We start from the raw sequence: 60948 nt of genomic DNA, 5'->3' as shown, positions 1-60948 counted from the left end.
TATAAAATATACTTATATTTTCAAATATATGTATTATATTTTATAATAGTATATTATGTAATATATCTAAAAAAACATTAATCCGAAGAATGAGATGAAAATAAAATATCTGCAGAAATTTGTGTACCAAAAATCATGGACATACAGAAAAAAGAACTACAAAGGCAAATGTTGGTTATGCATGTTGAAAAGTGAGAATTCACTTTTTAATGGCAAGGTTGTTCTTAGAGATACATAGTATCATGTTATCTTATTATCAGGCTTATATTATTTGATATTTACTTTGCCTATCAAATTGTCCTTACTGTGAATACAAACTTTATATGTATTTAAAATACACAAAACTTAAAACTTACCACTTTCAACCATTTTTGAGTGTACATTTCAGAGGCTTTAATGACAAACTATTTATTTTTTTAAAAATATTTGTTAATGTTTAATTATTTTTGAGAGAGAGACTGTTAGTGGGGGAGAGGCAGAGAAGGAGACAGAATTGGAAGCAGGCTCCAGGTTCTGAGCTGTCAGCACAGAGCTCCAGGTGGGACTCGAACTCACAGACCAGGAGATCATGACCTGAGTGGAAGTCAGACACTTAACCGACTGAGCCACCCAGGCACCCCATTGACAAACTTTTTAAAAGAAACATTTATTTTGAGAGAGCATGGGTGAGCGCACAAGTGGGGAAGGGGCAGAAAGAGTGAGAGAGAATCCTAAGCAGGCTTCACACGGTAAGCACAGAGCCCAACTTGGGGCTTGATCCCATGAAATCAAGAGCTAGATGCCTAACCCACTGAGCTACCCAGGTCCCCCAACAAACTTTTGATTCACATTTGGAATCCCTTGTAGTTCTGCTGATGGACAGAAAATGGAGTAGTCATGCCGGCCAGAAGTATTTTAGCTCATGTGACAGTTAATAGTTCATATTATAAATTAACAATGTGACTTTATTTGGTAGATAGTCCTTACCCTGATAACTTCTCTATTTGATACGCAAATAAAATCAAGGGGGACTGCAAGGCTGGAGGGCAGACCCCTGGGTGTGGTAAATTCAGTCCCTGCTGCCATCAATTTGGACCTCCTCAGAAGCAGTTATGGTAGTCTCTTTCTGCCTTCCTTTCCCCATCTGATTTTCCTAATTTTTCTTAAGTTAAAAAAAATTTTTTTTAATTATTATTTTCAAATGTTTATTATTTATTTTTTAAATTTATTTTTTAATTTACATCCAAATTAGCATACAGTGCAACAATGATTTCAGGAGTAGATTCCTTAATGCCCCCTACCCATTTAGCTCATTCCCCCTCCCACAACCCCTCCAGCAATCCTGTTTGTTCTCCGTATTTAAGAGTCTCTTATGTTTTGCCCCCTCCCTGTTTTTATATTATTTTTGCTTTCCTTCCCTTATGTTCATCTGTTTTGTATCTTAAATTCCTTATATGAATGAGTCATATGATATTTGTCTTTCTCTTACTAATTTTGCTTAGCATAATACACTCTGGTTCCATCCACATTGTTGCACATGGCAAGATTTCATTCCTTTTGATTGGCCGAGAAATACTCCATTGTATATATATATATATATATATATATATATATATATATATATATATACACTCCACACACATATATATACCACATCTTCTTTATCCATTCATCCATTGATGGACATTTGGGTTCTTTCCATACTTTGACTATTGGCAATAGCGCTGCTATAAACATTGGGCTGCAAGTGCCCCTTCCAAACAGTTCACCTGTATCCTTTGGATAAATACCTTGTAGTGCAGTTGCTGGGTTGTAGGGTAGTTTTATTTTTAATTTTTTTTTTATGTTTATTCATTTTTGAAAGACAGAGACAGAGCACAAGCAGGGGTGGGATGGAGAGGGGGGGGGACGCAGAGTCCGAAGCAGGCTCCAGGCTCTGAGCTGTCAGCACAGAGCCCAACGCGGGGCTTGAACTCACACACCGTGAGATCATGACCTGAGCTGAAGTCAGATGCTCAACCGACTGAGCCACCCAGTCGCCCCTCTATTTTTAATTTTTTGAGGAACCTCCATGCTGTTTTCCAGCGTGGCTGCATCAGTTTGCATTCCCACTGGCAGTGCACGAGGGTTCCTCTTTCTCTCCACATCCTCGGCATCTGTTGTTTCCTGAGTTGTTAATGTTAGCCATTCTGACAGGTGTGAGGTGGTATCTCATTGTGGTTTTGATTTGTATTTTCCTGATGATGAGTGATGTTGAACATTTTTTCATGTGTCGGTTGGCCATCTGGATGTCTTCTTTGAAGAAGTGTCTTCATGTCTTTTGCCCGTTTCTTCACTGGATTTTTTGGGTCTTGAGTTTGATAAGTTCTTTATAAATTTTAGATACTAACCCTTTATCTGTCATTTGCAAATATCTTTTCCCATTCCATTGGCTGCCTTTTAGTTTTGCCGATTGTTTCATTTGCTGTGCAGACTTTTTATTTTGATGAGGTCCCAATAGTTCAATTTTGCTTTTGTTTCCCTTGCCTCCAGAGATGTGTTGAGTAAGAAGTTGTTGCAGCTGCAGTGAAAGAGGTTTTTGCCTGCTTTCTTCTCTAGGATTTTGATGGCTTCCTGTCTTACATTTAGGTCTTTCATCCATTTTGAGTTTATTTTTGTGTATGGTGTAAGAACCTGTGTGTGGTCCAGGTTCATCTTTCTGCATGTCGCTGTCCAGTTTTCCCATCACCATTTGCTGAAGAGACGGTCCTTATTCCATTGGATATTCTTTCCTGCTTTGTCAAAGATTAGTTGGCCATACGTTTGTGGGTCCTTTTCTGGGTTCTCTCTTCTGTTCCATTGATCTGAGTGTCTATTTTTGTGCCAGTACCATGCTGTCTTGATGATTACAGCTTTGTAGTATAGCTTGAAGTCTGGGATTGTGATGCCTCCTGCTTTGGTTTTCTTTTTTAAGACTGCTTTGGCTATTCGGGGTTTTTTTTTTTCTTTTTCTTTTTCTTTTTTTTTTTTGACTCCATACAAATTTAGGATTGTTCTAGCTCTGTGAAGAATGCTGGCATTATTTTGATAGGGATTGCCTTAGAAAAAAAATTTTTTAAAGACTGTGTTAGAGGTAGGGGTGAGGCAGAGTTGATGGTGATAAGAGATGGCTTTCTTGGTGACTAAGAGTGTGTAAGGGAACAACTATAAGCTGCTTAGTTATTAGAGGAATATAATTTATGAATTTGGGGAGAGGTCCAGATTAAAATGGCATACTGGAATCAAGTCATTATCTTCTGAAGTTCTATTAAAATTACAGAGCAGACAATGATAAAAAATGCAAGTAATAACAGTAAATTCATAACCACAATGGAAAGACAACAAGGTTGCTGTGAAGCATTTCTACAAGATATAAAAGAAGGAACCAGATCTTGGTGAAACAGAGAGGCACAGTCACATCGAGATGAAAGTTAAGGAAGTGAGTGCCTCCATGTTTTAGAGGTAGCTGTGAGAGTGGCTGGCTGTAGCATGGTAAGCCATGTTATTAAAGGACTTGAATAGTTACGCTAGTCCCTGGCTCAGAAGCCTTAGTCTAGGATATTCTTCCAAGATAAAGTCATAGCACAGCTTGCTGTTTGCCCATCAGAGCGTAACTTCTGATGTAGTAGACTCCCAGAGCATATATACAGCAGCCATCAAAGTGTGGTAGTGCCCTAGGTGTTTTGTGGATCCCACAAAGAGCTCTGATTCCTCATACTTAGAAAACAGGCAAACAGAAAAACTTGGTGGCTGTCCATTTCCCATTTTCTTACTGACTGCTCCTCCCTCCTCTCTCATACAATTAAAATGCCAGGTTACTTGTAATCAAAATCTGCCAGGGTATTTCACTCAAATTGAGAGAATAAACTCCAGGTATTAAAACTGAAAAATCTAGTAGTTTCACAGACTACCATCTGTAAGCCTCCTACTGCCTGTTGTTGTGTGGATTTTACATTTTTAAAGGGTTGTGGAAACAACAATATGTGACACACATCTAATATGGCCTTAAAAGCCTAAAATACTATTAACTGGCCCTTTACAGAAAAGTTTGCTGACCCCTTGTTTCTCATTTATCAATAATAGACAACACAGAAGCAACAGACGTTTAAGGAAGAAAGCAACATGAAAAATAGGTAGTATACTTAATAAGCAGAAAAATAACCTGAGGATACAATTCAGGGAAAACAAAACTTTAAAATATTTTAGTACATACTAAAGCAAATTTAGTATTATATGTAAAAATAGCAATAAGTATAAGTTTTCTATATAATTCTTAGATACAGTGTTACATATCATTATACTCTCCAAAGAAATTTTAGAGGTTATTGCACTAGTTTAAAAAAATGCAAACTGCTATGAGAAAGAAATATCTTGGAAATAAAAAATAACTGCTGAAATAAAAATCTATTTTAGGCCAAGTAGTTGAATAAACATGGCTGAAAATCAAATTACTGAGCTAGAATTTTAAGCTGAGGGGTACTTCCAGACTCATATAAGAATAGGTCAAATAGGTGGAAATTATGAGAAAAGTTGAGATGTAGAAGATTCAGATAAACACCATCCATTTAAAATGAAATTTCATGGGGGCGCCTGTGGGTCTCACACGGTTGAGTGTCTGACTCTGACTCAGGCCATGATGTCACAGTTCCTGGGGTCAAGTTCTACATTGGGCTTTGTGCTGACAACAAGGAGCCTGCTTGGGATTCTCTCTCCCTCTCTCTGCCCCTCCTCCACTTGCACGTGTGCTGTCTCTCTCAAAATAAATCAATGTTTAAAAAAGATAAAATGAAACTTCATGAGGTCTGGAGCCATATGTGTAGGAAGTTTAGCATTGAAAATCCTGCATGTTATCACAGTACCAGGTGCATGAAATGCTCAGTAAATACTTTTGAATGATTGAATATATGTATATGTATAGGAGGTTCAGAAGTCGATAACAGAAAAAGTAAAGAAAAGAAATAATAGGAAAAAAATGTTTTTCTGATAAAAGACTGGCCATATATTAAAAGCTCTACGTACTGAGGAAAAATAATTAAAAAGGAGACGAACACTTAAAACATATTCCGACTAAATTTGTGTAATCCTAGGATTATGAGAACAATCTCAAAATTTCTAAAGAGAAACAATATACCTGTAAAGGGAAAGGATCACATTGGTCTCAGATTTGTCATCTGTATGTTGGCGTGCTAGAAGACAACTGTTAATTTTTAAAATTGTGTGGGAATGGGGTCCTGGGTGGCTCAATTGGTTAAGCATCCGACTTTGGCTCAGGTCATGATTTTGCAGTTTGTGAGTTCAGGCCCTGCATTGGGCTCTGTGCTGACAGTACGGAGCCTGGAGCCTGCTTCAGATTCTGTGTCTCCCTCTTTCTCTGCTCCTCCCCCCTCTCAAAAATAAACATTAAAGTTGTGTGGGAAAATTACTTTGAATTTAGAATTCTATCTTGAGCTAAACTGTCATTTTAAGAGAGAGGGCACAATAAAGACATTAAAAAAAATCAAGAACATGGAAGGATTCAGAAATTAACTCAAAACTATGCACAACATGATTTCAAATTATAATGAAAAACTGTTGATGAGAAACTGACAAATTTGCAATTAGAACGAGGTATTTGAACACAACTCTTTTAGAAATTATTGACTGAAGAGTTTAAAATTGAGGACACAGGTTTTGAACTATATAATTCAGAAACTTCAATAGTTACAGAGAACTTCTTTTCAAATACTGTAAGAAATGACCATGAAGCAGGCCACAAGAAATTATGTATAGGCTCTGTCCTGCTATCACAGTGCAATAAGCTAGAAATTATGGGTAGCAATCAATTAATAAAATCTAGTCAGAACACATGGTCCTCCAAATGCTTGCATTTAAAATGAAACAAAACCATACAAAACTTTAAGGAAGAATTTCTTTAAGCCTTTCCAGATTATACAGAAATCTGAAATACCTCTCGATTTGGTCTCTGAGACTGGCAGAACGCTTATTCCATAATGTCCAGCAAAGATAACTATAGACCAATCTCAGGAGAAAATAGAATCATTGAAAAAACGTTAGCAAATTAAATCCAAGAAAATGTGTCATGGCAAAGTAGGGTTTATCCAAAGCATAGAGCATCCATCATCTATTAATGTAACTCAATACATTAGGAAGTCTATTATTGTAACTTGAAAAAAAAAAAAGGCAGATGAAACGAGAAAAAGTCACATAATCTCAACAGATGCTGGAAAAACATTTCCTGAAATTCAACGCTCAATCCAGATTTAAATCTTGTCAGGCTAGGAATAGAAAACTTTTTAACTTGGCTGAGGACATCAACAGAAGCCTTCATCAAACATCCACATTTGAGACAGGATCAAGCCTACTGGCTGTACAATCACTTACTGACAAGAAATAGAAATACCAGGGAGAGAGAACACAGTCATTATTTCAGGCAATGATATGGAGATAGTGGATTAATTGAAGAGGATTAATTGAAAAACTTACAAATAATGTACTTTCATTTAATAGTCAACATATAAAAACCTGTAGCTTTCTATAGACTAATATGGCCAATTTGAAATGTAATTTTGAAAAACCTTATTTGTGGGGTGCCTGGGTGGCTTAGTGGGTTGAGCTGCCAACTGCGGCTCAGCTCATGATCTTGCGTTTGTGGGTTTGAGCCCCGTGTTGGGCTCTGTGTTGACAGCTCAGAGTCTGGAGCCTGCTTCAAATTCTGTGTCTCCTCTCTCTGCCCCTCCCCTGCTTGCGATCTGTCTCTTTCTGTTTCTCAAAAAATAAAATAAGATGTTAAAAAAACCCCTTATTTGCAATAAAAATCTATTATCTAGGTATAAACCTAGGTATAAACCTTAATGGGAAAAGTATAAGATCTATATGAAGAAAACTACACATTTTAATAAAGGGCATAAAAATGCCTGAATAAATAGTAAGCATTCTATATTTCTGTTTGTAAAAACTTAACATTGTCCAGATGTTAATTATCCTCAAATTCATCAAATTAATTAAAATTCCAATAGGATTTTGTTACTTAGAATTAATATCGCCTGTAAGAGAAAGTTAAAAATAACAGCAATTGGGTGCCTGGGTGGCTCAGTCGCTTAAGCAGCCAACTTCAGTTCATTCATGGGTTCAAGCCCCGCGTTGGGCTTGACAGCTCAGAGCCTGGAGCCTGCTTTGGATTCTGTATCTCCCTCTCTCTCTCCCATCCCTGCTCATGCTCTGTCTCTCTCTGCCTCTCAAAAATAAATTTTTTAAAAAATTAAAAAATAGCAGCCACTTAGGATTGAAGTCTTTCATATAAAAGTTCAGGTAAGTAATGCAGGGTTGGTGGTACCCTTCCAGGTATCAGAAACTGAGGCTCCCTGTATAGTCCACCATCTTCAAAACACCTCATCTCCAGTCTTCCTGTCTATATTTCAGTCAGTGGAGAGGAAGAAGAGAAGAAAGTGACACAACTTCTCATTAGGAAGAGGTACCAGAAGATGGCACTTACGTTTCTACATTATTTCCATTGCTTACAACAGTCATGGGAACGTACCTGCCAAGAAGGCAGGGAATTGTATTTATTCTATGTGGCCATCTTTCCAGCTGAAAAGCAGGGGTTCTATTTGGGGAAAGGGGATAATGGATATTAGGGTGCTACTAGCAGTATATGCCATTTAAACTGAGAAGTTCATATGCAAATAAGAAAAATATTTAAAAACAACGAAAATTTAGCTTATGTTTCTTACTAGAAATGCGTAACAAAACAATATATCAAATATGAGTAGATAAGTAAAACACTGAAGAAACCGTGAATATTATGTAGATATAGTACAGATAAAGGTATAATTTTGAATCATGGGTAAAAGATAAAGTAGCCTATGAATGATTTGGAGACAGAATAGTTACACTGGGAAAAGACCTACCCAAGTCACACTATGCACAAAAGTAAATTTCAAGTGGATTAAAGAGATAAAGGTAAACCCCCCTCCACATGTATTAAAATCTAAGACACCTATTTGTAATTTTGGACACAATTTTTTCTCAGGAAGTTACAACTTCCAGCAGACATAGGGGAAAATATTGACAAATATGGTACATAAACTACCATAGGGTGAAAGACACTCAAGTTGAAAGAAGAGTGGTTGAAGGGGAGAAAATGTTTGCAATATGTACAAGAGACCAAAGATTAGGTCAATCAATAAAGAGATCCAGTTTATCAACCATTATGTTAATAGACATTCAGAGACCTAACAATAGCCACTATTGGTGAAAAAAAAAGTCCCTTTTTCATATGATTGATGGCTGCATAAACTGTTTCATCTTATTTGGAGGGCAATTGGGAAGTAACTAGCAAAATTTAAAATGCACGTACTATTTGGTCCAGCCATCCAACCTATAAATAGCTCTTCATTTGCCTGAAATCACAAATGCCTGAAATGTGCTTGAGTTCCAAGATAACATTTCACCTTATCTAAAATATATTGAGGCTAATAACTTTTTTGCTTTTACCAGAAGGTGTCAGGAAGTGTTTTTAACACAACAAATACCACCTGGCTGATAGCAATGGTAAGATGCCATCGACTGTAAGATGCATTCTAGCCTGAGAGATGATAAAATGGGGGTGGGGGTGGGGAGAGTGTGTCTAAGAAATGCTGAAACAGTGTATCTAAAAGAATGGTCTTTGCAGCATTATTTGTAATGATGAGAGATTGGGAACCTAAATATTCAGCAATAAGGGAATGAATAAAACGTGGTAAAGGTTGATTGTTACGACAATTGAATACTCTGGCCATTGGAAACAGTAAGAGAGATCTATGTTTTGACATCAAGATATATTGCTCAGAAGAAAAAAAGAGTTATAATATATGCATTAGAGTTTTACTTGGAGGAACTATATAAGTTCCAAACTATATATTTGTAGAGAAATGCATAAAAATAAAAGTAATATATTTACATAGAAGAAAAGTGGGAAATGATACATAGTGTTTACATGTGAGGAGGGAAGTTGCACTGGGAATGTGATGTGTTTTTTTAACTGCTTATTTCTGTTTTTTTCCTTTGATTTAAAAAAATTTTTTTTTTTTTTTTTTTTTAGCGTTTATTTATTTTTGAGACAGAGACAAAGCATGAACGGGGGAGGGTCAGAGAGAGGGAGACACAGAATCTGAAACAGGCTCCAGGCTCTGAGCTGTCGGCACAGAGCCCGACGCGGGGCTCGAACTCACAGACCTCGAGATTGTGACCTGGGCCGAAGTCGGCCGCTTAACCGACTGAGCCACCCAGGCGCCCCCTTCCTTTGATTTTTAAACAAGGATGTAATTGTGTGTCACGTTTATAATGTAAATGTTTAAGAAGAATCTGGAAAACCCAGGGAAGTATAAAGAATAAAATAAAAAACACCTAGAATACGACCATCCAAGTAATAGTACCATTAGCAGTTTTTGTGTATTTCTTTCTATTCCATTTTTCGTTGCAACTCCGTAGTTGTTGACACTGTTCCTTGAGGTAAGAGAAACAGGAATGTCAGGTTTTAGGTAAATCAATGTGGGGGCATGTTTAGTTGGCATTGCCTGTAGGGCACTGATACGGTGATATCAAGCAAGCAATTGGATATATGGGTATGGGGGCCAGGGGAGCTCAGTGATCAGCTTAGAGTATTAATGCTTTCTCTTTCAAGTGATGGGTTTTAATATTCATGTGTCTGACACAAATCAAAATGTCATTTCTTGTGGCAGCATAGTGTAACACAGCTTATTAGCCCTGGAATTCAATAGATCTTCCTCTCCTGCTGTTGCCCTCCCCTTACCCCCGCTGTATCATTTTCTAGTTCAGTCCATTTGTCCATTTCAGGGAAAAACATTTAAATGAAAAAAAGCTTCTGTTTTCTCATCTATAAAATGAAGGTAATGTTTGTTACCTTCATGACTGTTGTAAAAATCGAATGAGTATAAGTAAAACACCTACCATTGTCTGGAGCGCTTAGTTAGCTCTCAGCATTGAAGTTTTATTTTTCTTATTGTTACCTAAATATCACTGCACACTTATTTATTTTTAAGTAGAGATAAAAGAGAAGTGGAAGTACTGGCTGGGTAAGTCCATGGCAAAATTAATACAGAAATTTAGGTGTTTTTTTTTTCCACATTCATTTTAACATAGTTTTGATCTTTCATGATGTGTTTTGAAGATTACATCTACGCTTCTCCATAGGTTTGCACAGTCCTTTGGTCAAAATTAACAAAATCACTTGATAATTTAATATAATTGAAGGGAAGTAATTCATGAGTGTCTCATATACAGAACTAATAATCATGGTTATCCCAAACAACTTTCTCCTTCAGCATCAGAGGTGCTTAACTGACCAGGATATTAAATAACCTGCTAATATAAGAGCTCCAAACTCAGCCATTGTAAAGAGGTAAATAACTCTCCTCAACTGGGATTTGAATTGCTTGTCAGTGCTGAGGTCACTATCACTGTTAAATGACAGATGTTTTCCTGAAAATCCCTCGTATCTCTTCTTGTCACATAAAGTTCAGTGTCTGCAACAACAGGGTGGTGTTCTTTAATAACTGTTAAATTTATTCTTTAGAGATTTTACAAAGATGTCCTATTGCTCCTGGAGGACTCCCTTGTCACCAAAGTCTGCATTTTCTTTTTGCATAATGCCTACAATTTAGAGCCACCAGGCTCCCTGTTGTATAGCTCCTGTATCCTTGGTTCAGTACAACCAAAATACTCATAAATCTCCTTTCTTCCAGTAGCTTTCTGCAGCAGCTGGGGTATGACAGTGATGTCCCTGATCTATAATTCCAGACAGCCCAAGGGTGGGCAGATAAACCAATCCCAAGCTGCTACGTCAGATAAAGTGATGTTGTTTGCACAACTCAGTGTCCTCAAGAGGTCGTCATGTAATACTCCCAATTTGTATTCTGCATAAAACTCCTTTTACAAGTTATAAACTTCCTATAGGGAACAAACGTATCAAGCTAAAGGATGCTGAACATATGACTAATTTTAAACTGAAAGGGAATGGGCTAAGCCTTTTCTATCCTAGAGCTAAAAACTATAAAAGAAACCAAATTCCTATGTAAGTACGCCATTCTTCAATTTGGAATTCTAATAAGGCAATGTGTTGCTGAGACCCTGCATCTGATCTGTAATGCTAAGAATATGACTGATTAATATACACCTTTGTGCATCAGAGTTAAGGTTTTTATTCATAGTCATCACAAAAATTGATTGTATTACTATTTGTACTTTGTTGACCTACCGTTGAGGCAGCAATTAAATGATTCTTATTATGATTTTAATTGCATTAGAAAAAACTTGCCTAAATGGTACACAGCTGAACTTGAAAAACACGGGTTTGAATTGTGCGGGTCCACTTACAGACTTTTTACGGTATTGTGAATGTATTTTCCCTATTACTTTGTCAACATTTTTTTTTCTGTAGCTTACTTTACTATAAGAATACAGTATATAATATAACATACATGTTAGTTGACTGTGTCAGTTTGTGTTAATTGACTGGTCAGCCATAGGCTATCATAGTTAATTTGGGGGGGCATCAAAAGTTATGCAGAGTTTCGACTGCATGGGGGATTGGCAGTCCTTTTTTTTTTTTAAACATTTATTTATTTATTTATTTATTTAATTTTTTTTTTTTAATTTTTTTTTCAACGTTTTTAATTTATTTTTGGGACAGAGAGAGACAGAGCATGAACGGGGGAGGAGCAGAGAGAGAGGGAGACACAGAATTGGAAACAGGCTCCAGGCTCCGAGCCATCAGCCCAGAGCTTGACGCGGGGCTCGAACTCACGGACCGCGAGATCGTGACCTGGCTGAAGTCGGACGCTTAACCGACTGCGCCACCCAGGCGCCCCTTATTTAATTTTTTTAACATTTTTATTTATTTTTGAGACAGGGAGAGACAGAGCATGAACAGGGGAGGGTCAGAGAGAGGGAGACACAGAATCTGAAACAGGCTCCAGGCTCTGAGCCGTCAGCACAGAGCCCGACGCGGGGCTCGAACTCACAGACCGTGAGATCATGACCTGAGCCAAAGTCGGCCGCTTAACCGACTGAGCCACCCAGGCGCTCCAAACATTTATTTATTTTTGAGACAGACAGAGACAGAGCATGAACAGGGGAGGGGCAGAGAGAGGGAGACACAGAATCTGAAGCAGGCTCCAGGCTCTGAGCCATCAGCCCAGAGCCCAACGCGGGGCTCGAACTCACGGACTGCCAGATCGTGACCTGAGCCGAAGTCGGACGCTCAATCGACTGAGCCACCCGGGCTCCCCGGGATTGGCAGTCCTAATCCCTGTGTTGTTCAAGGGTCAGCTGTACTCGTGTCTTTATTTGCATGGCTCTTCCTAATTCTTCTAGAATGTTTCTAGACATTGGCAAATGTCCCTGAGAGGCAAAATCTCCCTCAGTTGAAAACCACTAGTCTACATATATTAAAAGCAGTTGGGTGTGGAATTTGAATTCTAAATGATCTGCTTGATAATATTAGGATTAAAAAAAAAAAAAGCTGCCTTCGATTCAACTGTTTTAGGAAGTATTTCTGGGCTTTCTTGACTTTTTTCCCCTCTCTTCACCAGTAAAATGTGCTGTAGGTGTTTCTTTCTCCACTCTATGCCATAGGCCTTTGCTTCCAGAAAGGTCTGTATCTTCCTCTTTTTTTCCTACCTCCAGCTTCTAGCACAGTGGATGGCACATGTTAGATGCCCAAAAAATGAACTGGATGGATGAATGGATGTTATAGTTATTTTTCTCTTGGAAGTATATATCTATAAAATGACAGACCTTTAAGAAAAAAATAGATGTGTCTAGCTATTTTATTTTGCTTTGTGTTATCTCTTTGATTGTTCCAAGCCTGTGAGACTTTATTTTCATGAATCATTTATTCACCTAATATTTATTGAGGGCTTACTATGTGCCAGACACTAAGAGCTGAGGATACAGTTATGAACAAAACAGACAGGATCCTTGTCCTTTGGAGTCTTACAGATGGTTAAGGGACAGTTACGATCCAGGAATGACCTGCTCATTCAGGTCAAAATTATGTGGGGCCTGGAAACCTCCTGTAGATACATGGCACAGTGGGATCATGGCCTGTAGGCTGCCGGGCTCTCCCTTCTGATTCAGAGAGCCTAAATTCTGCTTTTCCCATGTTCTAGAACACCAGAGGGGGAAATTTGGGGTCAACTGTGGTGGGATTATCATTAGGAAGTAATGAGGCAATGCTGGTTTTCAACGGGTGTCTTCCCAACAAACCTTTTCCTGGTCTCCTGCCAGGAGCCTAGAGAGGCAACATTCCAAGAAAGCACAAGATTTTGAGTGGGGGGAAAAAAAAGTGTTGAATAGCTTTCTTTCTCCTCTAGTTACAAATGTATCCCTACATTTGATTAGGATCAGTCAGCTGTCTCTGTAGGTGCTGATGGGACATAGTAACAAAAATAGTTCAAATCTGCTCACTAACTTATTCTTAGTTTTCCTGTAAAGTTTCCCACCCTCCCCACTCCAGCTTTCCACATGCACTAAGGAGTGTCTCACATGTGTTCATGAATATTTGCTCGTACTGCATGTGGTCTCTGCCAGACGCTGACGTCCCCCCCTGCATGACATCTCTAAAAACTTCACTTGAGTCTACAGTTGGTACCATACCAAGATTACCATATGTGATCCTGCAAATATCTTTTGACCTCCTCTCCTACTTTACTCGTTGTGCCACAGGTAGAACGGCCTTCTTTCTTCTCCTCTCGTACATTATACTTGCTTCTGTCTGTGTGCCCAGAATGTTCTTTTCCCAAACTGCTGTGTGACTGGGTCTCTTCCATCATTCAGCTACATTAAAGTGCAACTTTCTCAGACATGACTTCCCACGTAGTCATTCTCTATGCTGTATTACTCTTTTACTACCCACCCCATCTAAAATCATTATATTTATCTGTTTATCACTGGTCTCCTTTACTAGAATAGAAGCCCTGTGAGAACAGGAATATTTTCTTTTAATTCAGCACTGGATCCTTGGTGCATAGAATGGTAGTGGGCACTCAGTAAATACTTACTGACCTAATTTTTTTTTTTTTTCAACGTTTTTTATTTATTTTTGAGACAGAGAGAGACAGAGCATGAACGGGGGAGGGGCAGAGAGAGAGGGAGACACAGAATCGGAAACAGGCTCCAGGCTCCGAGCCATCAGCCCAGAGCCTGACGCGGGGCTCGAACTCACGGACCGCGAGATCGTGACCTGGCTGAAGTCGGACGCTTAACCGACTGCGCCACCCAGGCGCCCCCTTACTGACCTAATTAATCAATCAATCGATGTGATAAATGGCTGAGCAGAGGTATGTGGCAAAATGGGAAAAAATATCTCATCCTTATTTGTCTTAAATTTTTAAAAAACATTATTTTTAATTTTTAATGTTTATTTGTTGAGAGAGAGCATGAGTGGGGGAGAGGTGGGGGATGGAGGATCCGAAGCAGGCTTTGCACTGACAGCAGTGAGCCCAATGTGGGGCTTTAACTCAAACCATGAGATCAGAACCTGAGCTGAAGTCAGCTGTTCAACCGATAGCCACCCAGATACTCCTATTTATATCATATTGTATTAGGACTAAATTTCTCAACTTTGACATCATTGTCATTTTGGACAGGATAACTCGTTGTTGGGGTCGGTTCTGTGAACTGTAGGATGTTTAGCAGCATCCCTGGCCTCTGCCCACTAGATGCCAGTAATTCTCCTCCCCAATTTAAGACAACCAGAAGTGTCTCTAGGCATGTTTGCCTAAGGGCAAAATCGCTTCCAGTTGGAAACTACTTTTTAGAGAGAGCCAAAGCAGGGAAACTTGTGCACCTGTTTCTTACAGAGTTTTGGAGATACAGTTTTGGCCATTTTTATATTAATGCTGCATAATCTCAGTGGCATATAGCTATATATGTATATTTGTTTGTTTTTTCTCAATCGTGCACCTGCAGTTTTGCTGGGATTGGGCTGATGATCTTAGTTGGGCTTGGCAAGGTTTGAGATCAAACTGCCTTGAGATTTGATCAGGTCTGTTCCAAATTCTCACTTTCTTTAGATCAGTGACTGCCTGAATCATGTTCATGATGAATAGAAGATGTGCAAAAAGGCAAGCCCAATCATGCTAGCATATTTCAAACTTCTGCTTTTGTTATGTTCTCAAACATGTCATTGATTAAAGCAAGACATGTGGCCAAGACCAAAGTCAAAGGGCAGGGAAATCCACTACCTACCGTGGATTTTGGGGTCAGATCTAACTGCTGATGTTGGTATAGCTGCTCAGTGTCATCTGAGTCAGCATCTTGCTTCTTCTGGCCTTCCCTCATCATCTCAAGATGCTGCTACAGACTCAAGTAATATATCTACATTTAAGGCAGGAAGAAGGGGTGGAGGGGCAGGCAGTCCCCGAGCATATCTGTCTGTGTTATTGGGAAAGCCAGTATTTTCCTGGAAGTTCTCCAGCAGGCTTCTGCCTATCTCTCTTTGGCCAGAACTGGGTCACGGCCATCCCTAACTGTCTGTAGTGGGAGATGGCAAGGAAGAAAAGTGTTGGCAAAGATGGTTGAGTCAGTTTTCCAACAAGCTCTGGGGAACAGTTTTGCTATGCTTTGATTTAGAGGAAAGCAGTAGTGGTAAATAACAGTAATAATAACCTTAATTTGTCAGCCATGGACACATCAGAGATTGTGCTAGTTGTCTTGCATTTATTCTAGTACTTAATCCTCACCCAACCACAGATAAGGATGCTGAAGCTCAGAGAGGTTAAGTAATGCCCCTGGGCCCGTCACACCCCAGTTCACTCAGCTAAACAGGGACAGAGCAGATCTGTAGTTCATGTCTAGTTCCCTCTGATTCCAAAGCTTGTGAATTAAATCTGTTTTGAGTACGGTATACATGATGAATAATTTTTATTTTATTAAAAAACTTTTTTTTTACATTTATTTATTTTTGATAGAGACAGAGCACAAGTGGGGGAGGGGCAGAGAGAGAAGGAGACACAGAATCCAAAGCAGGCTCCAGGCTTTGAGCTGTCAGCACAGAGCCCGATGCCGGGCTCGAACTCACAAACCGTGAGATAATGACCTGAGCTGAAGTCAGCACTTAAGGAACCGAGCCACCCAGGCACCCCTACACGATGAATAATTTTTAAATCAGGGAATCCATAAAAGTTGTTAGACTCTCAAACTTAGGGTTAATCAATTACTTGAACTTGGGAAGTGACTAATGACTCTGAAATTCAGCCATCTAGGACCTTTTAATACTTTTATTAACTTATTCAAATACTTACTGAATAACAAACACAATGCACTCTGCTAGAGACTATGTGTGAGAGAGGCATAAAAGATGAAACACTGAAACACTGACGCCTTACTCATGTGTTCATGTTCTCAGAAAGAGAACACAAGTTGGCAAGTGGTAAATACTAGACTGTAAGACACAAGGGGGTGTGGTCGTGTCTTTTGTTTGCCCCAATGTGCAAAGGCCTAGTATATTCCTATACGAGAGGAACTCTATACATATTTGCTCATTTGAAACGAAGAAAGGAACAGACGGAATAGGATTGGACTTTAGACAAAGATGTGCTCCGGTTGAAGGAGTTAGGGAAAGCTTTGTGGAAAAAGTGGCGTTCGACCTAGGACTTGAAAGATGCAAATGATTTGGACGGAAAGAACTACGGATAGTGGAGGTGGTGGAGGAAAAGCAGGCAAGGAAGAAGTATCAGGAGCAAGGCAGAAGAAAGCCACCGGCTGTCTCCAGGGAGCAGCGTGTGCGTCCATGGGGCTGCAGCGTAAGGCGCGTGGACGTGGTAGCAGTGGTTGGCGGCAGATGGTACGGATCGTGGAAAGTCTTGACTGCCAGGGTAAAGGGTTATGGGTTTTGTTCTGAGGCAAGAGGGAGACGGTAGAGTGACACGAGCAGAGCAGGACTTCAGGGAGATAAATCTGCCAGCAATTTTAAGATGTACTGGAGTGAGGAAAGGCTGGCGTGAGCTGGGGATTGCAGTTGGAAGGGTAGTGTAACACTCCAGACAGGAATAGCCGGGACCCAATGAGCACCTAACTCAGGCTGACAATGGAGTGGAGGCAGTGGGTTTGGAAGCTGTTAATGTGGTGGCGGGGGTGGGGGGGGGTGGCGGGGAGGGGGTGGTGGTGGTGGTGGCGGGGGGGGGGGGGGAGTACCTGCAATTCATTTGATTCAGTAGGGGGCCAGTGAGAGGGGAGTCAAAGAAGGAATACTAGTTTTTGACCTGAGTGACTAGACAAAGGTGCCGTTAAAAGAAATGAAGCTCACTGAAGGAAGTCCTCGTAGCGGCTTGTTTGTGAGGGAAAATGCCATTTGGTTTTGGTCATTTGGAGTTGGAAGGCATTGTTGGATATCCAGGTATGAGTAAAGCTTGGGTGGTAAGAGTTGGCGATTCCCCTTTAGCATGGACATGATGGCTGAAGTCGGAGGATTATTCCAGGAAGAGCACAGACAGGCAGATTCATGCGGGGTCTCAATGTGTTTGTCACTGTGTCTAGGGGACCAGTGTTTAGATAATAATGGGGTAGAGATCACAGAGGATGCTTTTGGAGCCCTTAAGTTTTTAGGGGGTATATGCACGTGTGTGTGTGTGTGTGTGTGTGTGGCAAAAAGATACTGTCCTTCAATGAGTTAGTGATTTCCTGTTTTATCTTCTGCAGTTTTTATAGTGGAAGGCAGGGGGCAGCAGAGTCCCACTTTTCAAAGGAGATTCCGGCCACAACTTCAGAAGAAACGTTGCTCCCCACCCCCTCCCGCAACTTGTATCTTTTTTGTTAACGATTCCATATCCCCTTTTTAAAAGTTGGAGAACATAATTTGATTCCAAAATTTCTGTCTTTGGGAACAGCATTCGGATCTGAAGGCTAGCTTTGGGCAAGCGTGCCTCCAAGCTGAATGTATCAACTTCTTTTAAAGAAAAGGAGTTAAGAACTTATTTACTGGTGATGGCCTGATGCTATTTCAGTAGAAGGCTTGGTGTTGGACTGGAATTGCAGATTTTTAGCGTGAGGGCTGACTCTATCCTGGAGACTACCGTTGGTATTTAAAGAAAAGAAATTAGGCCCGCCAGAGCCGCATTCTTGAGATACCTTTACTATTACAGTTATAGTCATGGTGAGTACAGTCCACAGTCCTTGTTGCTGCTATTGTCTGGGTTTCCTCAAGTCAGGTTGACTTGGGATAAGAGTGGGAAATGAAGCCACATTTACAAGGGTAACTCATATTTCTTTGCCTTTTGACCTATCTTACCACTGCTGTCCCTCCTGGTGCTTTCCAATCTCTGTCATTTTACCTCCCAGCCTCCACCTACTGTCTAGACTGTGAAGCAGGGGCACAGAAGCTTCTCATTTCTGTTCCTAGGGCTCTGCTCTGCTGTCTTCCAGCAGGTGATGTCATCGCTGGTCACAGAACAGTGGGGCCTACTGCTGACCTGCAGCGTGCAGGTCACTCTGGGCCCCGGGGCTGTGCTCCCAGGCTTGCTTCTCTGTGGTCTGCTTTGTTACACACACAAGGACCACATCTACCTGTATATTGCTGTGTCTGGCACAGGTGAGCTACGGAAGAGGTACCTGATCATTTTGTTGAATAGGCACCACAACCTTTTCACTTCAATGTCATAATGGGATTTTTAATAAAATTTCTCTTAAAAAACAGGGTTGTTATCCCCAGTTTTTAAACTTGGACTTCTCTTTCCAGATGTCGGACATTGTCCATGGGAATAAGTACAAAAGGTTTATGGGGTCCCGGGGTAAGATAGGGACAGCGTGCAGCTCAGTGCCAAGTGGCTGTTCAGGGATGAGCCTCCAGCAGGGACTGGCAGGCATTCATGCTTTCAATGTGGTTCCATACCTGGGTCACGTCATACTGTCTTCAGTTCTTTGACTGCGTCGTGCTCCTGAAACCTCCAGGCCCTTGTTCATACTGTTTTCCCCCTTGGCGTGTCCTTCCTCTTTTCTGTTTCAGCAGCTTCTTTTTCCTGCCCTACTTTTTCTTTTTCCCCTCATAGAATTCATTTCTTTTTATCAAGTTAGGTAATCTCTTATGTTTGTTGTCTGTTCTCCTATCCTGTTAGGTAGAATATAAGTTCTGTGAGAGCAGGGATCTTTGTTGGTCACTTATAGATCCCCAGCACCCAGAATACTGTTTAGAATATAATAGGAACTCAATAAATAATTCGTTAAGTGAAGAAGTGGGTCCCCGAAGGCTGGACTTCTATGGCATTGCCTCCGTGAAGCCTTCTATGTCTGACTTCTCCCAATCCTGGATAAGATTTGTTTATCTGTCCTCTATTTTCCTGTGGCACTTTGTTTCTATTTGTATTATAGCAATTACCCTACTGTATGATAGTTGCTTTATATTTTGATGACAATAACAAAAAATAATAAAACAGAATTTTAAATTGGAAGTTTTGATGGAGGCGCCAAGATGCAATAAGTACAAAATGTCTGAGATATCATCCAAAGATGGACATTTTCATGAGTTTCCTGATTCCGAAAAAAACGAACAAAAACCACCACCACCAAAAACACTTACATTGTGGACATTGAAGGATCAAGAGAGTAGAGACCAGTAAAGGTTTGATGAGGATAATTTCTTTTGAAAGAGTTGTGCTGGGAGTCCCCCACCCCTACCAGGAGGGGAGGGAGGGTGCTTCTACCTTCAACTTGAGCCAAGGAAAGGGCTCACAGGGACTACATGGAGATAGTGTGTCTCTGGCAGTGAGGGAAACACGAGCCCTTTTTGAGTCTTGCCTGGAAATGGCAAAAGGCAAAGACAGGTCAGCCGGCTGCTCTGATCGTGGGAACAAGGAGGCCCCCCAGAGTCTGGGTGAATCATGTGAGAGACTGAACCAGCCGGGTCATTTTCAGTCCTCCCCATGATTGCTACCTGAAGGCTCCCCTCCAGGACAGCTGGAGACAAAGAAGGTGGCCAGCTGGAGTAAAATGCATTACCTTTGACAAAGGAAGAAATATAGTCAAATATTACTAAAAAAATCTTTTGCAGAGGAGGCTTTGAACAATTCAGGAAATTGTTAGAAAGCATCATCTTTAAACACCCAAAGCAAAGAATTTTCCAAATGCAAGAAACTGGCCCCAAAGAGAATCCGTCAAAACAAGAACTTCCTTGTCCCTCTTTACCTCTCCTCCATACCACCTCTGGCAGGGTGAGAAACCTAGTGATTACAGCTGGGGGAGGAGGAATCCTGAGCACTGGGAGGCACAAGGTCTGGGAAGAGGCAGAGGATGAGGCCTATCCTTCTATAAACACTGTCAGTCTTCAGCAACCCCCTCCCAGAGATGATTTACCGATTTACCGTTAAACCAGCTTCATACTTTTAAGGACTGGACATTCTGATTTCTGAATTCAGACTGTTTTTATGCCATAAAGTGATCTCAGTAATCTTTTTATTACCTAGGAATCTTAAAAATTTTTTTCTTTTAATGTTTATTTATTTTTGAGAGAGACAGAGACAGAGTGTGAGTGGGGGAGGGGCAGAGAGAGGGACACACAGAATCTGAAACAGGCTGTAGGCTCTGAGCTGTCAGCACAGAGCCTGTCGCGGGGCTCGAACTTGTGAACCATGAGATCATGACCTGAGCCGAAGTCAGAGGTTAAACCGACTGAGCCTTCCAGGCGCCCCTGTATTTATTTTTATTTTAGAGAGATAGTGTGTGAACAGGGGGCAGGGACAGAGAAAAAGAATTAAAAAAATTTTTTTTTTTTTTTACCGTTTTATTTTTGAGACAGAGAGAGTCAGAGTATGAACAGGGGAGGGGCAGAGAGAGAGGGAGACACAGAATCGGAAGCAGGCTCCATGCTCTGAGCCATCAGCCCAGAGCCCGACGCGGGGCTCGAACTCACGGACCGCGAGATCGTGACCTGAGCTAAAGTCGGACGCTTAACCGACTGAGCCACCCAGGCGCCCCGAGAAAAAGAGAATTTTTTTAAAAATGTTTTTTATTTTTATTTTTGAGAGAGAGAGAGAGAGTGTGTGCAAGCAGGGGAGGGGCGGGGGGGGGGAGAGAGAGAGAGAGAGAGAGAGAGAGAGAGAGAGAGAGAGAGAATCTCAAGCAGGCTCCATGCTCAGTGTGAAGCCCAAGGTGGGCTCGAACCCCTGACCCTGGGATCGTTACCTGAACTGAAATTGAGACTTGATGCTCGAGTGACTGAGCCAACCAGGCGCCCTTTATTATTATTATTATTAATTTTAGAGAGTCCCTTCTGCATAAATTTTAAAGGACCAGTGTTAGCATGCTTTGTGATTACCTCCTATGAGCCCTGCTTGTTCACGGCATCAGCAACATCATATTAGCTAATGTTTACTGTGTGTCCACTGTGTTTTCTTGGCACGATGCTATTAATGTATTTGTCTCATAGGTCCCCCCAACAACCCTGTGTGGTAGGAGCTCTTATCCTATTTCACATGCAGGACATCTGAAGTTGAAAGACATTCACTAACTTCCCTGAAGTTTACATACTTAGAAGCAGAGTTAGCATTTGAACCCAGGTGATCTGACTGTATTCTCTACTAGATTCACATTTCCTCAGGAATAGGACTGTGCTCATGTCTGTATTCTCCACGCACAGCACAGGGCCTGAACTTCAGTGCTCCACAACAGTTTAAACAGATGAGCGGTCCATAAATGTCGTTGGCAATATTTCACAGTAATGCATACAAAATTCAACAAAATATAATAACTAGGAGCTTAGGCTTTGGAGTCATCGGACATGGTTTTGAATCCTGGTTCTGTCTCTTCATAGCTGTTCGGTCTTCGGGAAAATTACTTAACCTGTCTATCCCCAGTTTCCTCATAATAGAATGGAATAACAACCCCTCCATCATAGGATTGTGCTGTGCGGCAAACCAAAGAAGATTATGAATATATAAAGCAACTGACAGTGCCTACCACTTAGCACACAGTGAACGTACTTGCCATAGCATGTGGCTCAACAGGATGATGACTTTTACTTATTTGGGTTTAGTGCTCCACTGAATTCTGAATCAGCAGAGGTACAGTTTGATAATGGTAGACAGACCCAACCCTAAGCAAGCTGTGAAGTACAATGGAAGCTCTTGACCAAACCGCATGCCATTTGGTGACCGTGGCTGGCTGAACCCTCCTGTCATGTGGCTGCTCTCCAGTGTTCCCATGTGCACCTGCTTCTCTTGTAAGGTGTGTGGTTACAGTGGGTCCCAATGCTTGTTCCTAACTCTGCTTATTTGTAATTATAATCACCTAACTTAATTAAACATTATTTAAATGAGTTACGAATGGGAAAAGAGTAGAGCACTTTTACAGTTATCTTCCTGCCTTGCCTTTCCCCTCTAGTTGGAGGGGGGACCTTTGTCTTCATGCTTTCTTCTCTTCCTTCTTTTAGGAGAAAGAACTGACTAAACTCATTCATATGAAGACACAAGTGACTGCAGCCCCTCTCAAGATCAATTGCATTTTAATAGGTGTTTAATGCTGTAGCTAAAGGAAGAAAGCTCTAAATGTGGGAGTTGAGTACCAAGGACAGGGTGACTGTTTGATCCTGTCCAAAAACATGTCATAAATCCTCCTTGATCCCTACTCTCCATGCTTGGAAGAATGGTGCTATTTCTGTTATAATTGTGCATTATAGCTACATTCTCATACCTCTGGACAAGGTAAATATAGGCTAGTTGTCCAATTTGTATTTATCTGATTTCACTAAGAGTGGTACACTATGCATTATAATTAAATTTGGGAACAGAACCTATGCTCACAGAATAGGCTCCCAAATTTTATTCTTTTGAGGTAAACCCCAGGTCCAGTGCTACAACACTTAGGTCTGTCTTGTGAATCCCCCTATGGTGAAATGTGTCTTTATTTGTCTTTGTGCACTGCTTTGGTAAATGCTCATGGAACAAAAAACTGGATTCTCACTAAATATATGTCTATTTTAGGGGCACCTGGGTGACTCAGTCAGTTAAGTGGTCAACTTCAGCTCAGGTCATGATCTCACGGTTTGTGAGTTCGAGCTCTGAGCTGTCAGCACAGAGCCTGGAGCCTGCTTCAGATTCTATGTCTCCCTCTCTCTCTGTCCCTCCCCTGCTTGTGTGCTCTCTCTCTCTCTCTCTCAAAAATAAATAAATAAACATTAAAAAATATATGTCTATTCCCTTTAATGCAGAATGAAGAATTTGATACAATTGGAGGGGCACCTGGTTGGCTCAGTTAAGTGTCCGACTCTTGATTTCAGTTCACAGTTCCTGAGATTGAGCCTTGCATCGGGCTTTGTGCTGACAGAGCAGAGACTGCTTGGCATTCTTTCTTCCTCCCTCTCTCTCTATGCCCCTTGGATGCTCTCTCTCTCTCTCTCAAAATAAGTAGATAAACATTAAAAAAAAACATGATACAACTGAAATCATACACTTGTAAAGGATTTAGGGAAATTGTAGTTTAAAAACCTCATTTTATCCATGAGGAAATTAAGACAAAGAGAGCTGAACTGACTTGTAAAAGTCAGTAAAAAAGTAAAACTTTTTTAGTAACTTTCAAATATGCAATATAGTATTATCAACTATAGTTACCATGCTTAAATCACATTCTCATGACTTATTTACTTTATAACTAGAAGCTTGTAATTTTTCACCCCCTTATATATTTTGCCTACCCCCCCCAATCTCTGACAACCACGAATCTGCTGTCTGTACTTGTGAGCTTGTTTTCTTTCTTTCTTTCTTTCTTTCTTTCTTTCTTTCTTTCTTTCTTTCTTTCTTTCTTTCTTTCTTTCTTTCTTTTTTGGTTTTAGATTCCACAGTAAGTGAAATCATACAATATTTGTCTTTGTTTGAGTTATTTCACTTAGCATAATGCCCTCAAGGTCCATCCATCTTGTCCCAAATAGAAGAATTACCTCCTTTTATATGGCTGGATAATATTCCATTGTATATATTTATTTCACATTTTTTCACTTATCCACTGATGGACCCTTAGGTTGTTTCCATGTCTTGGCTATTGTAAATAATGCTGCAATGAACATGGGGGTGCAGATATCTTTCAAGTTAGTGATTTCATTTCCTTTGGATAAATATTCAGAAGTGGAATTGCTGGGTCATGGTAGTTCTACTTTTAATTTTTTGAGGAACTTCCATATTGTTTTTTATAGTGGCTGCACCAATTTACATTCCCACCAACAGTGCCCAAAGTTCCCCTTTGCCACATCCTTGCCAACATTTGGTATTTCTTGTCTTTTTGATAATAGCCATTCTAACAAGTGTGAAGTGATATTATCATTTTGATTTGCATATCCCTGATTAATGATGTTGAGTACTTTTTCGTGTACCTGTCAGCCCTCTGTATATCTTCTTTGGAAAAATGTCTATTCAAATCTTCTGACCATTTAAAAAAATTGGATTGTTCGGGGGTTTTTGCTATTGAATTCTATGCACTTTGAAATATATTTTGGATATTAACCTTTTATCAGAAAAATTTTTGCTGATAAATCATATTTTATATGATTAGCAAATATTTTTCTCTTGGTAGGTTGCCTTTTTATTTTGTTGATGGTTTCCTTTGCTGTGCAGAAGCTCTTTGGTTTGAGGTAGTCCCTCGTTCTTAGTTTTGCTTTTGTTAATTTTGCTTTTGGTTTAAATCCAAAAAATCATGGCCCAGAATAATGTCAAAGAGGTTACCTATTTTTCTTCTAAGTTTTATGGGTTTGGGCTTTATGTTCAAGTCTTTAATCCATTTTGAGTTAATTTTTGTGTATGGTATATGATAGTAGTTTATTTCATTCTTTTAAAAAAAATATTTTTTTTTTACTGGCAAAAAACTTGATTGTTTCCACCTGGTCCAGGCCTGGGCGAGGGCTCCGCGGTGGTCAAAAACCTGCCTAGGGGCCGCAGGGAGAGCCTCAGCCAGAGGCCCTGACACCAGGGCCGGGGTGCCAGAGGGGCCCCTCAACGCCTGCCGGGCTCCGGAGGCTCCTCGTGGTGCCGGAGGCTGGGCGTTTGGCAGCTGTGCCCGCCCAGCCCGGCCCGGGGCCGCCGGCCTCCCAGGTGAGTCAGGTGGTCTCCACCTTCTGGATGAGCTTCACCTGCTGACCCCCCGGCGGTTCTGCAGGAGGCCCCGGAGATGGGCGCCTGCGCGGTTGGAAACGGGCGCGCAGATAAAGGGCCGGGTTCAGGGTCCGCTCCAGGCTCCTGGCGGCTCGCGTGGCGTCCAGGGCTTTCCCCCAGCTCTTCTTGGGACGGCTTGTGCCTCTGCTCGTCCCGGAGGAGGCCGGCCGCCGCCGTGGCTCTGCCTGTTCAGGAGAGGCCTTCTGGCTTCACCTCCACCGGCTCTCGAGAAGCGGGCCGCGCTCCGGAGCCACCTCCTGGCGGCGGAAAGAGAAGCGGGAGAGAGGTGGGTGCGCGAGCCCGCGGCTGCGTGTTGACCAGGCGGTGGGCGGCTGGGCGGCGGCCCCTCGAGGGGAGGCTTTCCGACCGGCCCCGGGGCTCGTGCTTGATCCGCTGTGAGGAGCCGAGCGCAAAACACGGGGTCTTCCGGTCCGGGAGGCACAGGGGGCCCACGATGGTTCCCAAGGTTGGGACTGGACAGGGGGTTGCGGGGTTGGTGGGAGGCTGGAAGACGGGCTCCCCGGGACTGCTGTGCCCAAGCACTGTGGAAGCAAGAGACAGATCCATGGGACCTCCAGGTGCACTGCTGAAAACATTTAGTCTTTAACATTGTGGATGATGTAAGCTACAGGTGTTTTGTAGAAGCCCTTTATGGAGTGAGGCATCTCTCATGTTTCTGGTTTGCCGAGGGGTTTTATGGTGAACGGATGTTGAATTTGATTGGAAGTTTTTTCTGTTGCTCTTGAGATAATCATAACAATTTCTTCTTCAGTCTTTTGATATGAATTACATTGATGTTTTCAAATGTTTAGGTAGTCTTGAATTCCTGGGATACACTCAACTTGGTCATGCTACATAATTCTTACAAATGTACTGCTGCATTTAATTAGCTGATGTTTAGTGAAGATCTTTGTGTCTGTGTTCATGAAAGATAATGGTTTGTTGTAATGTCTTTGGTTTGGTTATCAAAGTTATGTGTAGCTTAAAAATGAGACTGGAAATGCTCATTTCTCTTCTATTTTTTGGAAGAGTTTGTAGAATAGATATTTTTGATACTGTTTGTTTCTTAAAAGTCTGAGAAATTTTGCCAGTAAAGCCATCTGGGCCTATGGTTTTCTTTGTAGGAAATTTTAACTGCAAATTTATTTTTCTTTGGTAGATGTAGGAAAATTCAAATTATTTCTTTTTGAGTAAGCTTTGGTAGTTTGTGTCTTTTAAGGACTCTATTTCATCTTTTTTTGTCAAGTGGCCATAAGAATGTTGGTAATATTTACTTATTATCCTATGACTGTATGATTTGTAGTGATGTCTCTTTTGTTTCTGACATTGGTAATTGGGATCTTCTGTTATTTTTTCTGAATCAGTCTGGCTGGAGTGTTATCAATTTTATTGATCTTTCCAAAAAACTAGCTTTTTGACTCATTTTTCTTATTTTCTGTTTTCACATTTATTGACTTTTTTGCTCTTCTTTTGTGCTTTTGGGTTTAACTTGTACTTTTTGTTTAAGATGGAAACTTAGATCATTGATTTGAGACCCATTTTTTCCCTTTAATAAAAGCATTTAATGCCATACCTTTTAATGCATTGTTGTAACTGCATTGTACAAATTTAGCTTATGCTGTGTTTTTATTTTCATTTAATTAAAAATGTTTTCTAACTATTTATTTGACTTTTTCTTTGGCCAGTGGGTTATTTGGAAGTGCATTATTTAATTTCCAATAATGTAGGGGAAGTTTTTGGATATATTTCTGGTTTTGAGTTCTAATTTAATTCTGACACTGTCCGTGAACATACTTTGTCATTCCAATTATTTTAAATTTGGGGGATGTGATTTATAGCCTCATTTATTTCTTGGTGAATGATCTATGTGCACTTAAAAGAATGTGTATTCTGTTGGATGTTAATTATGTCAAGTTGGTTAATAGTGTTATTCATGTCTCATGTATCTGGGTTTCTTTTTTTGTCCTTTTTTTTTTTTCAACGTTTTTTATTTATTTTTGGGACAGAGAGAGACAGAGCATGAACGGGGGAGGGGCAGAGAGAGAGGGAGACACAGAATCGGAAACAGGCTCCAGGCTCCGAGCCATCAGCCCAGAGCCTGACGCGGGGCTCGAACTCACGGACCGCGAGATCGTGACCTGGCTGAAGTCAGACGCTTAACCGACTGCGCCACCCAGGTGCCCCTCTTTTTTTGTCCTTTAAATTACTATTGAGTCAGTAGTACTGAAGTCACCCTCAATAATTGTGGCTGTATCTGTCCTTTCACCTTTATCAGTTTTGGGTTATATGTTTTAAAGCTTACATGTTAGGTATGTAAACATTTAGGACTGTTTTTTCTTAGTAAATTGACCCTTTATCATGTAATGTCCTTGTTTATTTCTTGTAATATATCTTGTGCACTCTACCCTATCTGGTCTTAGTATAGTCACGGCATCTGCAGCCTTCTTTTAATTATTGTTTTACAAAACATATATGGTTTCATCTGATACTTTTAATCTGTTTGCATTTTTAGGTTTAAAGGGAGTCCTTGTAGACTAATGCAGTTAGGTTCTGCCCTTTTTTTTTTTAGTTCATTATTATGTTTTTTAAATTTGTTTATTTGGGGGGAGGGGCAGAGAGAAAGGGAGAGAGGGAATCCCAGGCAGGCTCTGTGGTGTCAGTGTGGAGCTCAATGTGGGAGGTTAGTCCCACAAACAGTGAGATCATGACCTGAGTTGAAACCAAGAGTTGGATGCTTAACCTATTAAGCCACCCAGGTGCCCCAGGTTTTGCTTTTTTATACTATTTGATTATCTCTGTTTTTTAAATGGTGTATTTACCTAATAATTGGTTAGAATTATACATACCATTTTGGGTAGAATTTTTTTTTTAATGTTTATTTTTGAGAGAAAGAGTGTGAGCTGGGGAGGAGCAGAGAAAGAGGGAGACACAGGATCCGAAGCAGACTCCCGGCTCTGAGCTGTCAGCACAGATCCTGATGCAGGGCTCAAACCCATGAACCGTGGGATGATGACCTGAGCTGAAGTCAGACACTTAGCTGACTGAGCCACCCAGGTGCCCCTGCTGGTGGATTTTTTTTGTCCTATTATCTTTGCTGTCTGCCTTTGCATTGAGTTTTATAAAAAAAAATTCCACTTTGTCCCCATCATTAGACTTACTACTTATGCTTCTTTTAAAGACTTCTTCGTAGCTGTCCAGGTGTTTGCACTGCACACATTTAAGTAATTATAGTCTACCTTCAAATAATATTCTGCTTCACCTATTGCATGAGAAACTTACAATAACATACTCCTAATCTGTCCCTCTTTCCTTGAATCTTTTGTATCTTATCCTATACTTTACTTTTACATATATTGTGATTAACCTTCAATTCATTGGTACTATTTTAACTTTAGACAATTATCTTTTAGAGCCATTAAAATGAGAAAAATATATTTTACATTTATCTTTATTTTATTTTATTTTATTTTTTTTTTAATTTTTTTTTCAATGTTTTTTATTTATTTTTGGGACAGAGAGAGACAGAGCATGAACGGGGGAGGGGCAGAGAGAGAGGGAGACACAGAATCGGAAACAGGCTCCAGGCTCCGAGCCATCAGCCCAGAGCCTGACGCGGGGCTCGAACTCACGGACTGTGAGATCGTGACCTGGCTGAAGTCGGACGCTTAACCGACTGCGCCACCCAGGCGCCCCATACATTTATCTTTATTTTAATCATTTCTGGAGATGTAATTTCATTGTATAGATTCAAGTCTGATCTCTTATTCGTTATTACTAAAGAAGTTAAAAACATTTTTTATATTGTATGTCTGCTGGTAATAAATTCTCTCAGCTTTTGTTAGAAAGATGTTTTCACTGGGTAGAGGGTGTTTTGTCTTTTTTTTTTTTTTTCCCCTTTTTAGTGTTTTAAGGATGTCATTCTATTGTCTTCTGGATTGTATAGTTTATGACAAACAGTCTGCTGTAATTCATGTCTTTTTTTTTCCCTTAGTATGTTTTGTGTGTTTTTTCTCCAGCTTTCCCCTGCCACCTAATTTTTTTTTTTTTTTTTTAGCAATTTTAACATAATGTGCTTAGAATTGTGTACCTGTGTTTGTTTGTATAAGTGTATATGCCTGTGTCATAGCCTGCATCACTGAAGGAAGCTTTTTCTGGCCTTCTGTCCTGACCTTAACATGTTGTATGCACACGATAGATGACAGAGGAGAAGAGGGGTATGAACTCCCTTTGTTTCTGCAGAGATCAGTAATTCTACACTCTGATACTAATTTATGCTCAGTCTAACAATTTGTTGAAAATTTTACTTGACTTATTACATTCTTGTATGGTGCCTTGGTTCTCTCCTATGCTTTGCCACAAGTGAGTCAGCATTTGTATTTTTATCTCCTTAGAAAGGCCTGTCTTTCCTTAAATTTCGGGCTACTTGGTTGCCATGTGATTTTACCTCTGGTATGTTCAAGAAAAGTTAGGATTTTGGACTTTATCTGGATTTTTCTTTTCTTTTTTTTCTTTTTTTTTTTTCTTCAGAATATTGAATCTATTTTCTTTTATTTAGTTTTAATTTTATTTTTTAAATTTACATCCAAATTAGCATATAGTACAACAATGATTTCAGGAGTAGATTCCTTAATGCCCCTTCCCATTTACCCCATTTCCCCCCATGACCCCTCCAGTAATGCTCTGTTTGTTCTCCATATTTAAGAGTCTCTTATGTTTTGCCTCCCTGTTTTTATATTAGTTTTGCTTCCCTTCCCTTATGTTCATCGGTTTTGTCTCTTAAAGTCCTCATATGAGTAAAGTCATATGATATTTGTCTTTCTCTGACTGACCAATTTCACTTAGCATAATACCCTCCAGTTCCATCCACGTAGTTGCAAATGGAAAGATTTCATTCTTTTTGATTGCCGAGTAATACTCCATTGTATATATATACCACATCTTTATCCATTCATCCATCAATGGACATTTGGGCTCTTTCCATGCTTTGGCTATTATTGATAGCAATGCTATAAACATTGGGATGCATATATCCCTTTGAAACAGCACACCTGTATCCCTTGGATAAATATCTAGTTGCTGGGTCATAGGGTCATTCTATTTTTAATTTTTTGAGGAACCACCACACTGTTTTCCAGAGTGGCTGCACCAGCTTAAATTCCCATGGATTTTTCTTTTCACGTAGTTGTAATGCTCTTTCCATCTTTCTATATAAATGGAAGTGGAATCCCTTCATTTGCATTTTTTTAATTCTTTTTAAAGCTTATTTATTTAGAGAGCGTGCACATGAGTGAGGGAGGTGCAGAGAGAGAGAGAGAGGGTAAGAGAGTCCCAGGCAGGCTCCATACTGTCAGCATGGAGCCCGATGCAAGGCTTGAACTCCTGAACTGTAATTTCATGACCTGACCTATAAGGCCAGTGGCTCTGGATAATGTGGTACATGAATCCAATGGTTATATGCCTTCTCTCTCTCTCTCTCTCTCTCTCTCTCTCTCTCTCTCTCTTTTAAGAGATTACACTTTATAATTAAGAAAAAGTAGTGGTAAGGTAACATGAGCTATTTGTCTCCTGAACTCAACATGGAAGCTGTGATAGAGCATGAAGAGAATTGTTGGATCTGAGAGAACAACATAAAACTGTGAGAAATCACTGGGGAGAGAGAATGTGGTTTAGCCCCTTTATAAGAAGGCAGTGGTGGCTCAGGGCAGAGGGGGGCTCTGTGGCAAGGACAGGGAATAGGCAGAGGACAACTTTTCAATTGTGCCATTTTTAATTCCTCTCCATGGCCCTGAGTAGGTCATGACCTTCCCTGTCATCAAAAGAAAATGGCATTGCTTGGGGCACTTGGGTGGCTTAGTTGGTTAAGTGTCTGACTCCGGCTCAGATCATGATCTCATGGTTTGTGAGTTCCAGCTGACAGTTCCTGCATTCAAGCCCCACACTGGGCTCTCTGCTGTCAGCACAGCACACTTCTGATCTTCTATCCCTCTCTGTCTCTGCCCCTTCCCTGTGCTCGCGTGTGTGCCCGTGTTCTCTCTCTCTCTCAAAAATAAACATTAAAAAAAAAATTGCATCACCAGATCAGCTACTGGTAGAGTAGGGAGGTAACATGAGAGTTGTATTTGAGGCAGGCAGGCGATGGGAGCAGATAACAAACACCAGGAGTCTCTGTTGCTCCACACCCACCCAAACTACCAGGTCTAGATAATCCAAAAGACCAGGGTGGGGGTTCCTGTGAGGCATGCTTATCTGCTACAACAAACACCAATGGGAAGTGGCCAAACCTAGATTTTAATGCTAGACACTGTCCAGTGGAAGACACTTTTCCCATCCTTGTTCTTACAAGAAGGGGAATGAGTTGGGGCTTGGGCTTTAGCTCCTCTCTTGAAGGTGCACAGTGTCAACCAGTGAGTTGGCTCCCCAGGGGAACATGAACTGCTTGAAGAAAATACTCAAGGAGTGAAACTACGATGACAGAAAAAAAAAAAAAAATAAACCTCTGCCACATAAAGTGGAATTAATGAAACCCACAGGATAAGAGTTTAAAATAAGCATAACAAATACTCTCAAATAGATATGGAGTGTAGCCAAGCTACATAGCTGTAACAAGTTGAGAAAAACAAAGTGCAAATACTGGGTGCAAAATTATAATTGTCAAAAAGAAGAATTCAGTAAATTGATTGACTAGCATAATGGATAGCCAAAGAATGAATTAATGAATTAGAAGATTAGGACAAAGAAGTCTTGAGGTAAGCATTAAGAAAGAGGGGGTGCGTGGGTGGCTCAGTTGGTCAAGTGTCTGACTTCGGCTCAGATCATGATATCATAGTTCATGAGTTTGAGCCCCACATCATGCTCTCTTCTGTCAGCCCAGAGCCTGTTTCTGACCCTCTGTCTCCCTCTCTCTCTCTGCCCTTCCTCCACTTGCACGTTCTCTGTCTGAAAAATATACTTTCTATCTTTTTTAAAGTTTAACATAGATGTTAAGAAATATGGAGGACTGATATACAAATCTCTATATTAGTGTATCAGGGTTTTCACAGGAAACAGAAGGCACACTTTGTTTTGAGAGAGTGTGTGAGTGAGGATGGGACAGAAGGAGAGGGAGAGGGAAAATCCCAAGCAGGCTCCAAGCTATCAGCGTAGAGCCCGAGGTGGGGCTCGATCCCATTAACTGGGAGATCATGACCTGAGCTGAAACCAAGAGTCTGTTGCTCAACCGACTGAGCCACCCAGGCATCCTTAAAACCTTTTATTTTTAAAACCTTTGCAATTTTTATGTCTCATGCCCTCTTTATTTCAGCTCTGTATTTGTTCTTTTTATTCTGTACAATGTTCAAGAGAGCCTAAGAAACATGACTGAGCCTAAGATACATTATTTTTTCTTCAAGAGTATAGCATTTCCATTAACATACGGCAAAATCTCTTCTATTTTATACCTTATTTTGCAGTTAAAAATATTTTTCTTGGGGCACCTGGGTGGCTGTCAGTTAAGCCTCCAACTTTGGTTCAGGCCATCATCTTGTAGCTCATGAGCTTTAGCCTCACGTTAGGCTCTGTGCTGACAGCTCAGAGCCTGGAGACTGCTTCAGATTCTGTGTCTCCCTCCCTGTCTGTCCCTCTCCCTGCTTACACTCTCTGTCTGTGTCAAAAATAAATACTAAAAAATTTTTTTCCTATTTGGAAGCATTCTGGTCTTGGGATTAAAAGTAATAAAACAGGGGTGCCTAGATGGCTCAGTCAGTTAAGGGTCCGACTTCGGCTCAGGTCATGATCTCGCAGTTTGTTGGTTTGAGCCCCATGTCAGGCTCTGTGCTGACAGCTCAGAGCCTGGAGCCTGCTTCGGGTTCTGTCTCTCTCTCTCTCTCTCTCTCTCTCTCTCTCTCAAAAAAATAAAGATTAAAAAAAAATTTAAAAATAATAAAACAAAAAAGTTAGGAATATTTAATTTTAGAGTTTTAACTTGGGACAATTTAGCTGTGACAACAAATTTGTTAACATTCTGGTGAAAAATCTAAGACTCATAATTTTTGTTCATTCTGATTTGTTAATAGAGAAGATTGAACACATGAAAATCTTTTGCTTAATATATTGATTTTGTTATTTGTGTCTTAACGATTTAAAGTACCTTAAATAATGTAAATATTAATTGAAATGAGAAAAAGAAGAATGTGAAACTGGAGCCAACCATCTACATTTAATAAAATCTTCATAAGAAATAAAGACTTTAAGAATCCAGTGGGAACTCTGAAGAAAAGAAACCAATGTTTCAGCAAACATTGTCACTGTCAGCAAACACTGTCAAAGAACCTTTGGTACTTATAAGTAGGAGTCCCTTCAAAATGGTCATCTTGGAAATGAAGACACCTGTTCTAATGATACCTTTATGTTATTTATTTTTTTAATAGTAGGCTCTATGCCCCACGCAGGGCTTGAACTCACGACCCTGAGATTAAGACCTGAGATGAAGAGTTAGACATTCCAGGTACTGGGCCACCCAGGCACTCCATCCTTAGGTTATTTACAGAACACTTTTTTTAGAATTTTCTCTGGAGCCTGTTGTGCTTTTTGCTGTTGTTGGTAATTATATCCCTCAAATTGACACATAAAGTTAATCATGGTAATATTTTTCAGTAATGGAAAAATCGTCTTGTTTAGAAGAATAAATTTGTTTTTTAGAAATAGCAAAGACCCTTCAGAAACAGGGCTGGTTGAAACAGCAACCAATCTGTTCTTTGGTCAAAGACTTTTGTCTTTTGTCTATGATCCTTTGACAGGATCATAGTGTAACGAGACCAATTTTCTCATATCAGGGGGAAAAGAAATCCCAAACTGGCTCTTAGGGTAACATTGGTCATGTATGTGAAATAAATTAGAAAGGCAGGTAGGATTCAAAGCTGGGATTGCAAAGCTGTTGAATTGGAATGTAATTTTAGCTTCAGTGGGGGATCCATTAAAGGTTTCTGAGCTGTGGAATGACATGTATAGTAAAGAATGGATGAAGGGGAAGGTGAAAAATGTTTGGGAAACCAAATCTAGTAGGTTTCTGAGATCTAGGACATTGTGATATTCTTTAATTAAAAGGACATAGTAACCCTTTTCAGTTGAGGAAATTATTTGACACAATTTATTAGTGAACGGATACTCCATTCTTTCAGAATCAAAGTAATTTTCCTTGATGGAAAATTATCAAGAGAGGATGGAAGTGGGGGTGAGGATCAAAGGGGGAAAGATTAATTGTTGCTGATCATTGTGATTCTGGATCATTAATTGATTAAATGGATTAAATCACTAATTAAATCCTTAAGTTATTTATACTTTAAAAATCCTTTTAGGGCCGCCTGGGTGGCTCAGTCGGTTAAGTGTCCGACTTCAGCTCAGGTCACGATCTCACAGTCCGTGAGTTAGAGCCCCGCATTGGGGCCCTCTCTCTCTGCTTCTCCCCAACTCATGTTCTGTGTGTCTCACTCAAAAATAAATATTAAAATCCTTTTAAAATGATGTAACAACCCCTTTTTACAGGGTTACATACTGTGTCTATTTGTATCTACTCCATCTTCCGTAACACCTAAAATTTAGAAATATTTCATCAGGGCATAGTCAATAAATGTTTACTCCTATATATTTTTTTTTTTGATATAAACATAGCAATATGCATTAGGCCCAAATTAGAAATTTATGAGTTACTCTAGGTACTTTTCTCTGTCATCTAAATATGTACTAAATTATATATTCAAGTCCTATTTTGCCATAATATCACTGCCTTATTTTAGGTTCTCATGAACTGTCTATAAACTACAACAGTCTTACTAATCCTTTAGGTGAATGTGATAACCACTACACTACAGAAACCTGATAGTCTTACTGATCTCTTAAAATACAGTGTCAACCCCTCACAATAAATTTGTTTATTCACTTTATCTTGCAAGTAATTACCAGATGGTTTCTATACCCGTAACTGTACTGGGCTCTGTGTATATAACAATGAACAAAAGTAGACATGATCCCGGATTTCATGGATTTATAATTTAGTGAGAAGATGGGTAAAAACCTTTATGTGATTATGAATTATAACCCATGCTATGAAGACAAAGAACAGAGAGGAGAGAGAATGACCCTGTAGCCAAATGAGTCTTTCTAAAGATCAAATCTCATCATCATGCTTAAAGTTTTTCATTAAGTCTGCTGTTGCCCACAGGATTAAATCTAGATCCGTTAAAGTGGCTTGCAAGGAACTTTATGTCTGTACCCTGACAACCATCCAGCACAATGCCAAAGTCCTAGAAGCTCAACAAATGTTAGGGGAATGAATGAATGAATGATGAAACTTAAAAAAATTTTTAAATTGAAGTACAGGTGACATATAAAAATAGCTTAAGATACATCATATTTACTTGCATTAATAAAGTTGGTGCATTTTGAAACAGATTGCCAGATACTTCATTACAAGGAAAAAGCATGCTTCAGTCAATTTTTGAACTCAGACTGCATTTGGAACTATCTTTTTGTCCTTGAAAACACTGATAGAATTTTAACTGATATATCAGAAATGTGCTATTACTATAACGTGTAAAACATTGCTTTGTGTGTGTGTGTGGCAGGAGAAGTCTGTAGTAAGGGTAGTGAAAAACAGATTGACATTTGGTCATTATTTCTTATCAAGGGTGTTTTACTTGTAATGCTATTTGACAGCTATATTCTAGGTCTGACAGCATTGAACCAGCGTAATTCCCACTGAACTGCTCTAAATAGGCAGTATTGCAATCAGTTTAACAACCCCTGGAGGCAATAAAATCTCTCCTTTGAACGAATACTCAAGGGGAAGAAATCTAAGATTTATAAAGGGCAGCAAGTATTCAAGAAAGGGGCAAAGTTTATGTGTGAGCCTATAATTGATGTTTCCTTTGTTGGAAAAGAAGCTTGAGGATGCTTTAAGAATTAATCTTTAAGAAGTTCTAATCTGCACTAACAAGTGTGTTCAGATGAGTGAAAGAGAGATGTGATTCTGAGAGTTGAGTTGCTTCCAGCCAGCTATGAAAATTTGGAGGGGTCATAGAATTATGAGAAGGACACTTTAAACTGGAAGACTTTAGCCATGTCTCTTTGATGTTCTATGCCAGAGGGTCACCATCAGTACAGACAGTGTTGATTAGGCTTTAGGATTGGCAAATGGTTTATACTTGCTTAATGCTTCATATGTATATACCTGTGTGAAGAAAATTTTGGTCAAATGTAGTATCCTCATTCTAAATGAACTTGGCAGTTTTACTTCTGTTGGTAGTAATTAAAATACCATTTAAGCAGCATTTAAATTAAGACAGTCCCAGCTTTAATTCTTTGTTCCTGCCACTATTGGCTTGTATCCTTGGGGAGATCATACCATCATTCACAATTTTCCCATCTGTAAAATGGAGATGATCATTCTTACCAGCCGGGGAGGTTTGAAAGTATGTAGCTTAAGAAGAGCACCTAATTCGGTGTGGGCCACAGAGGCAGAGCCGACTTAATCGAGGTCTTAGTATGTGCTAAGCAACTAGGAGCTTCGAGCCATTGGATCCTTACAGTAACCATTTCATGCTGGCAGAGAAGTACAGTAGAGAGGGTGCTTTGAGGGCAGGGATACTAGGAGAAATATGTTGGGGATATATGATCAGCTTGTTATTTCTCTGTCGTGGACCCAGTTGCTAGGGAAGTAGCTTTGTCCCTATCAGTGGACTCCATGGAGTTTTGTTCTGAAACTTTGGAATTCCTCTGCACATCATGGTGTGATTGTCTCTAAAGGGTAGTGGGTGAAGGCGTTACCATCAAAAGCGCAGTGGCATCCTTACCACCACTCCACTTCAAAAACTTTTTCTTGATTCCAGTAAACATACAGTGTTACATTAGTTTCAGATGTATAAGAAGTGATTTAACAATTCTGTACTCGGTGCTCCTCAGGATACGTGTACTCTTATTCTCCTTCACCAAGGTCCCCCATCCCTAACCCACCTCCCCTCTGGTGACCATCTATTTGGCCTCTGTAGTTGAGTCTGCTTTTTGGTTTCTCTTTTTTTCCCCTTTATTTGTTTCTTAGATTCCACATATGAGTGAAATCATATGGTATTTTTTTCCCTCTGACTTACTTCATTTAGCATTATACCCTCCATCCATGTCATTGCAAATGGCAAGGTATCTTTTTTATGGCTGAATAATATTCCATTGTCTATGTGTGTGTGTTTGTGTGTGCGTGCCTAGGCTCATTACTGATTCCTCCAACCCTGGTTGTTCTTACCTCACCATTTACTTTCATGTCATTGGCTGCAATTTTTGTGGGACTAGCAGGACCAGGCAAGGGGGTAGACTTCCCATGCTTTCTTTATTTTATTTAATTTTATATTTAAAAAAATTTTTAATGTTTTATTTTTGAGGGAGAGAGTGAGCAAGGGGGGCGGGAGGGGCAGAGAGAGAGAGAGAGAGAGAGAGAGAGAGAGAGAGAGAGAGAGATACAGAATCTAAATCAGGCTCCAGGCTCTGAGCTGTCATCACAGAGCCTAACCCGGGCTCAAACCCACAAACCATGAGATCTTGACCTGAGCCTAAGTCAGACTCGCAACTGACTGAGCCCTCCAGGTGCCCCCCCCCATGCTTTCTTTATATAAATAGTTCTTTCTGCCTTCCTTTACTGTCTATTTAACTTATTAGATTCTTACTTATCTTCTGCCTCTTAACTTAAATGTTATGTCCTCCATTAAAACCTTCCTTGATTCTTTGAGGCCCCTCCCATGTACTCTTATAATAACCAAGTATACTATACCATAGCATCTGTCCTTCTGCATTGCTATTGTGGTGGTCGTATTTCCACTGGTCAGTAGTATGTTTCTTTATTTCTGAATGTCTGCGAGGACCGTACCTTCTCACCCTCTTGAAGTGAGGTGTGGCCATATGGTTTGATTTGGTTGATTTGTGAGCAGAATTTATGTAGTTACCCTGTGCTCAAGTCCTCCTGTTTTCCTCTGCCATGGAAATTCTGAAAGCATGTGTTGCTAATGGAGGTGCAATGATGAATCACTGTGTGGAGGACATCTGGCATGGAGAGCTGCCAAAACATACAGTAGACATTGCTATGGGATATATACACCTTTGTTGTCTTTTAGCCATTGAGATTTCTGGGATTGTTGGTTACTGCAGCATATCTTTTTTTTCTTTTCTTTCTTTTTTTTTTTTTTTAAGTGTGTGTATTTATTTTGATGAGGGGGAGTTGGGGGCGGTTGCAGAGAGAGGGAGAGAATCTCAAGCAGGTTCTATGCTGTCAGTGCAGAGCCCGATGCAGGGCTTGAGCCCATGAACCATGAGATCATGACCTGAAACAAAATCGAGTCAGATGCTTAACTGACTGAGCCATCCAGGTGCCCTGCAACATATCTTGACTGATAGAGCCATTGCTGGGCCATCAACCTGCTTCCTCCCCTGTCTATAGGCCTTACTGAGGGGAGTAATCATCTCATTCACCATTCTATCTCTAGAGCCTTGTTACAAACCTGCCTGAAATATGGTAGGCAACTAATAATCATTCGTGGGATGAAATAATAATTCTATATCAAGGGAGGATCTATCTGAAGATTTCATTTCCACAGTAACCAAACCCTTGGCATGGCTCTGATGTGAGGACAAATGATAAAGGAATATTATTGAAGGGAAAAATAATGATCACTGTTCCCTATCTAAAACCTTAGAAAATAATTTATTTAGAAAAAAAATCTATTTTATCATTGAAAAAGAGCTATGAATACACAAATACAATGCATAGTTGTCTTTATTTATAGATAAAACAGTGAAATATGCCAAGAATTAGAGAAAGAGGCCTATGATAAGTCATATTGAAACAGTTTTTTAGAACCACAAAAGGCCCCGAATAGCCAAAGTAATTTTGAAGAAGAAGACCAAAGCAGGAGGCATCACAATCCCAGACTTTAGCCTCTACTACAAAGCTGTCATCATCAAGACAGCATGGTATTGGCATAAAAACAGACACATAGACCAATGGAATCGAATAGAAACCCCAGAACTAGACCCACAAACGTATGGCCAACTCATTTTTGACAAAGCAGGAAAGAACATCCAATGGAAAAAAGACAGTCTCTTTAACAAATGGTGCTGGGAGAACTGGACAGCAACATGCAGAAGGTTGAAACTAGATCACTTTCTCACACCATTCACAAAAATAAACTCAAAATGGATAAAGGACCTGAATGTGAGACAGGAAACCATCAAAACCTTAGAGGAGAAAGCAGGAAAAGACCTCTCTGACCTCAGCCGTAGCAATCTCTTACTCGGCACATCCCCAAAGGCAAGGGAATTAAAAGCAAAAGTGAATTACTGGGACCTTATGAAGATAAAAAGCTTCTGCACAGCAAAGGAAACAACCAACAAAACTAAAAGGCAACCAACGGAATGGGAAAAGATATTTGCAAATGACACATCGGACAAAGGGCTAGTATCCAAAATCTATAAAGAGCTCATCAAACTCCACACCCGAAAAACAAATAACCCAGTGAAGAAATGGGCAGAAAACATGAATAGACACTTCTCTAAAGAAGACATCCGGATGGCCAACAGGCACATGAAAAGATGTTCAACGTCGCTCCTCATCAGGGAAATACAAATCAAAACCACACTCAGATACCACCTCACGCCAGTCAGAGTGGCCAAAATGAAGAAATCAGGAGACTATAGATGCTGGAGAGGATGTGGAGAGACGGGAACCCTCTTGCACTGTTGGTGGGAATGCAAATTGGTGCAGCCGCTCTGGAAAGCAGTGTGGAGGTTCCTCAGAAAATTAAAAATAGACCTACCCTATGACCCAGCAATAGCACTGCTAGGAATTTATCCAAGGGATACAGGAGTACTGATGCATAGGGGCACTTGTACCCCAATGTTTATAGCAGCACTCTCAACAATAGCCAAATTATGGAAAGAGCCTAAATGTCCATCAACTGATGAATGGATAAAGAAATTGTGGTTTATATACACAATGGAATACTACGTGGCAATGAGAAAGAATGAAATATGGCCTTTTGTAGCAACGTGGATGGAACTGGAGAGTGTGATGCTAAGTGAAATAAGCCATACAGAGAAAGACAGATACCATATGGTTTCACTCTTATGTGGATCCTGAGAAACGTAACAGAAACCCATGGGGGAGGGGAAGGGAAAAAAAAAAAAAAAGAGGTTAGAGTGGGAGAGAGCCAAAGCATAAGAGACTGTTAAAAACTGAGAACAAACTGAGGGTTGATGGGGGGTGGGAGGGAGGGCAGGGTGGGTGATGGGTATTGAGGAGGGCACCTTTTGGGATGAGCACTGGGTGTTGTATGGAAACCAATTTGACAGTAAATTTCATATATTAAAAAAAAAAAAAAACAGTTTTTTACTAATTATTCATTCAGCATTGTTTGCTGACTGACCTTATGTACTGTGGTGGATGGGAAAAATACAATCTGACACTTCTCCTTGAAAGGCTCACAGTCAAGTAGAGGGTAAACAAGAGACCATGCTAAGTAGAACACAGTGGAATAAGAGGAATAATTGAAATGCCTTGGGAAAGAGTACACAAGAGCCTACATTATTTTGGAGTTGGGAGATGATGAATTTACAGAAGCAACATTTTAATTGGGTCCCTATACTGGTATAAACTCACCTTTCATCTCCAATGACCATCCTCTGTGTTCATCTTCAGCCACTCCCATGGCCATATTCTAGGCTTTTTCATCATCCAGAACTGTCCCATCTCTGAAACCATGAAATCATAATCTCACTCCCTGACCAGACCAACCATTCTTTCCAGTTTGCTTGTTCTCTTATGATCAGTTACAACTGTTCCTTCAAACTTCTCAAGATTTTCATTCTCCAATCATCCAATCTCTTTTCTGGGGGACCTGGGTGGCTCACTTGGTTAAGCATCTGACTCTTGATCTTGGCTCAAGTCATGATCTCATGGTTTGTGGGTTGGAGTCCCATGTCGGGCTCTACGTTGGCAGCACAGAGCCTGATTGGGATTCTCTCTTCCTCTCTCTCTGCCCCTCACCCCTCAAAATAAATAAACTTAAAAAAAATAATAAAGTTCTCTCTTTTCCCAGCGTAGACTGCCACAGATTACCTTTGGCCACTCTCTTGCTGTTATCTTTAAATCCTTTACTCCTTTATTGTCCTTTTGTGGGTTCTGTGGAGCCCACCTGGAAAATTCCACATTGGATCAAACCACTTGTGGCCGTCTCCAAGCTTATATTTAGATTGCTAGCAGAAATCATGGGTATATTAGAGACATTTAAAAACCATCCCCTCTAGCTTTAATTAAAACCTCAACATTTCTCAGTTATCCGCTTATGTTTCCCCACTTAACCTTCTTCCCAATCCTCCATGACTATTTCAAGACTTTTTTTTTTTTTTAATACTCTTGAGTCTTACCACCTTCTACCACATGTTCAGCAGATGCCTGTGCCTGTTACTTTTCAGAGAACATATAAACCATCATATAGGTTTAACTTCTTGCAGTCAAATGTAAAAAATTACTCATGGATTCCATCATCCTTTTCTCCTTGTCTATTAAAAAGAAGGAATTGGGATTCTGTCTATCTTTGCTAATAACTTGGGTATGGATTAAAATACCAGGTTGGGGGAAAGAGGGAAAATGTGCAATAAGAAAAGGATCTAGGAAAGCACCCTGAAGAATAGCATTATCTGAGAGAGATGGAGGAGGAAGAGGATGTCGCAGGGATAGAGAGGGGAGAGGACGAGCAAGGAAGTGTCATGGTAAGGGGGACAAGAGATGAGTGCTTTGTAAACAAAAGGAAGAAAGAATATTTCCAATCTCTAAAACCATGGAGAGGTCAAGGTAAAAGTGCAGATGTATCTTTCGGCTTTGGCAACAAATAGGCTCTTAGGGACCTTGGTAAGAGTGCTTCATTGGAGAGACAGGAGCAGCAGCCAGGCTGGAGTGGGTTGAGAAGTGAATGGCAACGGAGGAACTAGAGATTCCCATTCTAGACTTCCCTGTAAAGAAGTTCAGCTATGAAGGAGAGGGAGGGGGTAAATGACTGGAGAGAGTTATGGGGTAGATAAAAGCTATTTGTCTTCTTGATCATTGAGACTTAGTATATTTAAATGCCCATTGGAAGAATAGATATAAAGGGAGAGACTAAAGAAACAAAACAGGATAGGACACTGGATAGAGTAGGTCCATGTGGAAGCAGGAAGGAGTAGAATCCAAAGCCTTTTTAGCTTCTTCTGTAACCTCTACTTGGACTAGAGTATCTTGTTTCTTCTTACGCTAAATAACTCTTTGATGCTTTCAAGTATTACCTTCATTCTAATGGCCTCCAAACCTATAGCTTCGTGCAAAATCAGTCTCTTGAGCTCCAGATCCTTTTATCCAGCTGCCTAGCAGACACCGCTCTCCAGCCGCAGGCACCTTGGGCTCATATCTAAAACAACTTACCATTTCTTCCAAATAGGATTTCTTTGAAGGTCTCTTACAGCATGAAAAGGCACCAATAGCCAACCAAAATGCTAGTAGACATCTTTGATTCTCCTTTACCTTCCCATCATCTCTTCCCACTTTGTTTCCCTAGTACATTCCAGATCCTTATGGAGCTTTCCTCTTTTCCAAAAAGCCCTCCTAGCTCCCGCAAGTCAGGAGCAGACATTCTTCCTACATGTCCTCATTGTATCATGTACATCCTGTGTTTCAGCACTTACTATTTTATTTTCTAATGGTCTTTTTACTAGACTCTAAACTCTACATTGATAGACATGACTGCATTTACTTCATGGTCACAACTTCAACGCTTAGAACATAGCATTGCATAAATAAATACTGGAATGAATAAATAATTGTAACTGGTAACAGTTGCAATATACCATGTTAAGGCATTTCTATATTTAGTATCCAATTTAATCTCCGTATATAACCTTGTGAGGTAGGTATTACTTTCCCTGTTTCATTGATGAAGAAACATGGAGTTCAGAGAGTTTAAGTGTCTTTGCCGCAAATCCTCCACCTATATCTCACTTTCTTGGTATTTATCTCACAGCATATTGTCTACCACAGGCAAGGAGATGTGACTTGGGCTGATACTAGTCTGAGACAGCAAGGTTTCCATGTGGAATGCCAGATACTTTCTGATAAAAAGCAAACAACATATATTGTTTTTTTAAACAAAAAACTCTGTGGCTGGAATATATATATATATTCCAAGATCTCTGGGAGATTGCTAGTGGAATGGTTAAAAAAAAAAAAAGAATGCTGCAATCAGGCTACATATATTAGGATCCTGGCTGCTATCTCTGTGAACTCAGGCAAGTTTCATAACTTCTCCAAGACTCCGTTTTTTTCAAACAGGTACTATTCTTTCCAATTTATATCTTATAGGTGCTTTTGTTTGAAACCTTTAATATAGTGCCTGGCCAAGATTTGGTTATTAACCAGTGTTACTTACTAATACCATGGTCGTCACCCTTGTATTATCGGTCCGTTCACTGGTGTACAAGCAACAGGACAAGCTTGTTTGTCACAAGCTCCTGTTTCCTAGTGTAGGTGAGGACTATCACCTTGAATTTCCCATTGTCTTGAGTTTGGGACCATTGAGGCTCCCTTGTGCAGGATGACACTCAGGGGAAGAATTTTGCTTCACAGGCATCAGACGGTAGTTGGTGGTTCCAAGGAGGCCAGATGGGGAAGGATTGGAGCCTGTGGGCAAGCTCCTGTTCAGATTCTGATTTACAAATTTGGGGGAAGCGTGGAGGAAGATGTATTGGGCTTAGAGGAGAAACCAAAGAAAGGTTTGTCCAGTAAGAAATGAGAGGTGAGACAGAAATAAAGCCAGAAAAAATTAAAAACAGTAATAGATATTGATTGCTTGGTATGTGTCAAGTACTTAGGTGTACTAGCTTACTCAATTCCTGTAGTAATACAATTGGTTGTGATATTATCCCTATTTTGTAGCTGAGAAAGTTAAGTAAGTTGGTCAGGGTCTCCCAGATGGAACAGACAGGAGAGCACATCTGGGGAGTGGGACCCAGGGCAGTAAGAGATGCTTGAACATGGTGTCCAGAGAACACCCCTGAACAGGATGCTTTTGTTTCTGCGGCTTACACAAACTGGCTTTCCGTACCTGGCCTCACGCAGGCGGTCCCTTAAAGGAGCCGACAAAACTGGTTGCACATCTCATTCCTCTGGGATCTTGTTAAATGTACTGGTACCCAGGTCCTACTCCCGGAGGTTCTGACTCCATTGGTCTCAGGGAGGTCCAACAAATCCATGTTTTAAACAATAACCTCAGAAAATTCTGAAGCACCTGGTTCCCTGGCAGGTCTTGAGAAATCACTACCTTGAAGCTACCCACCAGCTGGAGGCAGTGTGTGGGCTTTATGCAGGCATTTACTCCCCTAAGTTACCCACAGCAGTCCTCACTAATGAATTTATTGATTACCTAGTTCTGGCTGGGGAAGTGTTGGAACCATGCCAGGAAATTCCCTTGGCTTCCTAAGTCCCAGGCTGCAGAATGAAACCCGCATTAATAGCCTGCATGCGTAGAATGCAACGTGGCAGTAATTTGGGTTGTGAAAGGCATTCCTGTTGAACCGCCTCTATTCTCCATAGAGTGCTGCTGGTCCATTAGGTTAGCTTGAAATCCTGAATATCGGGCTTGAGTTTCTCAGCAATCATTTGTGTTCTACACGAGTAAAGAAGCAATAAGCATTTTGTCTGCAGCAAGCTAAATCATCCTGAGGGAGCAGTTTACATCATTAGAATGTAATGAAATAAGTTGTCACCAGCAGCTGCCAACAATATTTCTGGTGACTTAGAAAAAGGTTACGTTTAGCAGACTTTTTCTGAGTTTTATTTACTTTTGTACATGGAGGGAGGCTGGTTATGCTGGCAGACTGATTTTCTTTCTGATTTCATGTACTTTTAATAATGGTTTGTCTGGGTGAGGATGGACAAACCTAGTAATGTACTTGATGAAGTGCTCGATGTCAAAGCAATAATTTAATGCTTCCCTAGGAGGCTTGAAGAGTCTGCTCTCCTCAAAGATGAAGGGTGTAGTGTGCTAAATGCTATTTATCACCAAACTTTCTTACCCTATTTTGAGGCACAGCAGTAAACTCTCTTGGCTGGGGAAGCCTGTGCCTCTTGAAGTCCAAGTTTTCCTCATTGTCACCTGCACTGTCTCCACCCTGGCCCCAGCTACTACAGGCGTACCTTGGATATATTGCAGGTTCAGTCCCAGACCACTGCAAGGAAGCCACTATTGCAATAAAGCCAATATTACAGTAAAGCGAGTCAAATGGGTGTTTTGTTTCCAGGTGCATTTAAGTTATATTTACACTATACTAGAGTCTGTGTAGACTCTACACAGCATGTAAGAGTGTAGAGTGTGAAATTGTATTATGTCTAAAAAGAAGTACATGCCTTAGTTAAAACATACTCTATTGTTAGAAAATGCTAACCATCATCTGAGCTTCTGGCAAATTATGATCACTGATCACAGATCACCATAACTAATATAATAGTAGTGAAAACTTTGAAATACTGAAAGAATTAGTAAAATGTGACGCAGAGAGATGAAGTGAGCAAATGCTATTGGAAAAATGATGCTGATAGACTTGCGTGATACAGAGTTGCCACAGACCTTCAATCTGTTTAAAAAAAAAAGGTATCTGTGAAGCACAATAAAGCAAGGTATGCTTGTGTTGGTCCTCATCTAATAAACCGAAATAAGCTCTTAACTGGTCCCCCTTTCTCCCTTCTTGCCCTTCTATACACAGTGCTCCATTTGGTAGCCAAGGTGATTGTTCTATACATAAATCCGATCATGTTTAGCTGCTAATTCCCCAGCGTTTAGAACACTCTGGGACATGGTAGATGCCCAGTCATTATTTGTTAAATGACCAAATAACTGTTCCTCCCCTGCTATAACTTTTCAGCTGTCCTTCTTGCCTTCAGGATACAGACCAAACTTCTTAACCTGGGTTATAAGACCCCTGCCTACTCCCCCTCCTTCACACACTCCTCTCTGCTCCAAACTCCCTTCAGCTCCTGCACTTTGCCATCCCTTTCTGTCTCTTCTCTGTTCTGTCCACCCACATACCTTCCTATCCCTGTCCACGTATCTTAAAGGAGTAATTAATTTACATTCTTTGATCTCAGCCTACCCGTCACCTCTTCCAGCACTGTGTCCTCTGATTCTCCCAAGGTAAAGTCGCTTGGGCTTCATTTGTGAGCATAAGTCCTGAACTCCTCCAGCAAAGCTTGATTCCACCTCGCTGTAATTGCTGGTTTGCTTGTCTCTGTGCACAGCTAGGCTGTGAGCTCCTTGGGTGCAGAGATGATGTCTCTCTCATTCACCCCTGTACAGGTTCTATCAGCTATCACAGGTCTTGGCCCCTAGTACAATAAATGCTATTGCCGATGCTGAGTGAATGACTCAGAAGATATTAACAGCTGAGGGAACCTAAGGAATAGATTTGATTTTCCTCTCGGATTTAGTTGAAGAAGATCTGCAGATACATGCATAGGCTCTCGGAGGGAGCGGACTCTGGCTGGGCTCCCTCACTTGCCACTTGTGCCGTCACCACTCTGCCCCAAGGTGCTGTTAGTCCTCGCCTGGATGAGAGCAGCAGACTCTTGTCCTTCTGTATACAGTTCTCCATTCAGTGGCCAGAGGAGTCGAAGGTAGAATGTTTGAATGACCTGTTCAAGGCCTTACAAAGGTTTAGTAGGAAAACCAGAATGAGAAACCATTTTTAAGGAACTATTTTCTTCCGGCTGCTCTATAACCCCATACCTCCCCTAATTAAGTCCAGTTTGATTCTGATTCATACGCATTTCTTAACATAGTGATGTTACTCTAATTCCTGCTGCACTTTTCCTTGAGGTCTTGGCACAAGTCTTAGGGATCATACCTTGTAATTCTGGGGATATCTGCTTAATAAGCAACATTCTGACCTTACCCAGTAACCATTCTTGGAGAGATTCCACTGACAGGAACATATATAATAAACCTTAAATCTGCAGAGTACTTGTAAAGGCTTAATACCTCAAAATCTGTATTTTCAATACGTGGTGTGTGTGTGTGTGTGTGTGTGTGTGTGTGTGTGTGTGTGTGTGTATGTGTATGTGTTTAAATTAACTCAGTCTATGAAGACACTAGTGGGAAGGGGAGGGAGCTGAAGATTGTTCAATCCCAGAAGCCTGTGCTATTGCGATAATTTTACTAAAATTAAAATTAATTGAAATTTATTGCCTGATATTGTTAGCTTGTTTCTCTCAACACTCAATGGTCCCAGTGGCAAAACTTTTCCAGTTTTTTTTGGTGCCCATTTTTGCTACTCCAGGCACCTACCATCTTGTTTCCTTCATGCAGTTCCTTTTCTTGTTTTCTCAGCCTGCTGTTGCTGTGTTAGGGCACATTATAGAATATAGTAGCATTTTGAAAGGGGGAAAGTAATTTTTGTTTTGGGGGTAGTCTCAAAGACGTTTTCTTCCCTCTAGCTATTCCTCTAAAACCTTTGCTGTGTGTTTACCTGCAGTTTTATACCGACTCCATTTTCCTTGTCCCAGAAATAGCAGTTGGGGCTGCAATGTGGCTCTGGGTGCACATACCTAAAAATATTTTTTGAAGAAAATGCAGAGTTATTTTTAGGGTTGAGGCCCTGTAACAGTCACTTGGACCTGAGCTTGGCAGGGTCGAGGGTGGGAGGGCCGAGGGAAAGGTGACTTTAGAGGCCAGCAGATAGGACAGCCTTCAAGTAGCAGGAGACACATTCCTGGAGAATCCAACGGGACAGCTTCGCATGTAGCTGGCTAAGCACTCGGGTCTCAGCACTTCTTTCCCAGCACTCCCTTCTCAGGGCCATAACTTTTGTTGTTTTTTTTCTTTTTAATTTTTAATTTTGAAATAAGTTCAGATTTATAGAAAAATTACAAAAACCATACATCCTTACATATGCCTCATCCAGATTTTTCAAATGTTAACATTTTTACCGTATGTTTTTTTTCATTCTCTTTCCAGGTATGTGTGTGTGTGCATATGTGCACGTGCACACACGCTTTTCTGAATTGTGAGAGTAAGTCACAGACATGAAACTTTACTCCTGTGTATTTCAGTGTGTATTTCCTAAAAACAATGACACCATCTTAACTACTATATAATTCAAAATTAGGAAATTAACATGGAGACAGTATTATTTAATCAACAAACCCTATTCAGAATTTGTCAGTTATCCTATTAATGTCCTTTATGTTGAAAAGAAAAAAAAAATCTGGTTCAAAATCCAATTCAAGATTAGTACTTGAATTTAGTTGTCATGTCTTTTTAGTTTTCTTTAATGTGGAATAGATTTTTTCTTTGTCATGACTTTGATATTTTTGAAGAGTACAAGCTAGTCATTTTTTAAGAGCCTCAGTTTGAGTTTGCTTGGCGTTGCCTCATGATTAGATTCTGATTATACATTTTGGGTGGGAAAATGAAGTAATGTTGTGTCCCTCTTAGTGCATTTTATTGGGAGGCACTTGATGTCAGATACATTAATGGTAATGTCTCATTAATGGTAATGTAGGTTTTGATCACTTGGTCAGATTTGCCCATCATATTTAAAGTTAATATTTCTCCTTTGTTAATAAGTATCTTGTGGGGAAATACTTTGAGACTATGCAAATATTTTAATTTCTCATTGAGTTAGAACCCACTAGTTTTAGCATTCATTAAAGATTGTTTCCTGAAACAATTATTACCACGGTAGTTGTCAAATGGTGACTCGGAATTTCATTATTCCTTTTGTGTTTATTAGTTGGCATTTTACTTTAAAGAAAAGCTTTCTCTTCTGATGGACTGATTGATACTTGTATAGTCTCACATACTCTTATGTTCTATGGGTTTTAATATCTTACTGTAATTATTTACTTTGATGTTCAAAATGACCCAGATTTAGCTAGCAGGGAGCCATTTGAAGCTGGCTTCTGGGTCCTTTCGACATGGCCTCACTAGTCTTTGAGTACTTTAATCTCTGGTATAGCAGCATGTTCTAGGCTCACCTTGTACATATCCTATCCCAGCCCTGGAACGAATTGTTTCTTCATTAGGCCCTAATTCCCTTTGGTGAGGAATGGCACTTAGAAACCAAGATCTGGGTGCTAGAGATGTTCATCAACACTGAGCTATCTTTTCTTCTAGTTGCTGTCACCAGATATCACTAGGGTACACGCACATCCACACACACATATACACACCCCTATATATTTTCTATTTCGATCCATAGGGGTTAGCTTTTGCTTATTTAGTTTACAGGACAAAGGGAAAGGAATTGCTATTTTATGTGTGGTTAGCACTTAAAAAAATGTCTAGGACTCATCTTTTCACCAAGTGAAAAAATGACTAACCTTTTCCTCCCCAATTCTTGGACACATTTCACACATTTATTTTAAATTTGTGAACTCTAGCACATGTGCTACATAGAATACCAAATATAGATTAATACAAGTGGCCAGAAACAATAGGAGAATAAAACCTTACTGCTTTCTAATGTGGTATGTGATCATTCCCTCAGCGAGGCTAGTGGGATGGGAAAAGTTTATTTATTTGGACATATGTGGTCAATGCTGCTCTGGGAAGAGCAATTACCAGTATTGTATTTAGAAACATATTATTACACCACTGTGGTTCAATAATGTTGGCTAATATTGATATTCAATTAAAAATGTTCTTTGTTGAAATATATAGAGCATTTGATATGCTAACAGGCATCGCAATTTCAAGAGAAGGATATAGTGCAAGGTTTCCATACTAATGTGCAGAATCTCCTTTTCGTGTAACATTTAGGTAAATTTGTGTCCCATGAAATCCATGGTGGGAAATGCTGTTATACACTCATTGACTCATACATGGAGTCATAATATTATGACTGACCGAAAGTATGATTTGTCCTGAATCCCTGGACTCAGTTCTGATGAAATGGTTTGTATTTTCTGTAGCTAAAAGAAGCCAAAACAAACCCAAAACAAAAAACCAAAAAACAGTTTGTGAGTTCCATTTCTTCTCTGCCTCAAATTTCTGTGTGTCCCTGATCAAATAGAAGGTTCTGTGTTTTCATGTCCCTGTATCAGTAAGGTGGTCGAGATGGTTAAAATTTAGCAAATGTGATAATGACTCTGAATGTTTATTTCTCAAAAATTTTTTTTAATGTTTTATTTTTGAGAGAGAGAGAGAGAGAGAGAGAGAGAGAGAGAGAGACAGACAGACGGTGAACAGGGGAGGGGCAGAGAGAGAGAGGGAGACACAGAATCTGAAGCAGGCTCCAGGCTCTGAGCTGTCAGCACAGAGCCTGACATGGGCTCAAACTCACAACCTGTGAGATCGTGACCTGAGCCAAAGTCAGGAGCTTAACTGACTGAGCCACCCAGGCACTCCTGAATGTTTATTTCTGATAGATGTACATATCTATTATCTCCTAATTCCCTAAGGGTGCCTGTCCCAACTTCTCCCAAAGCTTGTTGTGATCCCACCTCCGGAAATAAAATTAGAACATTTTGGAAAATGCATATGAGAGAGAGGGGGAGAGAGAAATATGACTCCCATAGAAGTATTCCTGCTACACATCGTTAAAGTAAATGCCACTGCATGTTAGAATATCATCTATATACCTTTAAAAAACAGCATTTATTAGAGAAATTATGAGTTGATCTTCTTAAGAAATCCACAATTTTTACATTGTCTTCGTTTTTCCAGAGAGCCACAGAAAAGTTCAAGTTAAGCTAAATTTTTTTTTTGCAAGTAGATGACATTATACAAATATTTTAGTATGTTTTGCATCTAGGATAGTGAAGCTGACCATCGAGTCTTTTCATACTGGTGTTTTTCACTGATTGATAGATGTTTACTAATGCTACTAAGTATATTTCTCCAACATTTTTAAGAATCGTGAACAACACGTTTTGGGTCCCTGAATGGCTTTCAGATCTGTAAATCAATCCCATGGATCATTTTAAATTACTAATCATAAGCAAATAGATAAGCAAGAATGACTATAAATTGGGTTAATTACTGTAGCTCAAGTTTTAGCTCATAATTTTGACTTTCAAAGGCTACACAAACCAATTTTGTACTCTTAGATTATAATGAGCAGTCTTTATTCTTTAATCAGCTCGTCCCGTATCTAGCTGTCTAATGTAACATTCCTTTGAAGTCTGGAAAGATCTAACATAATTGAAGAAATGTCGAACTACTTGACTCTTTTTTTTTAATATAAAGGAATTAAACATTAATCAGGCTTGCGCATCTCAATTAAGCCAATTAAAATTATCACAGAATGCAGTGCATACCGCAATAGGTAGCTTTAATGCTTGAATACATTATCAACTTTTACCTAATGCTCCTATTTTCATTATGTTTGTTACTCAAAAAGTAAATACAGACCCGAAGTCTGTATCAGAAAGTCCACTGGTTAACAGGATTTGGCAAAGTCCTGGTGAGAGAAACCTTTACAATGGTGTGTATTCAAATACCGCTGATGGTGCTAGAACTTACCTTAAATCTTTGTGCCAAGAAAGGAGGTCTGTAATTATGGCGGTGCCGGCGCCTTCACCCAAATAGCCCATTAGCTATTCAATTTGCTCCCCTAACAACTGGGAAGCAATTTTGGTCTTGCAGGCTATGGTATATACACAAAGTCCATATAATTACTAATAATTTGTAACAAGTGTTAATTGATAAACAGCTCCCTCTGGTAGCTTAATTAAAGCTGTAGGATAGCTAGGCGATTTACAACTGGGATTGATCTCAATTAGTCAACAAAATCTGTGTAGTCTGTTCAAAGGAGAATAAGAAAATTTAGCCTAGTGAGGCTTTGGGGATTTTGTCTTGTCTTCTCTGTTTCTTTTTCTTCAAGAAGAGAAATAGAATCAGAAGAGCCGCCTTGCTCTGTCAGAAGCGATCCACCTAGCTTATGCAGTGCGTTAACTTGTAGGCTCTTCAACATTTGTTCTTCCATTTGTTTATTCTCTGTCAGGTTACTGAAAAATATTCAAGCATTTGCTTTTATTACACCCAGTGGTACACATTGCTGAATACCAACCCTGAGGGACCTAAAAGGAGAAGGAAAAAAACAATTTTAAAAAATGGCAGGTTTTGATCTTGCAGATCTGTTTGCAAACTGGCATTTTGGGGCCGTAATTAAAAGGAAGCCCAGGGAAGGTGGCATGGGGGACCCACCAGAGACTCGGCAGCCTGGGGATCTTGTAAAGCCATCTTGGCTGCTTCAGGACTCAACTTATTTTATCATGTGGGCTGATACAGTAAAAATCTAATCTAAGCATTGCTAAAATCGCCCCTATGGAATAGAGGAGGAAAAAAGTGTCATCTGTGCTCAGTGAGATCACAGACTGGCTGCAAACAGCTGCTGAAACATTAATTAATCTGTTTGCAAATAAATTGTGGATCTGTACTAGCTGAAATTGCTGTTATAAACAAGCTGGGATGCTGTACTTTCCAGATTTGCTTGCATTTTAAGATTTTTTTTTTCATATGCTGTAAAATCACCATGGCCCAGATACTGTGTGTTTACTTCTGGAAGCTCTGAGCCAGTGTACTTACATTATCTCATGGATACTCAGCTTGGAGGCAATTCATACCAGTTGTGGTACTTTTGAAGGCTCTACAATACTGTGTGAAAAGGTCTGCACCTCATTTAAGTCAGATTTGTTAATCAAAGAGAATGAAATATTCTACAGAGCAAATGGATGTGGATTTAGTAATTTTGTAATTTTAAAGCATTTTGTAAGTGTCACAGTTGCTTAATTTGTTCTAACTAGGCTGTAGCAAATTCTAGTTGCTTTGACACTTAGAAGATTAATGTTGATTCCCAGTGTTTACTCATTGTCCAAAAAAGTGATAGGATGTGTAATTAGAACAGAGAATCTGGAGAGCTTATTTTGCCAAAATTTAAAGTTCTGATGCTCTCTGTTCCCTGTTTCTTTGTCTTCTGTTACTGATTTTAACTCAATAAACACTCAGGAGCCTACTCATTTATTGAAACAACATTTATCAGATGCCTAGTATAAGCCAATTATTCTGTTAGGTGCTGGGACTATAACCTTGTTCTTTAGGGGCTTATGGTCCAGTGCAGGGGTCGACTGATATTTTTCTTCCTAAAGGGCCATATAGTAAATATCTTAGGTTTTGGGGCTTGATGGTCTCTGTTACAATGCCTCTGCTGTAGAGTAAAAGCAGCCATGGCCAATATATAGATGATTGGGCATCATGGTATTCCAACAGAATTTATTTAAAAAAACAAACAAACAGTGGCAACCTGGATTTATTCTTGGTCTGTAGTTTGCCAATCCTTGGTTTAGTGGGAAAGAGTCAAGTAAAAAGCCAAGATGTGGAAATTGCTTTGAGAGAAGTAAAAAACGAACAGCGAGAGCCCATCCTCAAGACTGTCATCAGGAAAGGTTTTATTAAAGAGCCGTCATTGGGGTTGAGCTGTAGAGAACAACGAGGGTTTCATTGGGCAGTCTGAAGCCATGAGGTACAAAAGGCATATGAATGGTAAGAGAATGAGACAAGGTATGGAGGCCGAGAAGTGTACCTTAAAATTCTGCAGAATGGGAGCAAGACATGAAAATTGAGGTCAATCAGTGGGGACCCTTACATGCCATGCCAAGGGTTTTGGAGAAGGGTGGGCAGAGGAATTGAAGTAGAGTCAGAAAATCGGGTTTCTAGTGTGCTTTCTTCCAATTACCAGCAGAGGAGGAAAAGAGTGTCTGTCTCCATGGCGCTGCTGACTGGGCCTGTATTGAAATGCTGATCTCAGGCTGACATAGCCCTGGTCAGATTCCTGATTGTGTCCCTGAAGACAGCAGGTAAAGACCTTGAAGATAACAGTGGGACAAGGCAGCAGCTGGATTTTGGAGACCCTCATGATAAAGCTTAGTTGGGACTTAATTAATTCAGTTCTAAAGACGGTGAAACCAAATCCCCAGGAATTTGCGTGAATCACTTACCTAAGGCTGAGCCTGTACTAGAATCGAAGTTTCATGGCTTCCAAGCAAGAGCCCCGTCACACTCCACTACCTCTGTACGAACCAGAGAATGCTAGCCCAGGATCATGTTATTCAAGTGTACCATAAAGCATACATGGAGTCAGAGGGCAGAAGTGGTATCTGGGGTGGTGGGCGGAACAACTCCAGGAGAGCAAAGAGATGGGCCATCGTATGTCTGACCTTGGTTTCTGGCGCTGAGAATCAGGTTATACACAAAGACCTGAAATGGTTGTCAAAGGCTGTGGGGTAGGGGGAAATAGGGAGAGGTTGGTAAAAGGGTACAAATTTTCAGTCATAAGATGAATATGGTCTGAGGATCTAATGTATAAGATGGTAGCTATAGTTGATAACACTGTATTATGTAATTGAAATTTGCTAGGAGGGTAGAGCTTAAATGTTCTCACAGACACACGAAGATAAATATGTGAGGTAACAAAAGTGTTAACTACATGAGAGGAAACCTTTCACAGTGCACATGTATGCTCTAAATATCTTACAGATATTATCTTACATAACTTATAATTTGTCAATTATACCCCAATAAAGCTGGGGGAAGAAAAAGACCTGAAATTTCCAAAGACACGGTTGTCCTTGACATCAGGCTTATGTTTCTATATTGGTATCATTTATGTGCTTCTAACCCATGAATGTTTGCAAATCCCTTTAAAAAACCTTTTTATAGTTACATCAGTACCTGATTAGAGTTACTGTCAATACTATCAATGCAATGTCATTCCAGGAGAAATAAGTTTTAAAAATCTTATGAATGACTCTCGTCTTCAGTGACAGTGAGGTATGGAGCATGGAATTAAGAGACAGCACACTGGGTCTAGGCTGGGTTCCTAAACCTGCCAACTTTAATACCTTTGTGCAAGACTCAGCCTCTTTGGGAATTTTCTCATCCAATCCATTGAAAGGGCTATAGACATTTTTGTAATAAAAGGTATTATTTTTTACTATCAATTTTAAGTGGTAGTTTCCCAACTGAAACTGAGAAGGAAGAGACTGTTGCTCTGGGTGGTTGGCACTGCCTGTTAAGGATGGTGCGGCTGAGCTAGACCACTTTACTTCCCTTGGGAAGTCCCTCTTCCTCAAGGTGAAGACGAGAATGTATCCTTTGTATCTCTGCTGGATCCTAAGCTTACTTTTGCTAGAGGACCTGTTACACATTTGTTTACATAGTTTTCTCTCTCATTATCTGGGAACTCATTGAGAAGGGTGTGCTACTAACCTTTGGGTCTTTTCAGAGTGAGATAAGTGGAATTGTATGGTATGTGAGTCTTACCTATCCAGATGTATCTAACTATACATAGTTGTGGGGGTTGGGGTGGGGGTGAGAGATTGGTTGATCGATTGAAGTAGGGCAAGTAAGGGATGCCACTCACCATTGCTTTTAATTAGTCTGTGGTCCTGAATACACAGTATTTGGGAGGCCATCACCTTTGATCTTTCATTCTCTCACACAGACCCAATGTCTGTGTGCCTCTTGGAGTGTGAGTGTATTGCTGTGCCGGGTATGATTCCTGTGTTTAAAAATACATATTTTTCCAACAACATGGCTGCTAACCTCAGCCGACTACTTCATCTGTGCTCGGGGAAATAGCTGCAATCAGTTCCGGTGCTGGAAGAAATACTTACTCTGTTGGAATTAATGAAAGATGAGGGTGTCAGTCTCTGATATAAACTCCCCTGAGACATGTTCAAGGGTAATTTTGACTATGTCATGTATCTCACCTTTGCCTTCAGATATGAACGGTTGGGTCTCCACAACCTGGCAATATTTTGGGCATATCCCATAGCTTTTCCAGCTTCTAAAGCTCACCTTTGGCTTTAGAGTTGTATCCTGTGAAGGCATTAAAATGGCCAGTCTAGTTCAAACCACAGCTTCATTCTTTCCTTCTTTTCTCCAGTTCCAAACTTTTCCCTTCCTCCACTCCCCATCAAGCCTTAGCCTCACTAAAAAATCCATAGACCGGTGGAGAAGATGTGCGGTATTTTGTTCTTTCACTGTTACTCTGCCTTGCTCATCTATTCTTGATGTTCCTCGTTCCTCCTGTGCTAGGGCAAGAATGAGATGAGTTAAAAGGGCACTGCTGTACTTGGTGGGTATGGATGAAATTTGGCTGTGGTGCCTTCCATGTGACAGATAGCTGAAAGTTGGCGTTCTTATTCTGGGAAGTTTCTGTGGGTACTTTGGAGGTGCTTGTCGGCATCTGTGGCACTTCCCTGACACTCGCTGTTGAAAATCCATTTTCTAGCGCAGCTCTTACAAGTCTTTGCCCCTGCTTAGGATGGTAGATTGCCAGCCTCATTCTGCTGGTAGTGTTCTACTCTGGCAGGTAACCTCCTTTGGTACAGAAACCTTTCAAGATCGTAGCTAATGAGATGACCCCTTAGTTCAAAGGAAAGCTCAATATCCTTGCTCCACCCAATTCTGGAAGGATAAACCACTCATGCTGCTGTATTTTCTTGTCACTGTGGTCTACACAAGTTTTCTTCAGCCTGGGACTCTGTCAGCATCTCCCAGGAATTGCCCCAGGCTCAGCTCTGATCCAGGGACGCTGGAGAGTCCCTGCAGCTCAATATCTCTGTTTCAGATTAATGTGTCAGTGTCTTCTCTGGAAAACAACACTCATTCTCTACGAGAGATTTTCCTGAAGCTCCTTTCTCACTTGGCTTAGGAGAGTTGACAGCTTTTTACTTCATTGGCTCAATCTTCATTTTGAATGTCTTGCGTTCTCTTGTAAGCCTGGATTTGGGTTACAGAACTAGGGTTTTTATTTTCTTAATTGTTTAATTTTTTTATTCTTGTAAGTATTTGAAGAATGTATATTCTTCAAATGTTTTTATATCAGCTGGATGCATATTATGTTCTGCTTTGGCCTTCAGTTTACATTTCAAGACAGTTGGAAAATCCCCTTCAAAATTTTGTTAGAGTAGCATGTGAGTTTTTTTTTTAGCTTTGAATACTAATTTTAAGAGCCAGACTATGCATAGTTTTTGCATAGACATAAGTGCTCAGTACATACTTTAGAATTGAACTATGGCTATATCCATACTTGAGGTCATGTCCAGAGAAATCATGTGGCCTCCAGAGAATCCTGTGCTGGTCTAAGATTAATTCTTAAAATGGGAACTATCCTTTCTGCTAGCTTTCAGAAAAGGCCTGCTAGCATAATGCTGTTTCCCTTAATTTGATACAAATGTATGTTTTAGTTTAAAATAGCATCATTGTTAGTAATATGTTGATCCTAAGATTTGCCAAAAAAGGCACAAAAAAGGAAAAATTCCATAAAATTTACTGGTGAATTAAAAACATTCTCCCCAATAAAATATAGCAAATGGATTCCAAGTAATAGTGATTCTCCCTTACTTTGATGCAAATGTATAGTTTAGTTTAAAATAGCATCATTCTTAGTAATAAAACAGAAGCATTTTTATTAAAGTCAGGAACAAGAAAAATTGCCAATAATTATTGTTATTATTTACCATTATTTTAGAAGTATTGTACTAGCAAATGCAATTAGACAAGAAAAAAATTGTAGAAGACTTCAAAAGTCATTGTTTATATTTGATATAGTTATAGATCTTGGAAATCCAAGATAATACATGGTGGGAAAGTCTTCAGGCACAATGAGAGAATTCAGTAAGTAGCTACATTTGTAGTTAATACACAAAAATAAACAGTCCAGAAACAATTGGAAGGTGGTAAATAGAGTGGGATAAAACAACTCACTTACCAAAGCTGTGAATGTGTTGAGCTATAGAAATGAATTCAACCAGGAAGGTTCAGGAAATACCCAAAGAAAACTTTAAGTTTTCTCAAGGGAAGAACATGATGATAGTTTGCTATAATTGAGAATAATTACTGTCTTTTAACTTTCTGTCTCTGAGGTACAAAATCACAATTCAACAAAACAAACTTGGCTAGGGACATGAGAAGAACACTAATAAATGGAAAGACAAATTTTGTTATTCCATAAGACTGAATGTTATAAACATGAAAATTCTCCCATGGCTAATCTAGATATTCAAGTAGTTCCAATAAAATACCAACTTTTTGTGATCTTGACAAATACTACAGTCATTTGGTGGGGAAAACATGGGGGAAATGCTAGGAATTAGAGAGGACAAGCCTTATCAGATAATAAACTGTATTATAGATCTATAATATTTAAATTTAAATATTCATTTAAAACAAAATGAATACTCCGATAAAAAACTAAATTCATATGGTAATTGTGGATAAAAGAGATTTCAAATCAATGCTAAAAATACATTTATGAAAAGGTTTGGAGACACTGGGTAGCCATTGGAAAAAAATTGTTTAAACTGTATTTCTACTTCATATCATATATTAAAAAAATCAATGAGGCGCTTGGGTTGCCCAGTTGGTTAAGTGTCCAACTTTGGCTCAGGTTATGATCTGACGGTTTGTGAGTTCTAGCCTCACATCGGGCTCTGCATTCACAGCTCACATCCTGGAGCCTGCTTCAGATTCTGTCTGTCTGTCTGTCTGTCTCTCTCCGTCTCTCTCCCCCTCTCCCTGCCCTTCCCCCACTCGTGTGCTGGCTCACTTGCTCTCTCTCCAGAATAAATAAACATTAAAAAAAGATGAAAAACTTCAATATAAAAATCACACCGTAAATGTTCTAGAGAACTAATGGTTGAATTTTTAAAAAATAATTTTGAGTAAGATTACAATATGAAACAAAACCCCAAAATCATAAAACTAATTTGAAAACACAGATATATTATACTTTTATACAGCAAAAAAAGCCATAAACAGCAATACAAATGAAACACACACTTGGAATACATTTTCTTATAAGCAGTACTTTCAAAATATTAAGGAAAAGGCTAACACGACAGTAGAAAGATGTATGAAGTTGCCAAGAAACACAGTTGAGGAACCTCACTCGTAATAAAAGAAGCACAAAGTAGGACAGTGATACACTTTTTTAACCTATTAATTTGCCAAAGATTAAAAAGTGTTGAGGGCACCTGGGTGGCTTAGTCAGTTAAGTGTCTGACTTGATTTTGGCTCAGGTCATGATCTCATGGTTTGTGAGATCGAGCCCTGCATGTGGTTCTGTGCTGACAGCACGGAGCCTGCTTGGGATTCATTCACTCATATTCTCTGTCTCTCTGTCTCTCTCTCTTCATCCTCCCTCTCTTCCCCCCCCCCCTTCCTCTGCTCCCTGTCTCAAAATAAATAAATACACTTAAAAAAAAGTGTGATCATTTTCAGTGTTGGTATAGATGAAGGAAAAAACCACGCATTCATGCACTGTTGGTAGAAGTGTAAATTGCTGAAATGTTTAGAGATTACTTTGGCACAATTTGTCAAATTTTAAAATGCATATATTCTTTTAGAAATTTCACTTCTAGGAATTATGCATATATCATGTTCAACATTGTATAATCCTATATATACACATATATAGAGAGATCTAATATATGTATATATTGCAGATAAGGTTGCAGCATTGTCTTTGATAGCAAAAATGTTGGAACAAATACCTAAATGTTTATCAAGTGGGAATAGGTTAAACGAATTAAGGTATGTTGATATTAGTATCCACAAAGAAGTTTGAGACAAATAAATATAGACGTATTACTATTCAGTGATGTCCAAGATAATAAATTATCTGAAAACAGCAAACCACAGGAAATCATATCCACTGTGACCTGATTGGTGTAGCAAAAAAAAAAAAAAAAAAAAGGATATTCAAATTTTGTGGGTGTGTATGTATTTAAATACTTAGGTTTTGTATATAGAAAAACTGTAAAAAATGCTTATCCCTGAGAATGGGACTGAGTGACTGGGAGGAAGAGGGTCTTAAAGAAATAGTTGAGTTTTCTGCAGTGTTTAAATATGTTGTTTTTGTTTTCCATGATCTATATTACTTTCATAACTTACAAATAACTTTATAAAAGTTCAAAAGTTAATAAAAGGCCAGGGTCTATAGCAGAGGCTATAATAGTGCCCTGCCCACATCACTTTCACTTTCTGCTTTGGTTCTCAGTGCCTGACTTAAAGCTTTCAGCAATTGCATTTTTTTTCCTGAGGGCTTTCGCTGGCCCCTGAAGCCCTCTGCCTACCATACAGTATAGGCTGGAAATACCAAGGAATGAGTGCCCCTTGGAGATACCAAGGAAGGAGCAGCTTCAACCAATGACTGACAGGGGAGTTGGTGTGTTAATACTTCAGTTCCCACACTGTGTCAGAGTGTCCCCAGAGGAACTAAGTTCGATCTAGCCAAGGTGGTAACTAGTTGGATGCACACTTTATTGGCTCCCTTTGCTTCCCTGTCTTACTTCCTTACCAGTGTTTTCTTTACATTCCAATAAGCTATAAGCACTCACATCCTTGGTTTATAGTCAGTTTCTGGGTCAACTCAGACTAGGACAGGGTCAGGGAGTGATGTGTTCAACCATTGAGCTGAATGGTTGAGTAGTTTCATCCGGGACCATTTCGTGTAGATATTACCCAAGCGTGAGCATCTATAAGCTACTAACAGGTGTTTTGGTTTGTGGAAATTATGTCCTTTATGCATTAAAAAGCTCCTCCTGTTGCCAGGCTGGTGGGCTGAAGAGTGGGCTCCTTTTGATTTCTCCTCCTGAGTCTTCTGGGAAGATGAGGTAAGCTGAGGATCTGAAGAATCAGACTTGAAGTAATCAGAGAACTTACCTGGGTGGTTTCTTGGCATCTCCCATTTCCGTGAGCAAAGATGCTGACTCTATATAGCATGG

General features: G+C 39.9%; 1 long non-coding RNA gene across 1 annotated transcript; it reads left to right on the top strand.

The window, feature by feature from the left end:
* Positions 1-17199: 17199 nt before the first annotated feature.
* LOC131493386 (uncharacterized) lies at positions 17200-23136 on the top strand. Its single transcript, XR_009252610.1, has 3 exons — positions 17200-18151; positions 18398-18586; positions 22418-23136. It is a non-coding gene; the product is annotated as an uncharacterized LOC131493386 (long non-coding RNA).
* Positions 23137-60948: the final 37812 nt, after the last annotated feature.

Source organism: Neofelis nebulosa, chromosome 2, assembly GCF_028018385.1.
Source record: "Neofelis nebulosa isolate mNeoNeb1 chromosome 2, mNeoNeb1.pri, whole genome shotgun sequence".
NCBI lineage: Eukaryota > Metazoa > Chordata > Mammalia > Carnivora > Felidae > Neofelis > Neofelis nebulosa.
This window is presented reverse-complemented; position numbering and strand designations above follow the sequence as displayed.